General features: G+C 36.2%; 1 protein-coding gene and 1 non-coding gene across 2 annotated transcripts; both read right to left on the bottom strand.

Moving 5' to 3' along the window:
* Positions 1-8,045: 8,045 nt before the first annotated feature.
* Positions 8,046-54,553, bottom strand: LOC145688526 (ubiquitin-conjugating enzyme E2 N-like). The gene is made up of 4 exons (XM_081762894.1): positions 54,395-54,553; positions 42,813-42,903; positions 28,423-28,578; positions 8,046-9,718 (listed from the first exon to the last, which is right to left on the bottom strand). Exons 1-4 carry the CDS (start codon positions 54,422-54,424, stop codon positions 9,540-9,542), a joined length of 456 nt encoding a protein of 151 aa, XP_081619020.1. The 5' UTR covers positions 54,425-54,553; the 3' UTR covers positions 8,046-9,539.
* On the bottom strand, positions 41,912-41,986 carry TRNAR-UCG (transfer RNA arginine (anticodon UCG)). Its single transcript has one exon. It is a non-coding gene; the product is annotated as a tRNA-Arg (tRNA).
* Positions 54,554-67,035: the final 12,482 nt, after the last annotated feature.

Below are 67,035 nucleotides of genomic sequence, written 5' to 3'. Positions count from 1 at the left end.
GTTGGCTACGGATAGAAGTCAGTGGAGAGCTTTTGTGAACGCTGCACTGAACCTCCGGGTTTCATAGGCCATAGAGTTACTTAGTTTATAGGGTACCTAGGTAGTGTGGTCCTAGATGTAGAACATTTTTTTTGTTTCTAGTTTAAGGACACAGTCAACAATCTTATGACCTATTCTTATACCTGGTGTTTAGTTTTGTTTAGTAATTTAAATATCATAAGTTACATACAATAAGCTCAATTACATACAATAATTACTTTTTTTTTTTTTTTTTGATGCGGATATCAGTCTTTTGACTATTGTAATGACTGCTTTTTCTCACAACTCACACCTGATTTTATTTGCCTGGTGTAACTGTTTAAGATTATTCACAGACCGTTTTTCAAATTATCTGTGTAAATAATTATTAGATTGAATTGCCAAATTATTTTTATGCATATTGGCAACGTGTGGAATGATGTGGATTGTGCAGAACTTTGAAAGCTCAATTCTCGTGTTCGGTAGTCATTTTTTTTAACAACAAGATCCTTTTATCTTATCAAAGAAGTACCGAAATTATATTGAATAATAAAGCTATTATTGATTTGTCTCTTCTCTCACAGCCATAAATACAGTTTATAAGGGACAACTATAAACTATAACTTCAAAGTTATTTACTTTTAATTTAGAAATTTGTAGAACAAAAAAATATCTGCACTCAAAACTACGTAAAGTGTTTTGTTCATAATCAACCTAACCATCAATGAAAACTGGCAACACAAAACAAATCAAGCTACAAAAAAATTTAAACTTTGCTGAGAAAAATCCTTTTCTGAATATAAATTCCCTTGAACCAGTTTTCGGCCAAACAGGAATTCCGGATTCGCCGAACATGGCCGCCTGCTCAGGTGTGCGATAATTTAGTAGCCAAAGGCATTTGGCGCAACAGGAAGACACGACTGTCAACAATTAGCTTGACTGCACCTAGCAACTCAAACGAAACGGCAGGAATTGATCAACAGAAAGGGTATCGTACGCCCCGCTGACAACGCTAGACCGCACACACCTTCAACAATCTGTCAGAAATTGAGAATTTGGCAGGGAGATTTTAATGCACCCACCGTATAGCCCGGACCTGGCACTGTCAGATCATCATTTGTTTTGGTCTATTTAAACTCACTGAATTGTGTCTGTTTAGTTTCAAAAGAGATCTGTGGAAACCATATTTCACTCCTTTTTTTTTTTTTTATCTTCCAGGAACCACGAAAGTTCTACCGTGACACAATTATAGTGTTGCCGGAAAAATGGAAATCGAACAAAATTATGTACTTAAATATATGTTGTTTCATAATGTTATTTTCAAATCACAATAAATGTATTCTTAATTTATATCCCCAAAAGTTTAATACTTTGTAGACAACCTAATAATTGTGAATGATTGTTTTGCATTATAATACATGAAATGATTAAGAAAATGAAGTATTTGAAAATATAATGAAAATGTTTACTATAAATAATCTATATATATTATAAGGATAATCATACTTTGTATGCTATATGCAAGGGCTGTTCATTTAATACCTAGATTTTTTTTTTCAAAAAGTATTAACTCTAGCTTGGAATCGTCACCGCAAGTACGTATGGCAATGATAACGTCACAGCGTTATCGCTCACCTGAGCCCAGCCAGTATTAAGTGAAACGTGACTTCAAGAGGTGTAATTCGTGTCGGGTTGTAAAATAAGTGATTGAAAGGGATAGCAAATTTGTGTTCAATTTTGTTTCCAATTTGAAAAAAAACGGCTACATAGACGTACGGAATTTTGCAGGTAGCATTCACTGAGTCGCGCAACAACCTTTCAGTGGTTTGTATTTTTAAGGTGGGGGATTGTCCGTGGAGGAGGATCTCCGTCCTGGTCGCCCGTAGTAAGTCAGAAGAGCACTGAGTGGACATTTTTCTTCGCATTCTGAGATCTGATTATCGACTGACTTATCTGTGAAACTGCGGGCGCGTTAAACTGTTCGAATGGACCATGTCACCAAATCTTACACAAAGACCTAGGAATGTGGTGTGCATCGACGAAACTCATGCTGAAGGTTCTCACACATGACGAGGTCATTCGTAAACCGTCAGCACGGAAGTGGAAGAAACAACAGCCGTGATCCGACATTCCCAGCCATTATCATTACAGGGAATGAATCATGAGTTACGGGTACGACCCCGAAACCAAAGTAATGATGTATCAGTACAATTCAAATTGATCTCCGACATCCAGAGCCCGGTCCTGGGTAAAAGTGCCACTGGTTGTGTTTTTCGACATGTTCAAGATCGAACATCGCAAATTCTCCGTGTGGCCAAATCTACTGATCTACACAGTTGTGTTCCAATGGTTACGTGATTCCGTTCATCATAAACGAAAAATAGGACTGAGCATCTAAATCATAGCGCTTCCCATGACAATGCTCCGTGCCACCTTTCAGGAATGGTGTCCAACTCCTTGGCTAAAACCACATTTATTTAATTTATTTATTTTTAATTTATTATTGAGTTTAACGTCCTACGAGATTATGCACTGAGGCTAAGGAAGACCGCGATGATGAGATGGACTAGGACAATGGTGGAATGAAAGATGTGGGAGAGCCCCAAGAAAACCAACGCACACGATGTTTATCCATTACAAAATTCACTTGAGAGATGGGATCGAACCAGAGACCCCACAAATCAGATGTGAACGTTATATCACTGAGCCACTGCGGCCACCATCTCTTTCCTCGCCACATCTAGCTCCATGAGACTACTTCTGTTTCTTTACACTGAAATCCACGCTAAAAGAAAGATTTGACACCACTCCGAACATCTTTTACAACACAACGACGGAACTTCGGCGCATTCCACAACAGGCGTTCCAGGACTGATTCTAGCGATGGAACAATGTTAGAATTCATGTGGAGATTCAGCAGGAAAGTACATTGAAGGGGTCAAGCACGAAATCTTTATATTGTTACAAGGCTTCATTAATATGTTTAAATATATTGGCTCATGTACTACGCGAGACGCCATCATTATGTAAGGAATAATACGTTACGGTCCAGTGTCTCTACAGAATTGTACTCTGTTAATTCCAAATTACAATTTAGATAATTTCTATTAGTTGGAAGCCATATGTAACGACAAGTTTTAATATCAAGTGGCGAATACGCCACTGGCAGTTCGATTCCTCTAATCTTAAGCTACTTCCTAAAATGCTTCTACTGTTCTGGATTCTTTATAAAGAAAATCACAAATCTATATGCATCAAGGGTTTTCGTTACTCCTGAAATACTCAATTCTCCCGTTTACCTGTGCCCGCACATAGAAACTATCGAACATTTTAGTCCGAATATTCATATTCAGCGTTTGCATCTTTAAGATCTCCTATCTGAACTCTTCTACTTCCCTCAGAAAGGGGAGGAAGCGAACTCCTGGTAACTGCTTTCTCCCATTTTTTTTTTAAATGAAAATACCAGTATTAATAATAGTAGAAAAGACTACTATTATCAATATATTTATCCCACGACTTCGACTTTTCATTACTTGCTTTTTCATTCAATATTACCACTCATTTTTCTCAACTTTCCTTATTCTTATTATTTCCATTTTCGTTGTCACTTTTTTATTCCAGATTTTTACGCACTATTTCGGATTGCAGTTCTTATGGTCAAAAGTTTCTCGGCAGTTATCTGCGGGCCATGCCAGTCTATATTTTCTTCTCTCTAGAATTTCACTCAGACTGATTTGGTAACGTACATATCTGTCGGAACATCCGGAAACTATTTCCAACATGATGGCCTGAACCTATTTCTCGAAACTACGTCTTGTAAATACTAGGATTAAAATTCAAAATGTAATATTTTACTTCTGTATATATGAAGCATAAAAATTATGGCATGTATTAGCATTAGTATTTAAAAATGACTTCTAATATTGTAGTATTTCTACTTCACAAGATTTTACGACTTGTGAAAACAGACTAGTCGTTTCGAAGCTGTGCTCTACTATTAATATAGGAATGATGCTAATCCTTTCTTAAGTATCCTTACCCAATATAATCTGAAGCATGTGACCTTATTTTCTGACCGCAAACCTATTGTGTTTATTATGGATACTTATACTAAATCAGTTGTAAGATGAGATATTTTTCGAGATTTGACGCTCGAAAGCACTGTGTTTTGCATATTGTACCTATCGCTAACGACGTTTTCGTGAGCGAATTAACGAGAAAAGATTTCATTCAAGTCGACAACAAAGAAGCAGGAGAAACTGCAACTCGCAAGCGATGAATATGGCTGCTCTTATCATCTATTTTTTAGTTAGTGAAATTGGAAACAATAATACAAAGCCAATACACTTTGTTGATCTTTCCGGAGAATCGTTTCGCATTTTTAAAGTTCTCACGAATGAAATAATACACCAGATTTATCTCAGTGTGCTGGCTGAGAATATGGGTGTCAATATTTAGAAAATGTATGGGTAAAATCTATTAATTCGCAAATGACTATTACCTAAGTGCGTAATTTATTTATATGATATTCCTGTAAAGGTAAGTAATAGCAAAGAATTTCAGAGGAAAATCAACGCCCACTACATTCCATATAAAACAATAAAAACAATGTGCGCTATAAAGAATGAAGATGTTCTATTTCCTTCTGTTTGAAAGTGTTTTTTATCTTTAATGTGTACAAAGTGTGAACCAGTACTAAACGACTGCGTTAAATTCGATAAAGAACATTAGTATTACTGATAAAGTGAAATTAATTGAGGTTTTAGCGTGGTACTTTCGAGAGTCAGGTAAACTGAAAGTACAGGAGGAGCATCGAGAGAGTGCAAAAGGAAGTACACAACAAAGCGCATTAAAAAAATGTTAAACTAATGTATTTTATATAAAACCGAATCTAAGTAACACCCAGATCGGTGCCTAAACCTGTGGCTACTCGCCTACCTTTGCTAACAGACTCCTATTTTCCTCGCTGGGTCACGAAACACAATAGCCTGGTCCAAGCAACTAGTGAAGTTTGACAAATATTTTTGGCAGTTTGAATTGAATTTTGTTCAGAAAGCGTTGCACTAATAACCTTATCAGTTAGCCCTTCTGGTATAAAACTAGACCGAGAAATGCAACATACCTTATGGAATGCCAATTTTCAAGGTGCTAAGAACCGATTTAATCCAAAGCGCATGGTATATGCAATAATTTTCTACTGATACACCTATTCCTACGCTGTATTTAAGAAAGTTATGTAAGCGCTGAACATGCAAGTGACGAAAGGTTTAAAGCATAAACATTAAAAAATTTACGTTGTACCATGGATTTGTTTGTAAAGGAAACACACCGACTATATTACACTTATAAATAAGTAGTAGTAGTATTAATGGAGTAGACTATTACTGCGGAAAGGGAAATACAGAAAATTAATTGAAATATTTGTTGAAAAAGTGCAATAAAGCCAGCATACGAAGGAAATTATAAGAAAGAAAGTACTGGCAAACACATGGTAGCTTCTAGTAGTGACATGTGTACTACGTGGATTCATATTTGTATAGTCGGTTGGCTACGTTGGAATTTAGTGTCCCTTTCAGCAGCGAGGCTATATGAGAGGTGGACTCACAGCGAAACGTGGGATCCAAACTACATGAGTTCTCATCGGGAATTGGACCCGGGTCTCCGGCGCCAACGAAGGCACACAAACCACATAGACCGAGGAAGCTCCTTATTTGTATAGTAAAATGAAATCTTTCAGTTTTACGTCCAAAGATTATGTTCAGTAGGCTAAAATAATTGAGATCGAACCAGGAATCGCAAGTACCAGCGGTAAACGCTCTACCACTGAGCTATCGTGCTTTACCCATTTGTATAATGTATTGACTAATACCTATACAGTGAATGCCAACGGCACCCGCCTCTGTGCCTTCGGCGCCCTACTTCTCACCTAACTGCACGCGCTATCGCTTTTTCTCCGGTCACTACATTTTCCATTGAAACTCGAAACAAAACCCCTCGTGCACACACACCTTAGTAAATGCAAACGGGAGACATTGAATAGTTTTCGCAGCATTTATTGTCATTTTTCATTTGCATTCATTGTATGTAAATCTTTCATGCATTTGCAAGCTATTTCAACTAAGGAACGTGACTAACAGTTATTACGTAGTAGCATCTGAACTCCATCTACAATTTCTTTTTTTTTTTTTTTTTTTTTTAATGCTCACAAATTCCTAGTTTGATTCCCCATAATTTTTCCTACTGTTTTCCCAAAGGATTAGGATAATTTAAAGTAATTAAATTCATGTAACTTTCCATAAAGCTGATCATTTCACTTTGCTTACCTTACTTGTGACCTCTTTTTCCAATCAATATACACGCAGTCAAGCAAGTCAGTGTATGGATAAGCGATTGTAGAAATCCAAGTGTTACAAATAGCATTGATAGAACGGCGACTGACTCTACATAAGTAATCGATTTTAAATTTTAAGATGAACGAGAGATTTAATCTCCTCGATAGCCATCCAGAATAGCACCGTTCACAAAGAGAAAGTAGAATCGCACGCGACTCACGGATGATCCAGGACAAGTTCCTTGGACTGGAGTCGATATCTAAATTGATTTTTACCTAGTTGTATTACTTAATGGTGATTCTACACTTAATACAGATCTTTAGTGAGCACGCTTCTCGAATATATTACTATAATACCTAACTTTTATCTTCAGCATAAACAAATATTCTCTACATGCAATAGAAATAAAGAGCATATACATTTTTAAATATAACCGGCTTCAATCTGTCATTCAATCATAATAATAATCATAATATTACTGTTTATTTATATCACATTCCTGAGTGAGATTGCTGTTACACTTATTCATCTAAGGAATGTAATGTACAAGTCAATGTATATTATAATTATTCAACCATATTCGTAACACTGCAGTCCTGAACAAAAAGATACATACATTAATGATAAATAAAATGCACAAAATTGTGCATTATAAGAACCTTATCAACAATGAATTCCCGAACACACATGGTGTATGAAAACGTAATATTGTGCCACATTTGCGTATTTCTAATTTTGACAGTTCTGAGCACAATATGATACAAGTGTTACTAAGAGCAGTATTTGTTTCCAAAGCAATTTTACTAGATACTGCAATTAACTTTTCGTGCAGTAACAATTTACTAATGATTGCATGAAGTTTCCGATCACAGCTACCTAATGCTGCAATAGCCCTTTTCCACTGAATGTAACAATAGCTTGTATTTATATAAAAATTCTGACATAAGCATCATGTTGTGTGTGACAATTTCAGTTAGTTACTGGATGAAGCAGCTATTAAATGTAACCCATGATTTCGAAGACTGTGTGTGATAGTTGTAATGACAGAAAGCATATAGGCTTAGAAAAACAGATGAGATCAAGTCATTCTTACTTTACTCTGTTACATTAAATTCGCTACAGAACAATTCAGCTCAAGTCAAAACTTAACAACTGTCCCCCTCCCTGTATTATATATATATATTTCAAAGTATAAGATACATCCCTGGTGAAACAGTTTTCCCTAACAAACAAATACTTTGCTCAGTGATTTTTCTTTCCCTTTCTTTGATATCAAATACAACCCAGAATGAAGATAACTTTTATCTAATTTGTATATGAATAGTAAATATCAAAGTTTGATAATATACAAGGAATGAAGGCCGGGAAGCACTGCTAATAAGGCGAAAACCTATGAGAAACCTACAAAAGGTGAAAAATCACTTCAAAGCTCAACTCACTGAAGGTGCTCAGCAAGGTAAGATACGAGGTCCTAAACTTTTTACATATTATTTATTTCAAGATTTCTGAACTTCCATTCAAGCACACTTGCCTGTAAAGCACTGTCATCACGTCTAACCACTTCCCACTGGCTTAAGAAAACGTTGTTTCTTAACTGTTATATACATGTCAAATATACAAATGGACTGAGGTACAGTGATACGAACCACACTGTAAAATACTCTTCTTAAATAAATATGATCAAAGTCTGAAATGTATCTCTCGCAAAGTACCAAATTTTATTCATTCCTTATATCTAAAGTATACTGAACAGAACAAAATTTACAAACTAAAAATATATTTGAACGTTTATGCATGAGTACAATTTTGCACTTGTGTAATACTTTATATTTTCCCTTGCAAACAAGTACCAAAATTCGTACATTTAAAACAAATGAAATTATCGCTTTCCTAATTGAAAGAAAATAGGATTAGTTTCCATAGTTACTCTGCGATCATTAGTAGTAGCCATCCATGAACACAAATGATAAAAGAATAACAACAGTTCTCGTTCAGGAAATTCAGCGTTAGCCACAAAACTAATCTGCACTTCTAGGGTAACCAAATATTTTTCCACAAGCACTTATTTGGTAGTGATGAAAAAGACCTTACCGTTTATATTCCCACATTCACATGTTGCAATCAGCTTGAAAAGGACTCTTAACACAATCAAATTCCACCCACATGGCACTAATGTCCATCATTAAATTATTCACGCCTGCTAGGTTTACACCTACCTCACACGACACACTTTACCAATCTCACACTGAAGAGCCGAAGGGTCAAGTTTCTGTCACGCCCACCATTGTGAAGAATACCGAGTGATATCACCAAAGAAAGCTCAAAGTCCCCTCCCCCTTTTGCAACATATAGAATTAATGATAAAAAGCGTAATCATTTTAGCAGCATCTAATTTTCACGCTTTTCTTTGATCACCCTATTAATTCAGTTTGTTTTGTTTCTGTATCTGAATGCTGACGAAAAGAAAACTGCCCCTTACACAACCACACTACTAGTTCTCTCAAAATTGATCTCTCAGATACTTCTGGGAAAGCGTACGAAACCGAGATTGGAATGACAAAAACTTGCAAAGAACTGAAAAAATTGTTCTTAAAATTCTATTGAAAATTCAGAAATATGAACAGTTACCTTTTAAAACGAAGTTTAACTAAAACTTCCTTCAAGCTTTCGTTACAGCAACGAAGCAAACTACGAAAATATGTAACTGTAAAGCGAGCTAATTCAATTAACAGAAAGGACCATTTTCATTTGTTTTAACTATACGCGAACGGAATAATGGCCAATAAAGAAATTCTTGGAACAAAACATATCATGAACATACAAACTGGAAATACGTGAAAGCTGTTTCCACATCAACTTCGTAAACAATATGAAAATCAGAAGTTCACTTGCATCAACAATGCACCACTGCTACATTTAAACAATAAAACAGTGCAAGGATCCAGGCAATTTAACTTTTTTTTTTCGTCTTCTACAACAAGCAGTAAAAGTACATCAATATTTTCTGTTGGCATCTCAGTTACGATTGCGTATAAATCACAAACCACTTGAATTTATCCTGGATCATTAAGAAATTCAGTAAATCCTTCACAAAGAGCATAAACAACTTTCAGCTTCTTTGACAAGTGGTACTGGGTAACATGAAACAGTTCTCACTGCAGTTTTTTCACTCTCCTTAACAGGAGTCTTTCAATTGTCCATTGCATACATTCGCGTCCACTCCCTTGCATTCCGAATGGCTTCTGCTTCATTAACTTTCCACAATTCCGCTACATCATTTGCCAGAGGGTCATCAGGGTTAGGTGCACTAAGAAGAGCTTGTATTGACAGAAGAACTGTTCTTATCTGGAGAGCTGGACTCCATTTATCTAAAAAAAATATAATACAAGAATCAAATGTCTAATGACTCAGTTAACATGAAATCTACAATTAATAGGTAACATAATTCAACCTCATGCAGATTCAATAGTTTATTTCAATGCAATTTGAAAAGCTTTGAAATAATGCTACGAATATATATGAAGGTGAGCCAAACGAACTGTATTCACCACAAACATATTCGTACATATAATGTGCTAGTATCCACTGGTTATACAGAAAACTCAGCACACATGAATAATATCGAGTTGAGTGTTCTTGTACCTTAATACTAGCACCACTAGAATGCGCAAATGTATAAAATCTTAAGAAATGAAATCACATAAATCTTCAAACAAAACACTTTTATATACTTCAGGACAATATTAGTAAATATGAAATGAACTAGTAATGAGCTTCCCAGTATGGATAAAAATATTGTTCTTTATTGATATTTAGCAAATCTTCATTATACGTACGGAATGCTTTGCATAACGTTTAACCTCAAAGTAACGACTGACAGGTTTATTAAATGTATTTTTCCTAATTCTTGTTCTAAACAGTTTTTTTTTTTTTTTTTTTTTTTTTTTTTTTTTTTGAGGGGAGCGAAAATTGGAATAAGTCAACACGAACTGGATGACCAATAACTCGAGAATCAAAGGTATGCACAGAAAATATCTGACGTATGTACTAACCAAGTCGTCTACTACATCCATGACAAGTTTGGTCAAGATTGGATGGAAAACATATATACACAGTTCTTGTGGCTGATTTTATTATACATTAGATGATTATCCAGCGTTGCCAGGGTATCTATTTAACCCAACTTCTATTACAGAGAATAAATGAATTTTTCATATAGTCTAAAATCGAATTTTATTTGCAGGTATTTAAATGTGTAAGAGCAGTATACACATAAAGAAAAGTATAAAGTACAATCTTCATGAATTCACTCATTAAACTCAAAATTTGATCAAACAATATAAATATATACAGAGTGAATCAAAAGTCTGGACACGGTGGAATAAATCGAGAACTTAACTTCGAATCGAAAAACCAAAAAATACGTGTTTAGTAATATTAAAAAAACTATCTGATGAAACCAAACTCGACCCTCTAGACCCACCCCCTGGGGGCTGGGGTGGGGTCAACTTTGAAATTTCAAATGGAAACCCCAATTTTTGATTGCAGATTTGGATTCTACGGCCCAAACTATGTAAGGTTTCATCAACACTTTTCCGTCGATGCATTATATGGCGCCATAATCGGCGAAAGTAAATTAACTGTTTGGGGTGAAAAAGAAAGACATTTTGCTGTTAGACCGAGAATCGTTACCAACAGATCTGTCACCGTTAACGACCTGCCACTTATAAACGAATCGCTCAGGTGAACGTCGCTTTAAGATGTGAATCAACGAACGAGCAATGCCATCCCAATGTTGCAATCCCATGTCACGTGCCACTAAACGTGTTATAATTCACACATTCATACGTTGCATGTGAGAAGAGAAAACAATAATGAAACGAATAACACTCACACACACTCACACACAGGTATCACTTCTTGTACAAATGCTCCACTATAATGCCCAAATTACAGGTTACGCCTATAACCTTCGTCATGTCTATCCCGAACGAAAGTTCGATCAACGTACTTAAGAGGACTCCATGCCACGAAAATGAAATGACATTTTTGAGTTTTAGGTCCCACGATTTTGCCGGTTAGGCTAAAGGAGACGGTGATTATGAGAGAGATGAATGAAATGGTGGAATTAAGAAAGTGGGAGGAAACCGGAGATCCCGAGAAAACCCACGCACACGGTGTTTGTCCACCACAAAGTTCATTTGGCGGGAGCAGGTTTTGAATCCAGGACCCCAAGCACCAGAGGTGAACGCTCTACCACTGAGCCACCGTGGCCCCACCCATGCCACGAAATTAAGGTGGTACCGTACATATGTATTGAAATGTGCACTCTGTTCACACAATGCTCTTTAGTGGTAACTCCTTTAGTTTTGAAATTATATTGGAACGACAGAATCTTATCTTGTCTAGGGTCCGATGTGATCAATTTATTGATGACACATTAATAATGTCATATTTACGATTTTGTTTCGGGAGGGGCTTCACTAACTTTCGGGGGGACTGCCTGAAAATGTGAAAATTCTGCAAGATATTTCATTTACTTTACTATACTAAGTAAGATTTCGGGGGAGGGAGCTTAAGCCCGGAAGCCACCCCCCTAAATACGCCACTGCACATTATAGACATTTAAAAATTAAAGGATGAAAGGATTAAAAATAAAAATAAAACATACTACTACAGACTACTACTACTACTATCACTACTACTACAACTACTAGCAGATAATAATATAATATACTATAATAATAATAATAATAATAATATTAATAATAATAATAATAATAAGGAGAAGAAGAAGTAAAGAAAGAGTTCAATAACAATTTCACCCATCTAAAACAATGCGAGACTGCGAGCAGTCTCGTGAGTCACAGTCCAACTATTCGCACAAATCAGGCGAAATGATGGCGAAAATCATGATGCCGTCGCTTCGGGGGACGACGTCGTGCCACTGCTGGGCCAAGACAACCGTCTGTCTCATAGCTACCGTTCCTGAACAGCGGCGGGGCCGTCACGGTGTTCGCTGCCAAGCCGACAAACAGGCAACCGCCTTTGAACCAGCACTAGCACACCCTTTTCGCTGCTGTCACCCAATAATCGACGACGGTCGGACAAACTTCGTCGGCAATTGTTCATGGGGAACGTCTCGGTTCCAAAACCTAATAGAGGTTAGGATCTCACTTTCAACTGTAGGTCCCGTCTCTCTCGTCCCACTGCGGAAAAGGAACGATAAACACCCTAACAAACCCAATAGTCACACATTTTCTTTTGTTTTTTGTTCACATGTATACTTCTTTCATCACGTCTACAGCATTGAAGCTAATTAAAGTTCATATAGGAAGTTCTCCTGATTTCGCCATTACAGCGCCACGTCACACAGCGACAACGATGTTTCGACTAAATCTTATACAGGTTTGTGCGCAGAATCCGACTCTGCAATAAGAAATAAAAGCTTCCATTTCAAATCTTTCAGCTAACCCCACATAGCGGTAGGGTGCGGTATCGTGTTTGGTACCATTGAATAACTTTGTTGATCCGACGCGTATTTCTCAAAATACTGCACCTTGTACAGACGGTCGGAGCTAATATCAAGCTCATAAACGAAGAGGGGAGCATCTAATTTCGCCGATTACAGCATGATATCACACAACGACAAAAAAGTTTTGATTATACCTTACATTATTTGGGATGCAGTCTCCGAATCTTCAATAAAACATTGGAGTTCCCATTTGAAAAATCAATGCCCCCCACTCCTTTTCAGAACGTGGGGGCGGAGTGTTGCGTTTGATATCATCGGATAGCTTCTTGAAACATATTAAATACGTTTTTTTGCGCTTTTATGATCAGAAGTGTATTTCTCCAGTTACTCTACCGTGGCCAAACTTTTGGTTCACCCGTTATTTCAAACATAAATTAGCTTGACAGTTACAGGCTATTTTTGATAATTTCACACCATTCGAACATTTGCACGTTATAGGGCCAATTCTACACTATTCTGATATTTTTTAATCGTCAGATAAGATAACACTGGTCGCAGTGGTCATGTGTTATTTTGTGTAAGATGAGACCTACTACCGCGACAAGGTTGGATCATTCCGATAATTTATCTTTATCAGAGAATGGTACAATCGACCCTAATGAATACAATTTTAGCGATTAGAAAACAGTTATATCAATACATTTTCATCTTAGACACAGAAGTAAAAAAACACCATAGTGCAATAAGCAGATACTTCAATAACTAAACTTTTCTTCAATTTTCCTTTTACTTTTAATTGTTTTATTTTTTGTCCTCTACTCGCCGCTTTTGAATTTTCTGGTTTGCAACACTAATAATGCCCGAAGCCCGAATGAAGAAGGTGTGCCTTTCTCTGTGTCTTCTGTCTGTGTGTAGTGTGCTTCTATCCAGTGACGAGAAGGAACAGAGAAATGAACCAGTGACACTGAACGAGAACAGAGGTCGGAAATACTACCAAGCTCATGAACGAAATGGGAGTATTTAGGGGCCATTTATTCTCCCCGATTACTGCACCATGTTATGCATCGACAGAAAAGTGTTGATGAAACTTTACATAGTTTGGGCCGTAGAATCCAAATCTGCAATCAAAAATTGGGGTTTCCATTAGAAATTTCAAAATTGACCCCACTCCAACCCCCAGGGGGTGGGTCTAGAGGGTCAAGTTTGGTTTCATCAGATAGATTTTTTAATATTACTAAACACGTGTTTTTTGATTTTTCGATCCGAAGTTAAGTTCTCGATTTATTCCACCGTGTCCAGACTTTTGATTCACTCTGTATATATATATATATTTTTCACCTCCAGGAATAAGAATAAATAAATTTTTGAGTGAGCCTAGTCTTACGCTAGCGACATAAAGTTGTCCGTGGGAGGAACATGCAAATCCACTCCTAAGTACTTAACAGACTGCCTCTGTGATATTTTTGATTGTGATCCAGAACGCAGGGACCACCCCTTTACAAAAAGAAGTATTAGACACTAACATCGGTTATTTTCAATTATTTTTACATGTTACCCTTCTCTCCCAAAGTAACAAAGCTGAGAAAAAATATGTATTAACAAAAGAAAAAAATAAATGGAAGAAAGCAGCATATGTCCCAATCATTTTTCCATATAATAAAATAAATTCAGACATTTATGAGAATGAAGGACCAACTTTTCTGACCCGGCTTGGTAGAAATCACGTCCCTTCCTATTCAGGCAGTTCTCAGCAGCTGCTTCCACATCACAGCAAACCTTGTTCCAAAGAGGTATTCACTCAATGCCAGAAAAAGGAAATAGTTACTGGGATCGAAATCTGGGCTATAGAGGCAGAGAGTGGCTCCACACTTCCCACTTGAACAACAGTGCTTGAGTTTGGCCAGCAGTATTGAGCCGGGCATTGTTATGCAGGAAGATGACATCTTTACTCAACATGCCAGAGTTTTCGTCCGATGACTCCACGTGATTTGGTCAACGTTGCACAATAACCATGGTGGGTTACGGAATGGCCACGCTCCAGATACTCGATTAGGATCACACTGCATGAATCCCAGAATATGGTTGCCATAAACGTACTGGCAGTGTGTGTAATCTTAAACTTTTTTTCTCGTTGGAGATCTAGTGTTTCCACTCCATACTTGTCTTTATGCTTGCTGGGACGTATTGATGAAGCCCGGTTTCATCCCGAGTAATGATGTGATCAAAGAAGTTCTGGCTGTCAGCGACGTACCGCTCCAAAAATGTGAGACTGCATATCATTCGTGTGTTTTTCTGCTCCTGGGATAACGCAAGTCGACCCAGTGGGTATACACCTTGGAATAACACAACACATCAGACATGATATGCTGCACAGTATCACAGCTCAATTCCGGCTCCGACGCAATTGCACTTAGTTGCCGTTCGAACATTTTGAATCATTTCTTCCACTCCTGCCTGTTGATGAAAGTCTCTGCAGAGCTTGGACGACAGCTCGCTGCCTTATTGCGGTTTTTCATTTCCCGTCTGCCCACTTGAAAAACACGAAACAATTTCGCCACACGTTGTCAGCTCATTGCTTCATCATCATACACTTCCACAATGTGATTGTGAATGTCCGATGGCGACACATTCTTTGCCCACAAGAAAATAATTACGGCCCACAACTCTCAGTGATACCAGTTTTGTAAAACGTCTTGCCATTTTACTCGCTCTGATGCGTCTGCGAACTTACAATACCTACCCGCAAAACTGCTGACAGATAACGAGCGCCATCTATCTCCACTATCGAGAAACAATATTCCCTCCGCAATGTTTGCTTTTCCTATGCCGCTGCTTGTACTTTTTTTCATCCATTCGCGTATATATAATACAGAAGCTTCATCAGATAGGGAGCAGATGAAGTGATGAGAAAATAAAAGAACAGGAAAGTAATTGTGCAGCGTCTAGGTGAAAGTTCTACTTTTTTTTCTTTAATTATTTTCTTTTTTCTTTCTACTTTTTCCTCCTCCCTATGTGATGAAGTGTTTTAGCAAAAGGGCTCATAGAGTACTCTTTTAGTGTTAAGATTTTGCTTTTACTATTTTTGAGAGAAGAACACGAAATTTAACGTGGTTTGCCAATTACAAGTTTTCACCAAGAACTGATCCATGGAAGACAAGAATGCTGCCCATTTAACGATGACATAGACGTGTTAGATTTTTACCCTTATTTAGAACTTTTAATTCAACAAATGAATAACAGCAAATAGATGGAAGAGATGTCATGAAAATCCACACCATCACTACACACTGATTAAAATCCATCAGTTTTCGACTTTTGTTCTGAAGCTTTATTTTATTGTTGGAACCACACAGTTACTAAACTAATTATCAACAATGTAAGTGTCTCGCCATCATTGACACAGCATATGAGATGCAAACCAGGGATTTCATCATTTACTTTGTGTTGAGGTGTTATACGTTTCGCTAACACTGTTCCATCTCTCACAAAATTGTGAAGCAGACAACAAGGTAACATTTCATCATCAAGACTGCGTGCAAAGGTTGACCGAGAAACAAGGAAAAAAAAAAAAAGTATTGCCTAGAATAATTTACGTAGTGTTAGACAACAAAACGACGCGGCAACCCCAGTTCGTGTCATTTAAAGTGTGGCTGATTTGATGGGAAAAAAATGTTATTCGTTTAAGAATTGGCTTAGTAACTGTGGGCAGTTAAGTAACATGTCCGTAATAACTGTATTACAATATCATCAATCAATCGCAAATTATTTTTGGATCAAAAGATCCAATATATTTCAGGCAGAACTTTCTTGTAGGCATTCTATCTGGAGAACTACATTTAGTGTAACCAAACCAAACTATCACTTAACTCAGTATGATGTGCTTATTCCGTACAAGAGGTCGTTCAAAATTTTTCTGGACCCTTATCCAAAAAATTGAATATATTTCATTCAATCAAAAATTTTCTTGTACGCCCCATACCTGGAGAACTACATACAGTGTAGCCAAACGCAAACTATCACTTAACTCAGTATGATGTGCTTATTACGTAAAAAGTAAGAAAACTAGATTTAAGGGCCGTTCAAAAATTTTGTGGACCCTGATCCAAAAACTAATTATTGGCCAAGATCGCAATCTTTTGATTCATTTTTATCATTCCTAATTTTGTTTTCTACTTTTCTTTCCATACTCTTTCCTACAGTGTTTTCCAAAATATAATATCTTCTTAACCTCCTAGACAGGTGTTCTTCCTCTCTTAAAATTACTGTAACATTCTTCTTCCTACTTTTCCAAATACCTTCTCATTGTTTTTCCTTTAATACAACTAAATTTATGTTTTTAATCACATTCGTATATTTGAAATTCTTCAAGTTGTACACGGTTTTTACGCATTGCCCATGTCTCTGAACCACAAAATACAATATTTCACACAAAACTATATATATTATTTAAATAAAGCTTTCAACTTCATTTGTCTGTCCACATGAAAAAATTGTAATCATTTTATTTCTGATCCACTTCCTACTGTTCAATTGACTTGAAACATTGTACACGAGTCTGATGGCAATACAGAAACCAATAAAATAAACACGTGCGTATAGTTTCACACTGTGAAACTAAGACTTCCAAAGCATGCGAATTCAATACTTAAACTTGAAGTACTGCATCTATTCAATTCAGTAATAAGATCAAAGATAAAACCTGTTAATCAGACGCTAAATCCGTACCAAAAAGCCATTACTTGCTATTCCGTACGTGTTTTATTCTATGGCGATAAAGTTGAAAACCAAAAGTAGTTTAACCACTTCCGGTTTGAACAGTGGGCTAAGGGAGGAGACAGAACCTATTCTTGGGACGCTGAATAGATTGCCAAAAGACCTTCTCGATATCTGAAAGTTTTTGCTCTATGAAAATCTGAAACCAAAAGTACCAGTAAATTCAACCACTTTCTGTTTCGGTATAGTGTTGCGGGTTGTGATGATATATATATATATATATATATATATATATATATATATATATATATATATATATATATATATATATACACACTTGAGACGCTGTATAATTACAAAAAAAACATTTATCGGTATCTATTACTTTTTCTGTTCTATGGTGATAAATTTTGAAACTGGAAATGGTTAATTTGAACTGCTTCCAGTTTGAACATAGGTTTAACGGAAAATATGGGTGAGTTTAGGTGATTTTGAGTTTAACATCCTGTTCAGTAATGAGGCTATATGAGACGTAGATCTACTGATTAACGTGGAATCCGAACCACATGAGCTCCTGTCGGGAATCGAACCCGGGTCTCCCACGCCAAAGGCGAGTACGCTAACCGCTTAACCACAAAGGAGCTCACGGAAAAGATAGAACCTATGGCAAGCTGAATCGATTGCAAAAAACCGAATCTCGATATAGGCCTATGTTACTGTTTTTATTCCATACAAATTAGTAGAGAAACCGGAAATAGCTCTGAACCATTTTCTGTATTGGTAGAGTGTTGTCGACAGCCATGTTATGTTCTTAAGACGCTGAAATCTGTTACAGATCTGCGCTGACTCTCCGCTTCTCGTTGTCTGTTACAGTTTAGCTTTGTGGCAATAAACGTTAACACTGGAAGTAGCTAATATGAACAACTTTCGGTTTGGATAGCTTCAATGGAGAAGATGGAACTTATTCTTGGGACGTTAAATCGATTCCAGGAAACTGCATCATGATAGTATTTACAATTTTTGCTCTACGAAAATCAGTATTGAAACCGGAAGTAATAGTACATTCGAACCACTTTCGGTTTCGATAGTGCTGTGGTTAATCATGATATAGTGCCTTGGGACGCTAATTCAACAACAAACAGCTTCTCGCTATCTGTTACCGTTTTACAGGGCTCATAGTGGTCTGGTCTCTTCTAAATAGTTGAAAAGTGACCAAAGTGACCAAACTCTCGTGAAAAAGTAATTTTAAACCTTGACGCCAAACTTGGGCATAAATTGAATTTTACATTTTAATATATATATATATTTGGCTGGATCATAGCTGAAATACGTAATGTTTTAACATGTTAAGATTATTATTATTATTTTCTTTTTACTGAAATTTGTCAGCTAATAAAAAAAAAAATGGATTACTTTTGCTTAGAGGTTCATTATTAGTTACATACTTTCCACGGTTTTGTATTTCAACTTTGATCTAGATGGGGTAAGGCCAAATTTCTATATTTTCCAGATTAAAATTAACTAGTAATAAAATTTTATCTTGTATAATTGACTTGATACAAATTCTGGCTTGGTACCACATGATTGGTAAACATTAGTATGGCTTCTACCAACATTCCGCATACAATGAAAAATAAACTGTAGACAGGTAATATGTCATTCTCCTTTAACATAATAAGATCAAAGCAAATAATGTCGATCATCTTTATACCTTTATTATGAAGTTTTAAAATAAATTACAAATGTTAACTAAAAATGCAGTTGCATACAAAATGCTTACAAGGGCTCTCAAACCCGCCTTTAGAGCTTAAGCACCCACCAACCATCCACTGTACTTTAGAAACAATAAATCCTGAAGTAAGGATAAAGCTGACTTGGTTCACACGTAGCAGCAAGTACTGAACTTTTCAGAAGAGTAATAACTAACAAGTTTCTGCCTTTTTCAGTTTATTTTTATCATATTTTTCTTAGAAAACTGCCAATGCAAACCATAAATCACACGAAAAAAATTACTTACCCCCCCCCAAAGTAACCTATGGTGACAAACTTGAAAAAAAAAAAAAAACTTTTAGTTAACCCTGCGTTTTAGCTCTATAGTGATAAACGTTGAAAAAGGGAAATGACTAATTTTAACAACTTCTAGTTTGAACCGAGGGTTAACGGAGCTGACGCAATCTATACTTGGGGCGCTGAATCGACTGCAAAAAACCACATCTTGATAGCATTTACCGTTCGTGCTCTGCGGAAATCTGTACTGAAACTGGAGGTAACAGTAAATTTCAATCACTTCAGGTTTTGGTAATGTGTTGTAGATACTTATATGTTGCATTGAGACGATGAATGGCTTACGAAAACCCGCTTCTTGCTATCTGTTACCGTTTTCGTTCTATGGTAATAAACGCTGAAATCGGAAATTACTAATTTGAATCACTTCCGGTTCGAATAGAGTTGACGAAGGAGATGGAACCTATCCTTGGACGCTAAATCAATTCCAAAAAGCAGCATCTCGATATATCTTAAAAGTTTCTCCCCGGATACTTGTCAACAGACAAACGATCAAAACCGTTCTGTAAGACTTCCGACAGTTATGCATAGCCTAGGTAGTCCAAAAGTGTAGTCCCATAAATAAAACTCCAGGAAATGCGAAATCAAAGGAAATAGTATGCTATAGGATAGGAAAACAACATAACACACACGGCCACCTTTGTAACCACTTTTAAATTACACTATACTGGATTTGGATTAAATCTCTTCAAGTGGGCACAATGGCTTAGTGGTAAATCCATCTCCGATGTGAGAGGTCTTTTGTTATCCCAGGAATAAGTGTGGAGAATATCTTATGTGTGTGTTTTCTTCAAGTTGTTCAGTTTCGTCATATATTTGTTCTTATTAAGTATTCCATCATATTCACTTTGAGTAACCATTCGTCTCCTTTAACGTCATAACCATGATACGAAGATTCTATTTAATTTCAAATCTCTCAAAGAGAAATTTAGCAGTAGTTGCTCCTATTGCTACTTAAATGCATATTGATTCAATTTATTGATTTCTGTAGAAGGCAGATGATACAGTTCAGTTTCCCTGGTTCCCTAATCTATAAAAGTGAAATGAAATGGTAACGGTAGTAAGGCTGTTATAAATCCCGAAAGCACCTGACAAACTTTATATTCGCTCCTACTACTGATTCGACTACAGTAGGCTTTTACTAATCGAACAGATTTCTTGGTAACTCAAAATCCTTCCAAGACGATATATATATATATATATATATATATTTAGGAGCGCTTGTAGCAAACTTTACGTCGGGAAAGTATATTTTATCTCCAACCATGGCCTCACACCTTAGTGAAATCAAGTGAATCTATCTATATTGCGTACAGTAACCGATTTAACTAATTTCGACTTTTGAAAGTTGAATTTAAAGGTCACTTTCAAAGAACTCACTCATTTCAGGGATGGAATAAAGATCGTGGTTAAATGGGATAAGTCTTATCGTTTTCGGCTGATATATGTATCTATTCTCTGGAACAAATTACTTTTCGGATACGAAGAAGTGAGTAGTTACATCTCACTTTAAGAAAAATAATTTCAGAGACAACCCTGCTAAAACTCATTCCGTAAGGTACGCGGATTTTAATAAAATGTGGCGGATAGTGGAGACAATAGACGAAGAGAACCCCTTATTCAACGACGATCAACAAGTGGACCGCGCAATATGACCCCACAACAGGATGACAGAATCTTGTCTACACGACGGTGACAGGACAGTATTAGTTCGACGCTGGAGCACTTTAAGGAGTGTGGAAGACAGTTCGAGGGCGTCTGCTGAATACAGAACTGGCGGCAAGCATGCTTTTGCGTCGGCTTCCATTGACACAACCATAAATGATAAGAGACTGAAAGGCAGACCTTAGGGTCTTTCGGACGACTTCCGCTTCAACCTATCCTACATTGATGACCGCATACGCTTACCCGCTAGAGTAATGGGAGCAATCCGCCAGTATGCATCGTCGAGTGTCATAGGGGCCGTATGCCAGATGTGATTGTGGGGGCGTCACTTGGTACAAAACATGGTCTCGATTGCTACACATTGAATGGAACGTCTCCAGTGACCGCTACATCAGGACGTTCCAGAGGCGGATGTCTCCCTTCACGTAACTCCAGACTCCATACGTATCCCGGAATGTACAATCCTTCTTCGAAGTACGACGGGTGCCATTTCTCCCCTGGCCTGCACGATCGCTTGACACATCGCCCATCGAACATGTAGGATATAGTTCGTAGGCACCTTGTTATCATCGCCCTTCAGACAGACAGTGTCGATGACTTGTAGAATAGTATACGAAATGAAATTACATGAAATCTCTCAGTTTAACATCCCACGATTGTGTCCGTTAGACTAAGGGAGACGGATGATTAAGACAAGTGAATGATGATGGAAGAATTGGTGGATTGATAATGTGGGAGAAAACGGTAATACTCCGACAAAGCCCATGGACACGATGTTGTCCACCACAAACTTATTTGGCCTCGGCTCGAACCAGGAACCCCACGCACCAAAGGTACGCGCTCTACCACTCAGCCATCGTGCCATCGAGTAGTATACAAGTACTAAGGCAGGCGATTCTGCAAGAGTACCTTCAACGCCCGTCCGATTCGATGGCATAACGTACAGAGGCGTTGATTGAAACAAGTGAAGGCCACACTATACTATTTTATCAAGGTTAGGGGTGTTGTACACTTCAGAAACTGTAATCTTTTCTGTATAATGTAGCGAATCTTTGGTATAAATTCCATTTCATTTGCACACGTTTTTCTCGGCGCTGCTATCTTTAAAAAAGAAGACCTCTGCAAGTTGAAAGGAGTAGAGAGAGAATTCATTCTCATACCCTAACCGGAAGCAACAATGGTAGTTCTTAAATGGGTAAATCCATACGAAGTGGTCCAGAGGTGGTTGCTCGACAATCTCCGAAAATTATAGAAATGGGAGTGTGATGAACCTTGTGTATCAGAAGGTAAATATCATTCACGTTGTCGTATCTACAAGTACTCCTGAATGGCGGCCATCTTTGTTGTCGGTGGAGTGCTAATTATTGCATCGGCAAGTGTTTACGAAAACTACAGTTGCTCAGAATGTAGGAATCAAAAGAACACCAAACAAAAACTAATGTTTACAGGAGAGACTGAGGTACACGGAGACTATAAATTTTTTGCTTCTAAATAAATATGCAGGGTTGCAAACCAATACATGAAATCACCAGAAAAACTACAGAAAATTACACTTTTAAAGGGGGCTGTAATTTGGAATGGCATAAAGTGGGGAATTCATAACTATCGTGCTGAATACTACTGCGTGTAAAGAACCTGCAGAAATATCCACAGCTATGATACTACTGGCACCATAGATTTATGGGGATCCGAAAGTTGAAGTTTGTGATTTTGATGCCATGTTGGGGCGTAATACCTCAGGAGAGCAAAGTGCTAAAAGTTGCTGCTTAGGCCACAAAGAAATTTTGTATATGGATAAATTATTGCAAAAAAGGACTGATATTACACGGAGAAAAAAGTGAGGACATGATAAAAGCGCGAAGAACGCACGCGCGTGACGATGGTCGTAGCCTGGAAAAATTTAAATGTTTTGATATGTTTCATGTTAGATCTCAAAAACTACGCATGGTGCAGCAATTATGTTAGGTTGTGCAAACGCTTGCGAGTGGTGTTTGTTCAATCTTTTTAGCTACATGATCATTACCACATCGATATGGTAATGGAGTTAGCTCCCCCTTGCACTTACGATATCCATGGTCGAACTGGACCACGGTAATGAGGCACTTAATGTATCAGCAAAGTATCATTGAAATCCAATCCTAGTTACGGAAGTTAATATGTTCACAAGGTTGCGTTACATTTATCTATCCTATACAACGCAACCGTAAGAAACAAATTTAGACCAAGTAGGCTATCCACTAAAAAACAACTTAGACTACTTCTATTTCTTTGTTTTAGTATATTGATATTCAGCCTAAGCTATTTTCAAGAAAATAATGTAGTCTACAACTTGCTAAGTTCCTAAGAAACAAGTTTATAAGGCTATCTAAACTACAGAATACAGTTAAAAAAACATACATAGACAGATTCTAGCATGCGTCTCATAATTACCCTCCATATAAGCAAAATGAGATACAACAACAGGAAAAAAATGTAACTCAAACAAACGCTCAAAGGACAAATTCAATCTAACCTGTAACTGCTGACCTACCAGGCTTCCACCAACACCCATTCGTTTAATGAAGTGATATTACTGCACGAGTAAATATAAAAGTTAATGGTAGGATTTCAAATTTCAAAAGTTTTTTTTTTTAATGTTTGTTAAAAAAAATTGGTACATCCAAACTTTTGTAAACTGAAACCAAAATATAGACAAGGTATTGTGAAGGACGTTACTAAATGCCTGTGCTCTTAATTTGTATTTATCCTACAGTGGTTGAAGATCAGTGAGGGGTGTCTCATAATTACCATAACTAGAGCTGGGATCGAACTAGGGACCACAGGTGAGCACTTTACCACTGAGTCACCGCGGACCCATCACTTACTTGAGTTTAATGAACCATTCATTTTGTACTAAGACAGAATCTTGGCTGTACGTCAACTCAATCTGAAATTTTTAACACACGCGATATTAAATTGGTGAAAACAAAATCTACTTCGTAGTGCGTTTTCAATAAATGCCTAGAAGTTCTTATGCATTTTTGTTTCTTATCTCCTAATTCAAATAAACGCCCTAGCTGCTCTGATCTAATGATTCCCATGTAATCATTGAAGTCAAGCAAAATACTGCGTGTAACCAGTACTTCATGACTACACATTGGGGAAAACTGGTTACTGGCAGTGTGATGTTATCCAGCCCCTGAGGGTAACTGGAGAGCTGCATGAAAAAAAAATACCCAACTTCAATACAGAGAACAAGCAACAACGGCGATGGAGTTTCAGATGTGCTGCTGACCATATTCTCCCCAACCTGTAGTCACTTTCTACAGCTTTCGCTCCCGTTTTCTAAGGTTGCTAATGATGATATCAAATTCTTCGATTCACCATTAAAAAATGAGGTTTTGGTATTAGCTTCAAAAAGTTCAAATTTGTTTCACTGTTTCAGGAAAATAAACAACTTATATCATTCATCTCACACAACCTTTCCAATGGAGGAAAGTATACGAAAAACTAAATATTGAACTGTGATAAAAGACTGTTACTAAAATCAACTTATCGACTGCTTCCTGGTGCTTTGGCAACTAATAAACAATGGTAGTAGTAACATAAATCTACTTTACTGTAATTTTTCGTACTATAACCACAGGCACAGGAAAAGATGTGACTTTAGTGGAAGAGATGCAAGTGCAAAATTACCCTACACCCGTAAAATACGAAAAACATCGTGTTTACTGCAGGTGTCTACGAAAAATGACACCGCTGCTTTATAAATATGAGGAAACAACTTAATGATGCTCAACGTGAGAAAATCTTACCTAAAATCATCTGTCGAGTCACAGATACCTACATCAGCACACCACTTCAGAAGAAATCTCGGAGAACTGAACATAACATTTTATCAGCAAACCAAAATGCAAGTAAATGAAGAAAAATTAAAAATTAGGAGGTAGTAGTAAAATGAAATTTCTGTTCACAAAACAGTTCCCATCGTTTTCTAATCTTATTTCATTCTTCATTTTATTTATGAATACTATTCATCTTAATATTCAAAGTTAACTCTTCTTTGTTCTCGAACTGTTTGAAAGGTGTGTGTGTGTGGGGGGGGGGGGGATCGACGATCTGTATCAAGTTATCAAAATTATTTAATTCTATGTTCTTAAAAATAATGTTTCAAAAACATGTCCTTATTCACTTTATATGATTATTTTTCATTAGTTCAAAATTGAAAACAATGAAATTAGTTTTAACGTTACGCCCTTATGTCCTTTAGGCTATAGGAGACGGATGATTAATGAAAGTGATAATTGTGAAATGAAGTTTTTGTACCCTCACACCGAGGATCGAACCCGAGACTACGTGCACCATAGGTACATGCGCTAGCCACTAAAGCAACGGAAACGGCTTTAATTACTTTAATATATTATTATAGTATTACCACATTAAAAAAAAAAAAAAAAAACTTATTATTTTCATCCGTAGTGTGTGTCTTGCTGATTAGTTAAAGTATTATTTAAGTTATCAAATATTTCTTAATACACTTTGTGAGCAAGTCTGTAGCTATATAAATGAAAATATGATGATTTAAAGTAATTAAAATGTTTTCACACTGAGGATCTTGTCTTCTTCTCGTATATCATATTGATCTTGTAAATACAATTAAAAAATAGTTTGCTGGTTTACAAATTAGAAATCATGAATTTAAACTTTGTAAAAATCTTTGAACGTGTATTTCTCGAACCTTTTATTATAAGAACTTGTAACAATAATCTAATTACACGCTTACCAATTCTGCTGAAGGATCATTCTATTTATAGGTTTTATGTAATTCATGAATATCACTTCCACTTTGAGCTTTCGACCTTCCCATGGAGTCTTCGTCATGTAAGGTGAAAACAAGAGAAAGAAACAACACCAGGAAAACAAAAAGAACGGACTTACGAGGGTAGAATAATGCTTGGGGAGATGTGTGTGTGTGGGGAGGGGTGTACTTCGTCAAACTAAACCTCAACCATCAAAAGATCGAAACGCAAGTTGTAATATGGCGGGATTAAATTTCAGCATTCTTTTATTCATTCATTCAAGCTGTCAACATATGTTAGTATTTTTATTGTTATGCCAATGCTGTACAAATTTTGAAATTACTGCTTCCCAATCACCACTCCATTCATCCCTTGTCCCAATTTAATTTTGATTTTTTATATGAACAAATTTTGAAAGACGATTCTTTCTACTTGAGGAACCAATAAAATTTTTGAATCTCCTATCCTGTGTTCAGTTTCTTTTAAGTTTCAATAAACCTGACCCCGGACTTTCCGATTTAGCATTTCTAACATGTTCCATCACACGGACCATGATGTTTCTCTTAGTCTTGCCTATGTAGCTCTTATGACAACTGCATTTTATTTCATAGATATCTGATTTATCATTGGGTTCTGTGTAATAGCTCTTGATTTGAATGATGAGCTTCTTTCGTCTTTGGTTTGACAAAGTGCCCTAGCACTGATCAACCCTGGTAAGTCTGTTCCTCTTATTTCGCTGGTGCTTTTATTTATCGTTCTCCTGTTTTTATTGTCCGTGACCAAGACTCCAGGGAAGAACCAAAAGTTTAGAGGTGCAAGTAGTATTCAGGAATTGCATAAACCTGTAAGTAGAATTACAACAAGTAGTTTATTTCAGAAGTCGTGGAAGCAAATTCGTAAGTCAGCGTGTATTTACCATTGTTGTATGTTGTATATTGAATGAAATGACAATTTTGCCGATAATAGGCTAAGAAATGCTATTTCTATAAGTCTTCAGCAGTATGGAATTACATTATCAGTATATGTGCATTTATGAGGTGAACTGTAACCGGCATATTACTTTTATTCCAAAAATTAATGCATTTGAATTGCATTAACACAATAAAAATAAACTGTTTTCGTGAAACAATTCACTTAGCTTGTTAACATACGGTGATCATGAGAATGAATGAAATGGTGGAATGAAGAAAGTGGGAGGAAACACGAGAACCCAGAGAAAACTCACGCACATGGGGTTTGTCCACCACAAAGTCCACTTGGCGCGAGCTGGGATCGAACGAGAGACTCCACACGCCAATGGTGAGTTATCGAGCACCAACCATCACAACCTCTTGAATCATAATGAGACTAAGGTTTTATTCTGAAGTACCTGTGTTCTGCGTATAATAATAATAATAATAATAATAATAATAATAATAATAATAATAATAATAATAATAATAATAATAATACAATTGCTGGTTTGCGAGTTACTAACTGGAATATTGGAGTTTCCTTCAGCAATATTTCGATCTATGATACTCCAAAGGTTGTTGATACGGCTTACAAAACAACTGAATATAAATTTCACACAATAATCGAAGTTATAAATCTCATGTGTGAATACTTGTATATAGATTACAAGTCAGAGCACTCAACTAATATTTTAGAAAAGAAGTAATTTACTTGTTTAACCAGCTCACAGATTTGTACTATTAGATTCAATATCTCAGAACCTGTAATTCACTTACATACAGTCAATAAACTTAATCCTTAAAACAGACTTTTATTAGTAGTATACGGACTAGTATTACCAGTTTAGTAGTTGATCTACAGGTAGATTATGTATGTGTGTGAACAGAATTGCAATACTGAAATTTCCCATTAGAATAGTCAAACAATATAAACTCACTTCATACCATAACGGTTTTCTTCACTTTTGACTAACTTCGTACTTGGTAAGTATTTGATCTCTTGCTAAAGAAAGGACGAAAAAACCTGCCGCTCCCTCAACGAAGTCTTTTCTAATACTATCAAGACGTTTTCATTTGTTTTTAGGAACAAAACAATATATAAATTCCATTTTTCTTCTCCCAAAGGTTAAAAAGCCAGGAATTATAGAACCCCTTCGTAGCTTCCAGCTACAATTATATAGAATAAATAAAATCCAAAAACATTCATTTTAGGGAATAGAAATGATTGTCCTTTCCAAAAATCAGTCTTAGATCGCAGTTATGATACCATTTTACTATAAATATGACAATTGTAATGAAACAAGCACGATACAGTTATTGGTGTTACATGAAAACAAAAATTTAAACTCGTTACGTTCACTAGGTTCGACTATAATCGAACTACACAATATAAGGAAGTCTATGCGAAAAACTAAATCTCTCACCTTTTAATATATCTAAACAGATTCTTCCTAGTTTATCAATATTCGGATGATAAATTCTTGTGATGAACCGAACTTTTGGTGCAGACATTGGATAATCTTCTGGCAAAAACAATTCAAGTTTGAATACGCCACCTTCGAAAGGAGAACCTTCTGGACCTGTAAAAAAATAAAATAACACGTTTTCAAATTTACAAGAAAACTAAAACCATTAGACAAACATGCTACACGTTTCAGATTTCTAACAGTAATTGCCTTTGCCCAATTTTTCTTTCTTTCTTTCACTTTTTTTTTTTCGCTGAGAGATTCAATGAAATGAAATGAAATGAAATCTTTAGTTTTACGTCCCACATTTACGCCGGTTAGGCTAAAGGAGACGGTGATGATGAGAAATGAATGAAATGGTGGAATGAAGAAAGTGTAAGGAAACGGGAAAACCCCGAGAAAACACACGAGCACGGTGTTTGTCCACCACAAAGTCCACACGGTGCGAGCTGGGATCGAACAAGGGACCCCAAGCACCGGAGGTGAACGCTCTACCATTGAGTCCCCGCTGTGAGATTCAAGTTTCAAGATGTCGCCACAACTTTCCATGCTTATTGGCATACCTTACTTACCATTTAACCCATCTTTAAAAACAAATTATACGTGATAACGTTCATTTTTAGCACCAAGGCTATATGAGACGTGGACCTATAGTTTAACGTAGGGCTCAAATTAAAATGTATACCCTCCGGGAACTGCATGTGGGTCTCCTGTACCAAGAATGAATAAGCACACTTTTAAGGAAGCTCTGCTGAATTCATACTCAAAATGAAAAGTTAGCCACCTTCTTTGTAGCCTACCGCAAGATCCCTTACGTGAAATTACAAATGAAAGTAGTGGTACTGATTATTATTATTATTAATGATAATAATAATAGAGTAGTGGCTTGAACATATAGACAAAAATGTATATATGGCGTGGGAGACCCGGTTTCGATTCCCGGCAGGAGCTCATGTGGTTCGGATCCCACATCTCATATAGCCTCGCTGCTGAAAGGGACGCTAAACTGAAATCAACTAAACTCAAAAATGTATATACATATCTATATTTAACTAAAAAGCAGTCCAGCTATAGGTACCCCATGCTCGAGAAGCATAACGTAAAACTCAGCAACGAAAGTAATATAATGAATGAATGGAATATTGTTAATGGAAATCTCACAAAAATCCTCCCTCTATCTTTCAGTCATGAACTCAAATTACTGCCACGTGTTTTCAAATGAGTGCATAAAAATTAGTATGGTAAGAATATATATATATATATATATATATATATTTTATCTATCTATCTATCTATCTATCTATATATATATATATATATATATATATATATATATATATAGATAGATAGATAGATATATAATTGAAAATCACTATGTTTGTGACTAAATCTCCTGAACCCCCGACCGATCTCGATCAAATTTGAAACATGGATGAGGTTCGAGGCTGAGCTGGTTTTAGGCTATTCACTTTGATGGTAAACTGAGGGGTTGGAGAGGGGGAATAAAAAAATAAATAAAACCTAATAACTCCTGAACCACTCCACCGATCTTGATCAAATTTTCAACATAGATGAGGTTCAGGCCTGGGATTGTTTTAATGATTTAAATTTGACGGAGCAACGTAGGGGAGAAAAATCAATTTACATAAGAGACTGAAAGTTACTATTTTTGTAACTTAATAACTCTTGAACTATACGACCAATCTCAGTCAAATTTTCAAGATACATGGGGTTCGGATCTGGAAACATTTCTGTAATTTCATTTTAACAGTAGATCCTAGGAGAGGGGGAGGGGAGTTGGACGTATAAATAAAAACTAATAAAACCTAATAACTTTTGAATCACCCAACCAATCCCGATCAAATTTTCAACATGTATGAGGGTCGGGTCTTGGGTGTTTTTTTTATCGTTTCACTTTGACGAGCCACCGTAGGGGAGAGGAAGATATATGTAAAAAATAATAATAATAATAATAATAATAATAAATAAAATAAAATAAAAATGACTGCATTTGTGACTTCATCACTCTTGAACCACCCGACCGATCTCAATCAAATCTTCAACATACATGAGTTTAGGAGCAGGAATTACTTTAGGCTATTCATTTTGATGATGCAACGTAGAGGAGGGGAGATAAATTTAAAAATGATAAAAACTGAACGATATTAGTGTTGAATCCATAGTTTTCGGGGTCGATGAGAGAAACAGGGACACTTCTGGTGCTGCTTCAATCCAAATTCAGCCCTGATGGTTGGGGAGGGGAGGATACAACGTAGGGGAGGGGAATAAACATTTAAAATTATCAAAAATGACTAATATTAGCGTTGAATCCATAGTTTTAGGAGTAGCTGAGATTAACAGTGACAGTTCTGATGCCGTGTGCTGCACCACGAAGGAGAGGGAGGGGAGCTATATATAGTATAGTAATAATCGAAAATGACCAATATTAGTGTCTAATCCATAGTTTTCGGGATCATTCAGATGAATAGTGATTTTTCCGATCCAGTCTAAATCCAAAATCAGCCCCGTCACTGGGGGGAAGGGGAAAAAAGATATAAAAATGATCGAAAATGGCCACAATCAGTGTTGAATTTGTAGTTTACTGGGTTGCTTAGATGAACAGCGATATTTTCAATCCCGTTTAAATTCAAATTCAACTCCGGAACTTGGGGAAGAGGATGAAGAGGTATTTAAAAATGATCGAAAATTAGCGATATTAGTACTGAATCCACATTTACTGGGGTCGCTGAGATGAACAGTGACACTTTTGATGCCATGGCCCGCAACATGGGGAGGGGGATATATCTATCTATCTATCTATGAATGATTGAAAATGACCAATTTTAGTGTAGAATCCATGGTTTACGGGGTCGCCGACATGATCAATGATCTTTCCGATGCTGTTTAAATCGATGCCATTAAAAACAAAAACAGCATATTTGACGGGTACTAAACACATGAGATACGGAGTTATGCATTTAAATTTTAATTTCAACCCAGTGAAGAGGGTAATATATGCTAGTATATTAATTAAATCATCTTATCAAAATAGATATTGAATAATTATTATTCACAGTAGATCTGCCCAACTTCTGGGATTCAAAGAAAAAATTATCGGGTAGTAGGAGTTGAATAATTAATGACTGGATATAAGCTAGCTGAGATTTCTTACATTAAATTATGTATATAGATAACTGCAGAGGCGGCTAATGTTAGTGTTGCAGCGTTGCGCAACGACCAAAGTATTTCAAGAAAAAAATATTATTAGCAATAGTAGTAAAGAACAGAAAAAAATACTTTCTAATACTCCCATATATACTTTGAATAACATTTTTTTTTTCCACTTCTGTAACTGTCCGTTTCGTTAATCCGTTTCAAAAAGAGAAAAATAATCCGTTACAGAGTCTCTAATTTATATTGTGTTGCAGCGAACATACAACGACCAGATTCCTTCAGCGCGGGAATTGGAGCGAATGTTAAGTCTCATTTCCCCTATCTCAGAAGTTAAAGCGTCTGGTCGTTGCAGTGCTTCTGCAACACAGCACGGTTTCCAGTGAATGAGAAGGTTTTTCGCGCTAAATAAGCTTTCTGAAGTTTATTTCACTAGCAATTAACAAATGGAATTTGTTTTTATGCATTCATGCAATCCCCCTCCCTCTGTGGATAGTATTTTAGTATATACATATTTCTTTTATAAAATAAGTATATTTTATACTCTTGATAAAACTGTATGGTGGGGAACGCCACATTGAATTTGGGACTAGTTAGCAATGCTCAGAGGCGTAGCCACGAGGGGGGGCCACCGGGCCCGGACCTCCCAAAAATTTCGAAACTTGACTAACATTTCTAGACTTTCCTAATGAACTATACTTGTTTAACAGAGAAATGATTGATGTACGCTAAATATTTTATTTTACGCCTCATCATGTACTCTTTCTTTTCATATAGAAATAATCGTTCTATCATTTTTTCTAAAAATATAGGTGACAGTAATTAAGAATTACTTATCTTTTCGGGTACAGTATAAGACAGGTTCGTTATTACGTACGTATTGGACCTTCCTCAAATACTTTGGACCCCTCCCAGCTAACATGTTGTTCCTATATCTGGCGGGTTTCAAGGTTGCTTTCCAGAACGTTGATAAACATTGTTTCGCTTCATGTGGAAGTATATTGTGTTCATCGTGCATTGCGTAACAACCAAGACGGATGATTTGGAATGTAGTTTTTTTCTTTACGCACATATATATGTGTGTGTGTGTTGATGTATGAATAGGGTTGCCAACTCTGTAAAATAATAATAATAATAAAAAAACGGCACTTCCTCAAAATTCTCTATGATATAGGTCTCAGCGTGAAGTATCTCTGTTCAGACCTATCCATGGAAAGGAAATGTACTATCGTGAACAAAAGTGCATTAACACATATTCTGAATGTCCTTAGAACATTAACTAATAAGCTTAATAGATACATTGTGCTATAAATGAGAAACTGAAATTGATCCATCGGCATTGATCAATTTATTGTATTTACCAATAATTACCATTTCTTTAAAATTATCGAAACAAATGAACAAAAGTATAATAATCTTTACGTGACAATTTTGGATTTGGAAAATGAAATTCACTCTTTAAACATATAGTCTCTACTTCAACTATAGGAAATTGCTTTAAGAAGTCCTTTTCCACTCTTAATAAATGTATGAAATTCCTTGAAAGTAAATTTCAAATTTCCCCCGATACAGTCCCTGTCATCTCTCTAAAATTTTCTAAACAGGTGAATAAAATATATTAACGGTTGATAGATGGTGAAAGGTAACAGTTTTGAGTTTACAGAATGACAGCTACTTTTCAATATCTATACTTCGAACTAGATACAAATTTGAAAAAAAAAAAAAAAAAAAAAAAAAAAAAAAAAAAAAATAAAGGGGCTGGTGAGAAGTTTGTATCAGTCACCGGCTTTAATCAAAATAACCGCAATTTTTCCGGCCAGGCCAATGAAAAGCCGGTCAGTTGACAGCCCTATGTATGAATATGTGACATTCGCAATCCATATACCAGTACCTCTTTTGTATCAGATGTTTTGGTTATTAGTTATTAGATTTAATTTTATTGTGTGTGTTTTAATTCTGTACATAACCTACACAGTCTGAATGAATTGCATACCATGACTTCTGTAAATAACTTACAAAAAAAATTGCCCAGCTTTCAACTGAGGAAAAACTTAGAATTAAGGCGTAGACAAAACAAGCAAAGTGCAATTCAGGAGTGTGTTCGAAAAAAAAAAAAAAGTTTTAAATTTACAGGACATCTTATGGCAGTAATGTTGTATGCACTAGATATATTTCTACAATGTATTTTAAATTTTCTTAGATAAATTGTGAATAAAGCGTGTTCAATGTACATTTTTTTTTATAATATTAATCTCTGCTACGAACTCTCTTCAGTCTACACTGAAGAGGAATTCGGATCACTGTCAGGGACTGAGTTTGCTAGAAGGAATTGTTTACAATAATCTAGAAAAATTATTTATTGAATCTACAAAGCTTCTGAAATTAATATTAACTGTACCTATGGCGTCAGTAAAAGAAGAAAAGTTTTTTTTTGACATCAAAAAGAATTGACACTTTCAAGAAATTGAATGTCCCAAGAAAGGTTATCACCATTGGTTATGCTTTCCATCGAAAAAGACCTGACAATAAGAATACTAGAGTTCAACCAGCATGTATTAGGCAGATTTGTTCCAATCAAAGAGAGAAGAATGAACTTACTAATTAAATAAGGTGATTAATTGGATTAAATGTTCTGCATTTTTTATTTTTTAAAAACAAAATTTTATTTAACATGTCACATAGCATTTGCATCTAAAGTTATGCTGATTAGTCAATGAGTCCACTTTATATCTTCTGTCTTCGATCGTTCGTACTGCAACACCCGAAACCACAATCCACCGGCCGCCACTGGATAACTGTAGTTTTATCTGAAACATTTCTCAATTTTTTATGTGGTTCTCCACTTATTTTTTCTCCCTAATTTTCTTTTTACCCCTAAAAACAAGGGTAGTTTACTGAAGAAAAAAAAACGTGATTTTTTCAGAAATGTCTCTAACGATTTTCTTTATTTCATATTTTTTTCTTTTTAAATAAAAACCCTATAACTATGGTATGTCATTTCTCTGGAAAAATACAGGAGTGGCTGTTTACTCTTGGGATTATTTTTTTTTTCTTCTTTGGCGATTTTCTCAAAAACGGCTCAGACGATTTTGTTGATATTTCATTAATATTTATATAATGTTGCATAAATCATTTTCATGAGAATATCCATAGGTAGCAGTTTACTTTCTTTTTTTGTTTTTAGTTTTAATTTTTGTAACATACGATTCATGTGATTCTGTTATTTTTATAAACAAATATTTCATTAATAACCCTAACGTATGGAAAGAATTAAAGTCCACTTTGATCATTTTTTGACATATTTCACATTTAAGATCTGTTTCTGCAACTCCTTTTAGTGCTTAAAACATTTATGTCTACATAATATACATAACTCTTATAATTTAAAATACCAATGCTCGCTTTTTCGTTTATTTAAACGGAGCGTACAAAGTTTACATCTCCATTTCTCGCAACTTCGGTAACTGTACTTGAATTCCTCGTGTTTTGAACGCTCCATATGGCATAAGCCATTTCTTACGAGAAAATCTACAAGGGGTAGTTCGCATTTGGGGGTAGCTTTTCTTTGGGTGAGGTTTCCCAAAAACTGCTTAAATTTTGTTCGTATTTCTCAAGAAAATGTTTCATTAATAATTGCAGCGAGAAAGTTTAGTCCGATGGCCTTTGCCATTTAGTTAAGTACAGCACATGCTTAATATCTTACTGTAAGTACTTATTACAGGGCAAACTTCATGTAACTAACTGGTTCATATTCGCTTTGCTATCTTAACTGACCTGAACTAGAAAAACAAATCACTGAACAAAAGAACGTTTATTTTAAAATAAATGTATCACAGTTTTGTCAACTAACTGAATATATTGGCTTCATATGTTCAATTAGTTGGTGAAACTGTCACATAGTTATTATTCTAAAATAAACGTTGCTTTGTTCAGCGATTTCTTTTTCTAGTTCAAACTTCCTGTATTTAGAATACGGTAAAACACTAGTACCAAACAGTAATTGTATACTAACAATATCTTTAATATTCTAAAGACACTCATAAAAAGTAAACACATCATAATTTGGCCCATAACTTTGATTATTTACAACAAAACTTTTTTTTTTTTTTTCGTAGCACCTGGTTTTTAATTTAATTTGTCCTTTCAAAGCTGAAGTTTGAACATTTTTCGGCATTCCTCAAGCTTCCTTATTTCCAGAGATAATTTTCTAGTTTTTAGCCTTTTTCTTATCTTCTTTCTGAATAAGCCTTAATTCCTTGAGATGTTCTTATTTCGTGTGGACAGCTCTACTATTATCATCACCTGAATCATAGGAACCTTCTGAGTATTTCCGTGAAGTCCGCTTGCATTTTTCACTCGTTTGTACGAGACTAAGTTCATGTAAATTTTCTACAAGTTGAGTTTTTATTAAAAAAAAAAAATCTTCATTGCAGCGTTTCCATGTAATTTGCCACAATTCGAAATAGGGTTTATTTCCTACATTATAATAGAAAAATTAAAATCGTCAAGTCTCGAAATGGACAAGTCTGATCTACTTCAACTCTAAAATGGAATGAACTTTATTAAAAAACAACTTACTATTTGATATTCAATTTACATTATAAAAGATGAGTACTGTAAAAACAAAGTAAACTTGGCTTTTGTAAAATACAGTAATTTCCCTAGCTTTTCATATTCGTGAACCTGGTATAAGAACTGGCGTTGATACGTTAAACAATATTTCCCCTAAGCTCCCTTTGCCTAGGAATGAATGAATGAATGAATGGAGTTAAAAAAAAATGTCATAGCACATATAAAATGCGTAAAAATCTCGAACTTACTTATTTTTGCTTTTTCACTATTACAGGACTTCATTTATCCCTTGAAAAATAAAAGCCCTCAACCTACATGCAAACTGCCCTTTCTAGCATTTTCCACCGAAACTGACATGTTAGATTGTAGAACTATTAATGACATTTATTTACGAAAGATGAACAACAATTGCCTCAGCGATTTTTAAGAAATTAGGCAGAAAAAAACTTCCAGAGTAAACTGTTTTTATAAATCTTTTCAATGGAATTTCACATATTGTTAATGGAATACTTATGAGATATGAACCGAGCCACTTGAGCAGTTTGAGAAAACTACTCGAAAGATAACACAACGAAAGTGAACTACCCTTTTGGACTTTGTTTCAAGGAAATGACTTATCCCATATTATATGACTGTTAGACTCGGGAGCAGACCGGACGACAGGTGGAATTTGAGTATGTAGTAGTAAGCCGTGTCCTTTAGTTTCTTGCTAGGTCCTATCACAGTCATTCTCGAACAGGTAATCATAATATGCAGAGTTCAAACGTTCTGATTGTTTTAACTTAGTCCCGCAATTAGACGTAGATCATTTGAATTCTTCTGAATAATAGAAGGCAATAGTAGTAACAGTCAAGTGCTACACAAACAGGCTAGTAAGACTGACTTTAGAGTTTGTAATTATTTTAAAATCAAGGCCAAGCAGAAAACTGATCATCTCCAGGATGGTGATCACTGCGTTGCCACAAGTCACTGTAACTGATTTTGGGATAAGTTTACGAACGGTACTGAAAGTTGCGAGCGTGGATAAAACTTGCTGTTGGATCCCGGTCAACTTCGCGACCCCACTCTGTTTTCGGCTCTGTTCACGCGCATCTTTTAGCGTGTGACACTGTAGGAATACAACGGGTTATGAACACACAAATTTGGAGAATTTAGCATTTTTATTTAATTTCCAAATTAAAACCATACTTAAAAATAGCATTAAAGCTAATGATGATCTCATAACTTTCCCCGACAGGAATATCAACACCCAGGAGGTTAAAGTAATACTGCGAAAATATTGGTAACCCTCGTCAAGTACGATCAAAGATTTGGGGGGAACGGAAATTCCGTCCGGGTCACCCCTGAAATAAACACTGATTAAAACTATAGCAAAGTTTTTCATTACCTGACTGGAAGTTACTCCTACCCCACCTCAGCCGCAAGAATACTCACTGCATACGACAATTTGACACTGTACAGATCGTCCAAAAAAATGAAATGAAATATTTAAGTTTTACGTCCCACGGTTATGCCGGTTAGGCTAAAGGAGACGGTGGTTATGAGAAATGAATGAATTGAAGAAAGTGGGAGGAAACGGGAGAACCCCGAGAAAACCCACGTACACGGTGTTTGTCCACCACCAAGTTCACTTGGCGGGGGCTGGGATCGAACCCGGGACCCCAAGCACCAGAGGTGAACGCTCTACCACTGAGCCGCCGCGGCCCCGCAGATCGTCGAGAAACCTACGGTCAACTCTTACGGGAAGCAAGAGTGGCGAAGAACATGCAGCAAGCTACGTCTTAGACTCGTAGGGAAGAGAGTATAATGAAGAGCCCCAACCAAGGAGGACTATCCCAAGACTAGTACAGTGATGAACAAATACAGTTCTCCAGTATATATACACAATTTGCAAGTGCAGTGGAATTTGCTTTAAACTGACATTCTCTTTAAGCTATTACAGAGAATCCTAGTTCAAAGCTTAACCCTCATCCGGGCAAGCGGGGCCTCCCAGGCCCAGTAGCTTCATATTTTTTTTTTCGAATTTCTCAATAACCATAAATATTTCCATGACATAAAATTCTAAATTCTTCTATCTTTAGTCGAAGTTAAAGTCATAAACATATCGAGTTAGTAAGGCCCCAGTTGCGGTCTACATCACAAAAATAGCTTGCCCGGACAAGGGTTAGTTTATATATATAGTGATTATTGTGCAGTGTGCATAATTTGTGTTGATAGTGTTTACATATCAGTTTCCATTTATCATTGCTACAACGAATAAATTCGTAGTGAGCAGCACTGAGGTGTTTGGCTGTTTAACCGGCCACGGTGAGTCGAAGAGACTGAATACGGTATATGTTTTATTTTCGAAGCAACTAACATCGCAGTACTTGATGTGTATCCGCCATAAACCTGGTATTTTTGACGCATCCTCAAGGGGTAGGGATGAGAAATACAGTACCTATGACCCGGCAACTATGCAACGCACGAGACAAGTTAGAGGAGGAAATTAAACTTTAATATATATATATATATATATATATATATATATATATATATATATATATATATATATATATACACTTTTTTTCTTCTTAAACTTCAACTCCAGAGTAACTTTTCAGGAGATGAGATTTTCTTTCTTTTATTCTTTTTTTATGCATTGTTAGTCTACTGCGCTCCTTTAACCCACTCGTCGTTTCATTTACCATCTCGTGCTTTTTAGCATAATCACTATAATTAAAAGTTACTTTTTTTAAGGTCACCTCTAATTATTTGTGTTGTCGTCCTCGTTAATATCTTTACACACATATATTTGGACGCCCCTGGTATTTCTCAACTTTTTGACGTCCATCAAGCCAGCGTTTCACAAAGCACATGTGTAATGAAACAAAATCATTTGTTCCATACATTTAAAAAAAAAAATATGCTATGCACATGCATGTACTGAAGAGGCCAATATGCAACAATGTTTTAAATATTCATTATAAAACCTTTTTTTAAGCCAAACAGTTGAAATAATTACATAATTTGGCATAGCTTTGATATGGGCGTGATGGATGTTATGTAATGTACTCGGTAACAACTTGACGACTATACATAGTTCAGACGTGTAAAGAAATAAATATTACGAGCGATTTGTTCTTTGTTGCTTTGTTATTCCTATTCGTAGATCCGCGAGCTTCAACTTTTCCATTCCGCTGCCACATTGATGTGACAACGTTGGGTCAGTTTCTCTCTAGAACTCAGCGCAATGGTAGTAAAGACCCGTCATCCGATGTGCTCCTAACCCTAATTAAATATCGATTTATCGTGAAAACTGCAACACCAAGAAATGCACGTTTGAGTAAAATGAACTTTATACCACAAATTCTTCACATGCTTGTACAGAAATAATTGCAATTTCGTTTACTACAATACAATTTTAAAACTATAAAACGCATTTGATATTGATAAGTCAGCATGATCTGAAGCTCCCACATGCTCCAATCAAAGCTTCAATACGTGGTGGCTTCGAATCTAACGGGCGTTAAGGATGTTCCTGTAGACCCGTCATTCATCCAACAAGGCTTGCTCATTCTGGTATACATGTGACCGGCATTGTCCTAATGAAAGATGGTGTTCGGAGTTGACTGAAGGGAGGGTATTACCTTGACTTCTAGAATTTGCAAGAACTAGCAATCATTTGTGAGATTCCGCTTAATATGTAGAAGCAGAGATCGTTTGTTGTTTCCGACGGCGCTCCCACAAAATCACATCTGGATTGACGAAAGTTACTAAATAATTTTCAGGAAAGATTTCTGCAGGTTTTAATGCTAGTTTTCTGCTGGGACAGTAACAAAAACATATTTACGTATTCCTGAGAATTTCTTGCTTCAGTCAGGGCTATGAAAAAGAATTCAAGGATAAGTTCGAAACAACATGTAATTTTATTTCATATTGCTTTACTAGCATTGGCCCAGCTTAATGCCCAAACTACACTATCTTGGAGAAAATATGACGAGGAAACAATGCAAATTAGCAAAAGTAATTAGGCACCCTAGACAATGAAATTGACCCGTCCCAGAAAGATGTCACTTACGTTGCAACATCGGTACCGAAGACAGGTACACACTTCAAAGTATACATGGCACGCAATGTACACCTCATAGTCGTCGATAAAGGCATTATCACTGAACATCTGTGAAATTCAAAGTGAAAAATTACGACTGCGTTTGGCACCAAACGTGGGTTTCCGACTAGCCGTGTCAGTGCGCCAACCACTACGCTACACAGTACATCTCAAGACTAGCCACATATTTTCGCTCTTGATGTGCTAAGTCATTCAGACCACACAAACTGTCCCACAACTCCTGAACGGCTGTTTCCCCACTTCTAATATAACATCTATTTCATAATGAGTGTTCATTAATATAAATACAGAGGTACCCAAACACAACACCAAGAAATGCAAGGGCTGTGGCAGACGCATGGTCTGAATGTCTGAGCACTGCAAAGCTCAAGCGGCACAAATTGACTAGTTGAGTTGAGTTGAATTTCAGTTTAGCGTCCCTTTCAGCAGCGAGGCTATATGAGACGTGGACCTACTGATTAACGTGGAATCCGAACCACATGAGCTACGGCCTGGAATCGAACCCGGGTCTCCCACGCCAAAGGCGCGTACGCTAACCGCTTAGCCACAGAGGCGCTCACAAATTGACTAGTATGTTAGTCTGCAGAAATTGAAGAGAATGCTTCGTATGCTGCACGACCCAACGAGTTCACTTTCACAGGAAGAACTATACTTTGAGATTCGAAAAGACCGGAACAACCTATGACAAACTTCCTCCCATCGGAACACTGCATTTCGAACCGACTGCTTGGATATTTCAGCAGAGCTGACGTACATAAGCTTTGCATCACCAAACTCACAATCAACGCTTCCAGGTGATTATAGTATCAATTCTGGAAAGTGAATAGCTGCATAAATCAGTTCTTTGATCTATAAATTAACATTTACACCATGTCACTCTAATGGACGTGCTTAGCAGAATGTATTATACGGACCATGAAATAAGGCAATAGTCGAGCTAAAATGTGCAATTGCTTCCAATATGGAGGTAAACTATTAGTGTCTGTTCATAGTAGAATAACGGCAGAAGTTGACTGAAACATTCTCGATAGCACTGTGTACGTTTTACGATATGAACTCAAATTACATCTATTATCATGAGTCAAATATTTTGTTATATTGGTTATTAATATTAAATATTTTGTTACATTGACTATTACTACCACGTGATAGCGACAGCAATGTTCATCACCTGGATCGACCAGTTCATGGATCTACTCACACATTCCAAACATTTGTGAAATGCATTCGAACGCTGAGTCTGGACTACACTCAAGAATTCACACGACCAAACATCTGGTCCAACTCGCTGACATACTGCGCAAAAAAATGACGCAACGTAAGCCCTGTAAGACCAAGGATTTAGGATTTAGATTTCTGGGCTTTCGGCATCTAAGGCCATTTAGCCCTTCACGTTTTTGAGGGATGACGTCCCTCGGCGAGCACACAATCCGGGGAAAAGGAAGGAAGAAAGGATGGGGAAGGAAGGGAGCGGCCTGGGACCTATAAGTTAGGTACCACCCCGGCATTTGCCTGGTGTGAATGAGGAAAACCCAGGAAAACCTCATTCAGGGTGGCTGGCCTGAAAAAGCGTTTTACACTTTTTCGACCGAGTGCCCCCACCGGGAATCGAACCCGGGACCGCTCGCACCGAAGGCGAGAGCGTTAGCGACTACGCTACGCGGGGGCCCTCCCTGTAAGACCAAGCCAACAAGTTTATTTCCAACTGGCTTCCATAATTACGGCACACATTGGGTTCCCAAGATAGACATTGTAGATATATCCTGACGACGAGTAGGATAAATACTCGGTTACTTTTTTGGGTGAACTGTGCAGAGCCTCTCTTAAAGATTCAGAACAATTCATTCCAAACAATATCTCAGTATTCAGCTATTACTGACACGTCTGCACTACGATCCTTAGTTAATCTCTTTGTCTATACGAAGCAGTAATCCATTTTCATACCATTCATCAATTATGGAGTTCCCCCTTCCCTCCTTTGCTTTCCACCTCCTCCAGAGCAGTATATTTTCCTCTTCTTAATAACATAGTGATAAATAATAAATACTTCACTTCAAATCAACCTATACCGACTTCAACAATCCTTTCAAGCATGTATACCAAAATTATAAAGTTAATACCTTGAAATTATATTTATATAGTCAAATATATGGTACAGTCTATGCACTCGTGAAAGCAATGGTTTAGAGAAGTCAATATTCTTTTGTCAAAATTTTTAGTACTACTTGTTTCCTTTAGATATAAATATAAATGCGCAGTCATGTATTAAAAAATAATAATAAATCCATCCACTTTTTCTTCCTAAAATTTTGTACTGTCACCCGTAGACCGGATCGTACGATACTAATACTCTCACTGAAGCTTGCTTCAAAATATCGAACATGCAACTAAGAATGTTGAAATAAGTGAGGAAAGAATCTCCTTCAATAAAACTGCGAATACCAATAACGTCTTGTAAAATAAGTCATCTTATAAAATTATTTGCGAATTTTACCTGTTACTATGACATGAAAATACCGAGCATTGTGTTCATCAGGCACAGCACTAATACCAGGCACAGGTTCCTGCATCAAACGCTGAGTTTCCTAAAAAGGAAAAATATTAATAATTAGTGAAACTAACATATATTCGATTATTACCTTAATAATTAAGGTTACGGTTTTTAGGGACGCACCTTTCTCTGTTAAAAATAAAATAAAATAAAAATCTCCCAGAAGGTACCTAATGTGTCAAAAGTTACCTTTAGGTAAGAAGAAAGATAACTTTTTTTCCCCTTATCTGTCCCTAATTCCCTCTTTTATTCATGTTCGTATTTATCGTATTTCATTTTAATTATTTATTCTGTTATCCTAGCTTACAATACAGCAATAGAAGCAAAAAGCATCTTGTATAGGACATTGTTGTCTTCGCTTTTGTTCACATTACGTATCATTGTTCTTAGTTTAAAACTATTTTCTTTGTATTGAATTATAAATTGAAATGCAGTCTGAATTCATCTACTGATGGTATCTGTCAATTTGCAGCTTTGTGATTTAGGGAAGCATTTAGCCATATGAAAAAGGAATAAACCCATCATTTCTTCCTTGCACAGTAATTTAAGGAAGAATTCATGAAAACTGATAAAATATAGTGCGACGCACTGTTTGACTCAGGAATTACTTCCAAACAAAGAAAGAAAAAAAAGTGAGATACATCCAACAAATTTTCAGGTTAAAATCAAAACTAGTCCAAGAGAAAAAAAAAAAAAAAAAAAAACTTACGAAATTTCTTTGAAGTGATGGTGGAATTGGAGTTTTAGCGTCCTTTTCAGCACCAAAGCTATACGAGATGTATCTAGTCTAAAGTGGGATCCAAACCACCGTAACGATTTTAATTCCAAGGTCTCCAGACCCAAAAAGAATCTAACTCGGATTCTGTGCATTAGCCACTATAACAGTGGGACGGGTGAACACAGTATTCTTTGAAGATAGAAGAATTTAATAATAAATTGTTTGCAGCTTTAATACAGAAGGGAATTAATCTTAATAACGTAAACCATTTAGCCTTCAAAGGACTTCCAGCAAAATTCACATGAATGTCAATATCCAATTACAGTACTTTATGAAGAAAGTCTATTGAGCCAATCTACTGGGAAACCATCAAATAATTATGCTTAAAGTGTAGGGTTGCAATGTAGGAAACACGCTAGATGAAAACTTCAGATACAATTGAACAAATGAGTTTCAAACGTTTTGGTATTCCCCTTCCTGGTAAGAAACTAACGTTCCGTAGAAATATTTTGGTGATTACGATAGTTAACCAACTGTGATGATATCAGCATGTTCCCGAAGTTAAAACATGTATCTTGTTTGCCACATGCCTTTCACAGGGTTAGGAGTCCGTTAGGAGCAAATACGATATTGTGAATTAGTTCACCTTGAAAAATATTTCTAAGTGCCTGAATCACATTGTTGCCTAGAAAAAAACACAAGTCTGACCCACACTTTTCGATCATTACTCGCTGGGGATCATGGACTGAGTGCATGACTTTGTTGTTGTTTTCTCTGGATCAAACGAAGGAGGCGCAATTCTCAAGGCACATCCACCAACTGCTTTAGCCAACAACAACACAAGATTCTCAAATAAAACTCTTTTCTATCCACTGTCACAAATATGAGATAGCTGCCATTATAAACTTGGAACAACAAGACTGATGAAACCGCGAGGGAGAAAAGTTAAACGGTATGAGTCTCTAAAAGAATTTGAACGTTGCCGAATTTACCAGATTAGTTACTATTCCCACTTAATACGAAGTTCGCCTCATTGATCTCTATGGATATAAGAATAAGATTTAGCGTCTACAAAGACCCGTTATCTCCAAATAGAAACTAGCTTATATTTTACTAAGAAGTGCTTAATATCGTCAAGTACAACAACTACTTTTTTTTTTTTTAATCTTGTGATAATATATATGTGCAACCTATTGTACACAGAATCTATTAAGTTGTTTTCAATTAAATAAAACAGAAAGCTGTTGAAGAAGAATAGCACCTCCTTCGTCTTATTTTTAGCACTGTTCCCCTCTGAATATTTCCCTAAAAATCCTAACTCTGTTAATATATGAATAATTATAACGCCTGATTTCACGTCCGGAGTTCTTCGTCCGGAAAGAGAGAAGGTTAATGGAAATGTTTTAATCAAACCCAAGACTCGAACTACCGGTACTGAAAAATTAACTCAAGTTCGTACTCACTGCAGTTTCGGTCCTTATTTCAAGCTGCAAACAAATGGCGTTTTCCAAATGGCAAGAAAAGCTATTTATCTTACCTGATAATAATAAGTTCACCCACTTTCAAGAAAATCATTAGGTAATGAACAGAATTAATCCAAGAAGACACTAGCTGTTCAATTTTCAAGCTACATCTTGTCCAAAATTCCACGCTACTGATGATTGGCGTGTAATTTAAGATTGACGATAAGCAGTGTACATCCTATGATTCCAATGAATATACTGCTCAAGATTTTAATAAAATTGGCTCACTAGTCTGAGTTAAACATACATACATAAGCCATCTGTTGTTGTGAGGATTTAGATAGCCTACATTTTACTGCTGACATATTTTAATACAGTACTCCTAAGGTTTGAAATTTTTAAACTATAAAACATTCCGTATATTTTAACTAAATTCGAGAGAGAAAAATCCACTTCATCTGAGGCATACTGTCTATTGAAACCCAGAATTTTAATCAATATATTAAGGGTTGATTACGAACCACTCTGCCACATGAATTCCTCACCAAACATCCAATTCCTTAAGAGGTAAGTAGTAGAAAAATTACGCACAAACGATCAAAACTAAACATAATATACAACAAACAATAAAAACAAAATTACATGTACGTAGATTTGGAAAATATACTATCCATCTACTTAGAGTATTCATTGCCAAAATTTATGACGTATCGGTTTAAGCAATTTTCACTGGACAACAATAATGACAAGGAACAAAAATTTTGTGTTGGTCTTAAAGGGAATTCCGTAGAATAACATTCAATGTTGTTTTAGAGCTGAACATGCCAATAATTTTAAATCAAATTTCTTCCCCAAGTCTAGCGAAGTTAGATAATGGAAATACCACGTTTTCCATGGGTAAGAAGAAAGTCTCCGGAACAATCAACTTACATTCATATTGAACGAACATTTACCGTAAAGTTCACAGTTCATAGAAATGTACAGAAATACATGGAATGACTTGACTAATAGATTTAAGTTTAATGAATCTCTTCAACATTAAGTTTTACACGGGAAGCAGCCTACAGTTTAAGGTGAAATCCAACTTCTAGCTTGAATCTGGGACCATGTACACAGAAAGCATGTGTATTTACTCAGTCGTAGTCAGCAGAGAACACGTGGAAGATAGATGGAAACGAAGAGATGATTTACGAGGAGCATTCATAAGGTAAGTTTATAGGGCGTGTTACCATGTACTGTTTATTGTTAGGTTTGATGTGACAACACTTAGATGGATCTTCAGTCACGATCTTTTCACCTGTATTTGTAGAGATTCCTCATGTCTGTATAGTTAGCGAATTTGACAAGTCGCACATCAAACGAAACATTTGAGGATATGAAAGACTTATGAAACGAAGACCCATCATATAAAGTTGTGAAGTACATCATTATTTCACGTTTGGTCGGATTTCCGTGGAAACGGCTCCCATTAGAGGGCGACTCCAGTCCGCCATCGATAAAGATACCATTGGGAAATGGAAACCGACATCTTGGAGGATCGCTGTATAACTATTCGCCAAGTACCTGAAGGTGTCAAGGTAAGTATGGAATTTGTAGAAAAAATAATCCATGGGTATTTGGGTATGCATAAGGTGTCTGCTCAATGGGTTCTTCGGGTACTGAAACCTTTCCGAAAGCAGAAACGAGTCACTTGTTAGCAGGAACAATTGATCCTGTATCACAAAAACTACTACTCTTTTTGACTAATTAATAACCCAGGAAGAAACGTGGATCCATTACTATGACCTAAAGACTAATGCCCAATCAAGACAATGGAAACATACTTATCCACCAACAACAATGAAGACCCGTCTCCAACAATCTGCAGGAAAAGTCATGCTGACAGTTTTTTGGGGGCCCAGCATGAAGTAGTGATTATGGGTTTCATGGCGAATGGTATCCCAATTACATAGTCATACTATTAAGGTTTCCACACACTTGGCGAGCACAAATTCCCTGATCTTTTTTTAGATTTTTAAATTCACGCTTTACAACACTTTCATGTGTGTAAACCAGGAAAAATGTGACTGGACCAGCAATTCTTTCGTTGCTTCTAATTAAGGCACAAACCACTAAATGAGATAAAAAGAAAATTAAAATTAAGAAGGCGTCTTAATGTTCCTTAACGCTGGAATTTTCAATCGGAACCCCACCTTTGTCACCAGGTTACTTATTACATAAACACACACACTGATCTTTCACTCATATCTCACTGTTTCCACTATATCTGAATGTGCAGAGACGTGATTTCTAACTTGCAGCGTTCCGATTTTAATTCAGTAGTAATCAATAATACATCAGTTTAGTTTCTTTAGTAATAATTCAAGATGGATGCAAACCAAAGCGCCTTCAAAGATTTACTTCACGGTCAAAGATACAGTGGAAGGCATGAGATATGATTCAGACATCACTGTGTGTGCTTATTTAAATAAATATACCGCTAACGAAGATAAGAGATTTCCCACTGAAAATTTTATCTTTAACATATATATAGATGCATTCTTGATTTTGATGTAATAGTAATCATTTGCCAATTTCGTTCCTTCAAAGGTTAAAACAATTCACTAATCCGCAGGGTGACTTAACTTCAAGGCTCAATTTAGGGAAACAACAACTTTTGATCCAGATTTCGGCAGGGAAATGTTATACTAGCTACTACCGCTTTCAGCAATCTATTAGTCCGAATCATGAGTTACAAGATTGTTTCTTGTTCCTCTCAGAGCTGAATAACTGTATTAAACTTCACTACTACTTTTCACTGAACGGTCAAATAATGCAACTTTAGACTAAATAAAATTGAATCGAAGGTTACAAAAAAGACCCCAAGTTATATTTTTCTCTAAATTCATGTATAGAATAGGCAGGTGTCGAAGATGTTAGCAACGCTCTAAATGCAACATTGAACTATAAATTGAGCACAAGAAAGGTCTGCGGTCCTGAACTTAGCTTTTCTTTAATATTTGAAAGTTACAGAAAATGAACTCATGTCCTTTCTGCAATCATCGATTTTTTTTTTTTTTTTTTTTTTTATTTATATAATTTGGATAACTTTTCAGTTATTGTACAAAGTTTTCTAATTATCTAATTTTATTTAGTTTGCTAAGCTCTATTTATTATTAAGTATTCTGCCAGTTGGCAGGTCCTGGGACTTTTTTTAAGGCCTGGAAATGTTCCTTGATCTTCAGTTTCGTCTTCTAACTCCCAATACTTTTTCCTATTTTCCAAATTATCGAGCAGTTGTGTCCTCCTTCCTACTCACTTTGCTACCATCTCTTCCTCTATTGTGGTACAAAGACAATTTCTTCGCAAGAATCCAATTGTCCTTCTTACGAAGGATGCTGGTTAAAAACATTATTTTCTCTTCTCCATTTTCCTCCAACACCACATTTCGAAACGCTCTAACTATTTCTTCTCGAACTTCTGTAATGTCAAAATATCCGAACCATACAATACAATACTCCCAATATATAGCACTTGACCAGTTTCTTTCTTAGTCTAAGTCTACTAGTTAAGAGTGATCTTTCCTTGTTGAAGTCTCTTTGGCTACGACAGTTCTTGACCTGATTTCTTTTGGTACCGTACACTAAGTGTCTTTCGTCAAAAAAACTTCCCAGATATTTGAAGTGATCTATTTTTTCAAATTCTCTTTCTTCTACTCCGAACACTTAAGGACGAATTTCCACGGGATATTCTTACGACTCGATTTTTCGACGTTGATCTCCATTCCATATTGTTTCCTACTGTCAACTACTTTGTCAATCATCTCCTGTAGTTCTTCTTCGCTTCTAGCTATAACAACCGTGTCATCCGCAGATCTGACCTTGCTAATGATTTGTCCTATAATTCTGAAATCAACTTCAATTAATGCTTCCTTCACTAAGCACTGACTGTAAATGTTGAATAATTTCCGTGACATACTACATCTTGGCTGACTCCTGTTACGATCTCCACACTATCGGTTTCTCCTTGATTCAAATGCAACTTCACTTGTCTTATGTACAGGTTGCGAATGAGTTATCAGTCTCTCAAGGTGACCCAGATTTCTTTAAGCAATTCTCAGAAGCGGTCGCAAGGTTTTTGGCAATCGATGAAGTACAAACACAACTCTTCTCTTCCGTCAAGAACTTGTTCTGATACAATTCTCACCAACCCAATAGCATCTCTGGTGCCTCTTCCTTTCCGGAATCCAAACTGATCTTTCTCCAACATCTCTTCTATTTACTTTCCAGTCGCCTGTTCAGTATGCGCGCAACAATCTTTCCAGTGAGGGAAATCAGGCTAATGGCTCTGTGATCACTGCATTTCTTAGGTAATGCAACCAAACACTTGGCCATGTTTCATTCAGGTAGATCTTGTTAATAAGTGAAGTCAGTACTTTCACTGCACTGTCTCCTAATCACTTGAAGAAATCCGCTGGTATATGGCTCCAGTGATGATCTTGGCATGTCTTTGATGGCTTGTACTACTTCACTATTCAATATACTGGCTCCATTTTATTCATAACTCACGTCTTGCCCTGCTCTGATAGCGATATCTTCTAGTCTTAAAGATACTTTATGTATTCATGCCAGATCCTAAGGATTATTTGGTGGTGACTATGTGACCTTGTTGATCTTAAAGACTCCAAATGTATGTACACTTTTGTTAGCTTTTCCTTCTAATTCTTGTGCTTTCTGATAGATTATATCTGCCGCGTCGCTGAAGTTCCATTATTTCTTCACATATATGTTCCATGAACTTCTCTTTGGCTTTGTCAGTCTCTCTCAATTTATTATTCAGGCTTCTGTATTCTTTGATGTCCATGGTTTTCGCTCTTCTGCGTTCCTTCATCTTCTAAAGCATCGCTGCAGTTACTTATGATTTTTTTGGTGCTCTTTCCATCCTGCTCATGTTTTTGTGAAGTGTGTATATTAGAAATTACCTTTTCCTCAGTTATTGTCTACATTGCTTGCTACATCGTTCACTGCACATAATTTTTATTCAATCTCTTCTTTCATACCACTGCCCATACTTTTAAGCCGCTCTAAGTTCCATTTTGCATTTCTCCTTCCATAGTTCTTGATCGACTCTATAACCAGGTTTGCACTTGCACCACTAGGAGATTATGATCCGAATCAACGTCCGCTTCTGACACGTGCACTATTCCTGAAACATTGCTTCACCAGAATGTAATCGATTTTGGCAGCGTATCTAATCTCCTGGACTTTTCTACATCTAGAACTTTTTTTTTCTTTCTTAAACCACGTATACGTCACCACCATATCACTTTGCCTACAGAAGTCGATAAGCATCTGGCCCCCGTGCATTTTTTCTACATAGACCACATGGTTGCACACTTTATTCGCAGCTCCTTACCCCACTACGCTGTTGAAGTCTTCCATTTCTATGGTGCTAACTTTACCTCTCCCCTCCTGATACAATATGTCACTAATCTCCTCATACATTACTTCTACTTCATTGTCGTCATGGTTGATTGTTGCCATATGCACACGTATTATCACAATATCCACTGGTTTCACTTTTTGCCACTTCGTTCCTCATAGCTGCTGCGACACCATTCTCAGCCTTAACGCCACCACATAATATTGTGTAAATTCCAGATATTATCTCACCTTTTCCTGATTATAGCACTCCACTCAAATCCGTTATGTTCACTTTACATTCATCCAGTTCCACTTTAAAACTTTCAAGTTTACCCGCAAGTCGTAAAGTTTGCAAGTTTCAGGTTTATATGCTGAAATGAAACTTATGATTATTATTATTTTCTTCTTTGGTTATTCTATTCGAAGTAATTTCCATTCGGAGATCCGAACGGGGCACAATTTTACCTCAGGGACAACCATCATTGTATTTATTTTTCCCACGAGGGACGAAGGAGCAGAATAATGTAGTATTCCCATTTTCTTTCCACATCTCCATGCCACTGACCAGCTTGTGGTTTCTCCGCTTTTTAGGACAGTTTTCCCCTCATAAAACCAACGAGGTGCCCTCAACTTTACCCGGCCATCTGCCCTCCGAGGAGGCCTTTGGCATCTGGTAGAAAGGGTGACTCCTTATCTCAGGAGTGAGTCGGTCCTCACCTACGCTGCCCGTCTAAGATGTTGCCCGCTCTCTCCCGCGACTAGTGTAGGTAGGAATTTTCCCTTCGTTTAGAATGAGACCTGAAGGCATTCCTCAAACCTCTCCAGTACTTAAGTAATTTCACTTTAAGTTTTGATCAGTGATAAATCTTCACACTTTCAAAGCTTTCGACTCTTTGCTGGAACACTGTTCACGAAAAACATAAACAGAAGTATGAGAAATAAAAAGGAAAAGCTGTCACTTAAGTCGCGATGTGGGCACGCTGTGAAATGGTGAAGTCAAGTTCTGTATTCTTTCATTTGAAAAGGGAAGATTTGCCAATTCACGTTGGTATTTTAACTGTTATTGTGCCAGTACTCAATCTATTTTTAATCAAGTTTCCCACGGCTATTTAACCAATACTTAGCTATGTTATGTTTTTAAGGTTTTAAACGAATAAACAAAAGCAGACTTTGTTTCATTTCGGGTTCAAATTAAATTCCTAGCCTATAATATTGTATTAGATTTTTTCAACTGTTTCGAACTACCTAAAACCGAGCGTGCTGCATTATTAATTTTGGAACTGGGGGCCAAAATCAGGTAAAATCACCATGTTTACAGGAGAAATGAGTTGATGTTACTTAAGTGTAATTAACAAGTACTAACATAACATAAACCATCAAAAACACAAATATAGGACGAAAGTACGAATTTTAAACAAAAAATTGTGCCCTCCCCCCCCCCCACATCCAAATATCCTAACCTAACCTAAACTAACATAACCTACCTAAACCATCAAAAAATACAGAAAACATAGCAAGAAAGCGCGAAATGTAAGCAAAATATTCTGGCCCTCCAGTTCCAAAAATTTGCCTTAATTTGAAAATGTTTCTTCATTGTTACTTCTAAATTTATTTTTGCCATACCCTCCAGGAAGCTGAATTTCTCATGGACACCTGACCTATAACTGAGCTCCCGTGTAGTACGTAGCTCTTAAATTGGGTAAAAATTTTTGTCCAAAGTTTTGGGAAGTTTTAATACAGTATTGTGGAAAAATCTCATTCAATGTCTACCTGGGAAATAACGGTAAATGTTTAGCAGAAACGGTCCACAATTACGTAAGAAATATAAAATTTAAAGAGAAATGGAAGACGCAAGTACTTTGACCGGCAACAGTGCATTTTGGGGTTAAGTTTAGAGTTACCCCTCCGCTTTTTATAAAAATCAGGAAAATCTACAGGAGAAATGAGGTAAGAAATTATAATTTGAAGTTTTTACTTGATGTTTGATGTGATGATGTTTAATGCGAGAAAAGATATGTGGAAGTTAGTACTATTTGCCGGATGCGGAAGCATTCCCGGAAGGTTTCAGCAGTATGGTAGTTGTAAAATATGGCGAACAGGTGTAACGGATGCGCAAAAATAATGAAGAAAACCTTTTAAATTTTTGTGAAGCCCACGGAGTACTTAAGTTAAGTGAAATGTAACAATTTTTAATACCTTAAGCACTGTTATTTGTATGTTGCAAAGTCCAAAGGCAACTCTGGACTGGAGAGGCAACTCTAAACTTAAGCCGCATTTTGTGCAGAACAATTGATTTTGTCACATTGTTAACATGACGCAAGGCAGGAATAAGTAGTGTAGGATCAGGTTAGCTTAAAATTAGGGAAGTCTGGAACCATTTTGTTAAAATTAACAGAGTATAAGTGCTCGTATTATTATTTATCGTATCGGTTCCTATGAATGTTCTGCACAAAGTGCACTTAGACCTAACATAACCTAAACTAAATATTAATAGAAATACGCGAAATTCTATTGATTTTACGAAGATTATGCAAGACCCCTACACTAATATAATCTAAGGTGAACAGAAACTACCGAAATTGTAAGTTTATTCTCCTTTTCTTATTTGTTTAAGAAAAAATAGCTGGACCTCTTCTGTTACACGATCTTTAATAAATATTCGGGGTTCTTCCTTAAATCTAACGAGAAACTCTCATGGAAAAATGTTTTTCTATATATTTGATTTGGTTACTGAAGAATGTGCGGATGTATACTTTAATTTAGCTATTTATAAACTTATCTCGGATCTTCAGTAAAGAAAATTAGGATCAACTGCAGACATGTCGCAGTCACGACTGACAAATGTGTGAAACTCGTTCAATAGCAGATACTGAGGAAGCAAATATTCTTGAGACCTTGCATCATTTCTTAAATTATTTAACTAAATCATTAATTTCGTAACCTTCTGTCACATAGGAACAACATAAGTAAGTAGGTCCATACATTCCTTTGAAACTATGAAGGGGAAAAAACGTTAATGACCAACACGATTTAAGACTTTGCCCAATGTTCCATTTTAAAGTAACATTCTATCAATAAACTGTATCTAACTCTTCTGACCCACAAAGTTCAAGAATAAGGTATGCCCTTACACTGACGGACGTTAAGATAAGATTAGACATGCTTCAGCATATAGGTTTTTGCGAAAATTATTGGGTGATAGTATTCGGAACATCTTTACCTTGCGTCTAGTACACAAATTAAAATAGCTGAATCGCAATTTCAACAAAAGAACAAACTGACCTTGCACTTTCTCTACTTTCAAACTATTGTTTTCACGATTCATGATCTAAATAGCATTGTCATTCAATAGTGCGAACTATACTAGATACTGAAAACCATCACAACAATAAGAGAATATATACTTTCTTAGACAGTTTTAACTTGAACCTACAATGACAATGTACTATTTATTACAATGATTATGTACTATTAAACTAAAAAGAGGACAAGTGTCAAAGTTATTTCATAATCCCATCACTCGGGATTCTGGGTTTCTCGCTATGACAAGTACGTAACACTGATCCCACCATCAGAAATAGTTCTCGTATTCCTCTAAAAAGATTCGTTATGCCACTGAACTGAAACATTCAAAGTTTTTAACCTACCTGTCGCAGCATACTAATACACAACCAATATTCCAACATGTATCGCGTCGTTTTTTATAATAGACAAACACAAATTAACATATTTCATGTATAGTATACACTGTCAAAAGACGTATTATTCACATTTACATAGATTGCATGTATACAAAACTGTCCATGTACACACGTACATTGTTGAGCTCGACAAAATACGTAACTTAACACAATCTAACATAATCACCCCCTACTGTCAAATTTTATTGGTTTTATTGCGTGTCGGAATTTCACATATCGAGGGATTGTTCAAATTGCCTACCTTAATTATTCTTCTTGGCAGCCCTGCCATATTGAACACAATTATCACAATTTTTCCGTTCTAGAAAGAAGAAATATTTGGTGTACCCTCCAGTCCAGCAAAAATAATGGCTGCATGTAACGGACGTGACGTATCCGGCTTCTGTCACACGGGTATGAAAAATTTTGCAGACTACTCTCTTGTACAGGCTTGGAAATTTTTCATATAAAAAATCGTAGAACAAGGCAAAAAGCAGAATATGCTAAATATAGTACATTAGGTACTGAGAACATTTATTCTCAATGATTTACCTCAACATAATTCAACATTTGCGTTTTATGCTGCAATAATTTGCAACGACTTTCGTCCATCATTTGCGTTAAGTTTCGATCCACATAGTTTTCGAAGGCTGATAAGCAACTCTTGGGCTTAATTCCGTAGCAGTTTATGTTAACAATACGAAAACTTATAATTTCAGTTGCAGATAATTGATATTGTCGTTTTAATTGCTTACTGCATTATTACGTTACAATGTAAAATTCAAATTTGGTAAAGGTAGAGAAGGGATAGGACCATTGGGACAAATACTATATACCTTCGCAAAATTTGTAGACTGCAATAGAATGCAAAATGTCCGTTCACAACTACCGATGATTGATAATCATGATTATTACAAGTGTTTTGAAATTATTGGCAGATCACTTGTCACAACTAAAAAGCTATTGGGGATTGTTATATGAAGAAAATTCAGAACATAGGAAATTACAAGGGGATTACTCAGTACCATTCTTCCTAAAATTCTGTGTACAGCAACGCAACAGGGAAAAAGGCCATTATAATAAGGATGCTGATTATCTTAAACTATATGGGCCTTATGCAGAGTCGTTCTGAATCGTGATTAGTGCTATACTAAAGAGTTCGACTAACATTGTTTCTGCAATGTCAGGCTCTTAGTATGACTCTAAACATGTGTCAAAACGACTCTGAATTAGGAGGAATTACTTTACTTTGCGTAGTGTAGACGCAAATCATCACGGAAAGAGCCTGAAAGACGAGAAATTTGCATCAATATGCTTCATTCTCTAACAGTTTTTAATATTTTTTTCTTTTTTTTTAGATCGTGATGCAATGATATGTTAAAACGACTGTGCATAAGGCCTAAAATATCTAAAAAAAAATGCAAACTTAGTGTGGCGTTGAGAGAAATAGTTATGGAATAAGGCCCCTATGGGCTCATTAATTAACCGTCTTTGCAACAGTTGCGGATCGCAAAGCAAGGGGGAAAAAATACAACAATCAATTTTACACGATATAGCCGACTATAGCAAACTGAAACACAATCCTCAATGCATTCTTTTAGGCAACATACCCTTACTGTATTTCAACATTTAGATAGGCGGTATGACGAGTCAAAATCATAATAAAATATACCGCTTCTGCTTTTTTCCCCATTTTGAGCACTGCTTTTCAGTGCAGATTAACTATATGCAACTGCCATAAATACAACGTTTAGGGCCTTATGCAGAGTCGTTTTGAAGACTGATTAACGTCATACTACGAGGTTGACTAAAGGATGGTTATCAAAATTGTATTCAGAGTCTCTGATTAGGACATAGTATTTGACGAAGTTAATCACATGTGACAAACTAATCTAGAACAGAGGCTAATCTTTAGCGTGCGACACAACATTTCGGATTTTGTAATTCATATATTTTCATTTTTACAGACTACGCATGCGCTCATCTACTTTTCCGTAGTTGCCACATTTTTGTTCTCACCCGATGTATTGGGTTTATATTACTTAATCATATCCAAATTAAAATTTTAGTTGTACTCAAAGTAAACTCTGAATACCATAACGTGCACTTTCCTTAGTAAAGAGTTAGTATGCTTACTAACTAGTCTCAGACTAACCGTCGATTAACGAATTCTCTCTGAATACCGCCCTTAATGATTACTTTCCCAAACTGCCTTTCAAATAATCGTTAACTATTTCCACTAGGAGTTCCATTACGCAACAGTTTGCGTCAATGTAACGCAAAATCTAATTTCAGTTTGCAAAAATAGGAAAAACACTTAGAAATGGTGTGCTCATGCTTTGCATTGAGTTACGCTCTGCAATTTTTAGGGAGATTAATATGGAATAAGGCTCTAGGAGCATGAAGGGATTTGCTCATGGGCAGAGTTAGAAATTGTCTGCTGGGGGGCAGACCTTTTGTTTGTTGGGGGGCACGGTAAACACAAATGAGAATTGAAGGTTCTTATAAGTAGCATTTTTATTTTTTGTCAAAAATTTGGGGGATAGCAATGCCCCCATGCCCCCCATAACTCCGCCCATGGATTTGCTTGATAGCGAAATTTAGCGAAGATGCAAAAGTAGCATATACGTAAGTTCAGGGTGCTAAAGGTCCTAAAGGTTAGTGTTGCATTTAGGTATACTTGTTTCTGTGTGTTTCTTCATATTTACTTTTAATACTTATCCCTTTAGTACTTCTTTTCTTTTTGGATCCATTTCCTGTTCTGTGTTTCACACGGTCTTCAAGTATTCGGTTTCACTTTGTATACTTGGATGACTTCGGAGACAAGGAAGTGAAACGCATTGGGCCTTATGCAGAATCATTTTGAGATATGATTAGCGTCATACTAGAAGCCTGACTACTGCGAAAAACATATGTTAATCGAACTCTTTAGTATAGCACTAATCACACGTCAGAACGACTCTGCATTGATTTTGATACTTTACATCAAGCACTGCCAAATTTTTGGTCTCTTAATATCTTCGAACTTTTCGCTTTATTTCAGCGGGGCCGAAAGCGGTGGCATGGAACAAGTGCAAAAGTTTCAATCACGAGAATGGGAATTGAAAACTATAGCCTCCTGATACCCCGTGTACGGCCGTCTGTACAAAATATGACGTCATTTGCTCTTTCGTTTCTGCGGATATCTCGAGTTTTGTTGAGTTGAAACCTTTTGTAGGACAATTTCTACACTTCAAATTTTGTTTCGACAAGCAGATGATAGCAGAAGCGCCTTATATTGCACAATTGGACAGCAAATAATTTGGCGTCGTGCAGCAGTGGCGGCCGCAACACGCAGCACTCAGGTAATTTATTTATTTTAGTGCTTAGGAAAAATTAAAATATTTTGAATCCTGTAGATATACTAGATCACCTGAAATCTGTATAGTATATTGGTTTTGAAAAGAACTTTGGGCCTTATGCAGAGTCGTCCTGAGGCGTAATTAGTGCCATATTAGAGAGTTCTACTAACATATATGATATTTGCTGCAGTAATCAAGCAGCCTTTAGTATGATGTTAATCGTACGTCAAAATGACTCTGAGTAAGGCGGTTTAGTAGTAGGCCCCCCCGTATGGCGAACTGAGTCAGCAAAAATTTTTGTGACGTCATAGGTCAAAGGTCAATGACCTTGGCCCGGGGTCAATGACCTAGGGGTACCTAGGACCACCCCCTCTACATTTTGACAGGGGTACCATGGCCCACCCCCTAAATTTTGGCAAGGGTACATAGGACCACCCCCCTTAAATTTTGGAAATTGCCAAATCTAAAAATTTGATATGGTAGCCTAGGACCATAGTATGTACCTCTATCAGTATTGGGGGTCTATGTCGTTCCCTTTCATGGGTAAAAAATTGCCAAAAAGTCAAATTTCGGGGGTTTTTGACCTAATTTAACCCCTTGGATGAGGTGTTATTACCTTATATAGTTATATTGGCGTATACAGGGGTTCATTACCTTTCATAAGACATGGGTACATTAATGCACCCCTTGAAAAATTTGGGAGGGGTACCTTGGTCCACCCCTTAAATTTTGGAAATTGCCCAATTTCAACATTTGGTATTATAGTACAGGACCCTAATATCTATTATGATAAATTTGGGTGGTCCACCTCATTTCCTTCTAGGGGTACAAAATTGCCAAAAAATATAAACGTAAGCAATACGTTATACCACGTGTTTGGTTTTTGGCTCAATTTATCCCCTTTGATGAGGTGTTATTACCCTATATGGTTATATGGGCGTATACAGGGGTCCATTCCCTTTCATAAGATATGGGTATATTAATGCACCCCTTGAAAAATTTGGGAGGGGTACCTTGGCCCACCCCTTAAATTTTGGAAATTGCCAAATCTAAAAATTTGGTATGGTAGCCTAGGACCACAGTATGTACCTCTATCAGTATTGGGGGTCAATGTCGTTCCCTTTCATGGGTAAAAAATTGCCTAAAATTCACATTTCGGAGGTTTTTGACCTAATTTATCCCCTTGGATGAGGTGTTATTACCCTATATAGTTATATGGGCGTATACAGGGGTCCATTACCTTTCATAAGACATGGGTATATTAATGCACCCATTGAAAAATTTGGGAGGGGTACCTTGGCCCACCCCTTAAATTTTAGAAATTGCCCAATTTAAACATTTGGTATTATAGTATAGGACCCTAATATGTATTATGATAAATTTGGATGGTCCACCTCGTTCCCTTTTAGGGGTACCAAATTGCCAAAATATAAACGTAAGCAATACGTAGTACCACGTGTTTGGTTTTGACCTAATTTATCCCCTTGGATGAGTTCCTATTACCTTATATGTTTATATGAGCGTATACAGGAGTCTATTACCTTTCATAAGACATGGATATATTGGTGCACCCCGGGAGGGGTACCTTGGCCCACCCCTTCAATTTTAGAAATTGCCCAATTTAAACATTTGGTATAATAGTATAGAGCCCTAGTATGTATTACTATAAATTTGGGTGGTCCACCTTGTTCCCTTTCATGGGTACACAATTGCCAAATTTTAGTACAACCACGTGTTTGGTCTTTTGACCTAATTTATCACCTTTGATGAGGTGTTATTATCCTATATCGTTATATGGGCGTATACAGGGGTTCATTACCTTTTATAAGATATGGGTATATTAATGCACCCCCAGGAGGGGTACCTTGGACCACCCTTTAATTTTGGAAATTGTCCAATTTAAACATTCGGTATAATAGTATAGGACCCTAATATATATATTAATGTAATTTCGTTCCCTTTTAGGGGTACAAAATTGCCAAAATATAAATGTAAGCAATACGTTGTACCACGTGTTTCGTTTTTTACCTAATTTATTCCATTGGACGAGGTCCTATTACCTTATACGTTATATGGTCACGTATGGGGATTCATTTCCTATCATAAGACATAGGTACATTTGTGCACCCGGGAGGGGTACTTTGACCCACCCCTTTAATTTTGGAAATTGTCCCTTTTATATGTTTGGTATTATAGTATAGGACCCTAATATAAATTACTATAAATTTTGGTGGTCCACCTCGTTCCCTTTCATGGGTACACAATTGCCAAATTTTAGTACAACCACGTGTTTGGTTTTGGCTCAATTTATCCCCATTGGATGAGGTCCTATTACCTTATATGGTTATATGGTCATGTATATATTGGTCCATTTCCTATTATCAGACATGGGTACATTGATTCACCCTTTAAATTTTTGGAAGGGGTACCATGGCCAACCCCTTAAATTTTGGAAATTTTCCAATTTGAGCATTCGGTATCATAGTACATGCCTCAACATGTATCATGATAAATTTGGGTGGTCCACCTCGTTCCCTTTTAGGGGTACAAAATTGCCAAAATATAAACGTAAGCAATACGTTGTACCACGTGTTTGGTTTTTGGCCCAATTTCTCCCCTTTGATGAGGTTCTATTACCTTATATGGTTATATGGTCATGTATATGGGTTCATTTCCTATCATAAGACATGGGTACATTGACGCACCCTTTAAAAATTTGGGAGGGGTATCTTGACTCATCCACTCAGTTTTAGAAATTGTTTAATATAAGCATTTGGTATCTTCGTACAGGTCTTCAATATGTACCACTATAAATTTGGATGGTCCACATCGTTCCCTTTCATGGGTAAAGAACTACCAAAAATCAAATTTCGGAGGTTATTGACCCTTTGATAAGTATTTAGCACGTTATATGGTTTATTACCTTTATATGTTTATGTTCCCTTTTAAATTTGGGAATTATCAAATAACAAAATTTGGTAAACGTTTTCTAGGACCCATTGGTGTTCCTCTTATGACCAAATATTCAAAATTTAAAGGTTATTGACCGGCTTTATTATTGAATAAGTACAGGATTTATTACTTTTTCATAAGACACAGGTGTATTTGCGTACCAATCTTAAATTTTGGGAGGAGGTACATTTCTTATTGTCATATCAATAATTGGTAATTGGATAGTATCTCATTCATTGGGTAAATCATTATGATCACGTGATCAGTTATTAACCTATGATGGGATTAGGAGTCCAGGACATTGGTACATTGAAACTTTGTAGGATAATTTGAGAATGCGTCATTGGTTTTGATTATTCCCGCCAAATATAAACGTAAGCAAGACGTTGTACCACGTGATTGTCCTTGATGAGGTAGTGTACAGGGATTCATTTCCTTTGTTGTGGTACTTCTTAAGTTTGAGTACACACACACTTCTAGAAAACAGTTGGTTCTACTCAGGTAAACAATTGACGGACATTATTGACCTTATTGAACATATTAACTCTAAGACTTAGGTATATCAAGAGAAGTATTCTTTAAATTTGGGAATGGTGATAAACAGAATTTTAACATAAGGTGCGAAATTTGAAACAATACATTGAACTTTAGTCACAGCTCATAGTCTAAGATCATTGGTGGTGATTGATTTGAAATCTGATAGCTAACCTTATTGAATCTTATGACTCATAGACGAAAGGCAATACATGCTACAACAGTTTGAAATTTAATCATAAGGTGATGTAATCTGACACTAGCAAAGTTATTGTTAATGCAATTTGATTGGATGATCACTATCTTTCGTGCAATCTGATAGGTTGATGAGTTTTAAATCTTTTTCTGCATTCAGTTTTGTTTTAACATTTAAAAAGTTTTTGAATTTTTTTTGTTTGAAACTTTGGTTTGACATTTTTTCGTTTCCAAATTTTTTTGTTTAAAATTTTTTGTTTGAAAATTTTCAAAATTTTGTTTGGGATTTTTTCGTTTGAAATTTTTGTTTGAAAATTTTTTCGTTTGAAATTTTTTGTTTGAAAATTTTCGTTTCAAAATTTTGTTTAAAATTTTTTGTTTGAAATTTTTCGTTTCCAAATTTTTTTTGTTTGAAATTTTTTGTTTCAAAATTTTGTTTGAAATTTTTTTCGCTTCAAAATTTTGTTTGAATTTTTTTCGTTTGAAATTTTTGTTTGAATTTTTTTTTCGTTTCAAAATTTTGTTTCAAAGATTTTGTTTCAAAGTTTGGTTTGACATTTTTAAAAGTTTGTGCACTTATTAGTAAAGAACTGGAACTGTTTAGAACAAAAACCTTTGACAACATTGTGGTGCAATAGTACACGTCAGAACATAGGGTTGTACTTGAAATGAAAAAACACAATTCATTGAAATGGATCATTTTATTACACTCCACATACATCCATACCAGATTGTGGTTCTGGATATTGTCGATACAATGTATTTTGAACTTCTTGCACTAGTTTGTCTTTAGCATATAATTTTAATTCCAATTGAAGTCTTTTAAGGTCTAATGCAATATCAATTGGTGGAAACTCAATGTCCATTTGATCACAAATAAACTGTTTATCAATACAGGTATGCACCCACGAACGATGTTGACAACCATCACAATATCTAGATACATGTTGTACAATATGCATAACACATTTTTCAAAATAGTACTTTTTCAGGAATATACTAGTTTTGTTACACACTTCCACTGCATGTTTCACACACTGAAATACGCTGATGAATTTGTTCCATTCTGTTTCCTAGTTATTGCTGACGTCATTGGTAAGGAATGTGCTGACGTTTGAATTCATGATTTCATCACAGTTGCTGACGTCATGCCGACCAACCAAATTCATACAACTACGGCTGACGTCAAAGGAATGTGCTGATTCATGATTTCATCACAATTGCTGACGAATCTGGCTGTGTACTAAATTCAAGTTGATGACTTCGACCCAAGAATCCTTTGTAACATAAAGATACAAATCCAGTATTTAAGAAACGTAACAGTTCTTCTTGTTTTGATGCTTCCATGGGTAAATATCTTGCTGGTAAAATTATATTCTTATCATTTTCAAGCTTCACTACGATTCTTAATCCAAACTTTGTAGGGATCATTTGGCTAGCTAAGATTCTATAAGGTACACTTTGTTGTAAATCAGTAATCTTGGTAAATGATTTCATCACATCACGTGTGTTTAGAAACTGCAGACAAGTAACCATGATGACGTTATCATGAATACTAACGCGAACGATAATGCAAACTGATGACGTTGCATTATCATGTTCTGACGTGTACTATTGCACCACAATGTTGTCAAAGGTTTTTGTTCTAAACAGTTCCAGTTCTTTACTAATGGGTGCACAAACTTTTAAAAATGTCTAACCAAACTTTGAAACAAAATTTTTGAAACAAAATTTTGAAACAAAAAAAAATTCAAAAAATTTCAAACGAAAAAAAATCAAACAAAATTTTGAAGCGAAAAAAATTTCAAACAAAATTTTGAAAAAAAAATTTCAAACAAAAAAATTTGGAAACGAAAAATTTCAAACAAAAAATTTTAAACAAAATTTTGAAACGAAAATTTTCAAACAAAAAATTTCAAACGAAAAAATTTTCAAACAAAAATTTCAAACGAAAAAATCCCAAACAAAATTTTGAAAATTTTCAAACAAAAAATTTTAAACAAAAAAATTTGGAAACGAAAAAATGTCAAACCAAAGTTTCAAACAAAAAAAATTCAAAAACTTTTTAAATGTTAAAACAAAACTGAATGCAGAAAAAGATTTAAAACTCATCAACCTATCAGATTGCACGAAAGATAGTGATCATCCAATCAAATTGCATTAACAATAACTTTGCTAGTGTCAGATTACATCACCTTATGATTAAATTTCAAACTGTTGTAGCATGTATTGCCTTTCGTCTATGAGTCATAAGATTCAATAAGGTTAGCTATCAGATTTCAAATCAATCACCACCAATGATCTTAGACTATGAGCTGTGACTAAAGTTCAATGTATTGTTTCAAATTTCGCACCTTATGTTAAAATTCTGTTTATCACCATTCCCAAATTTAAAGAATACTTCTCTTGATATACCTAAGTCTTAGAGTTAATATGTTCAATAAGGTCAATAATGTCCGTCAATTGTTTACCTGAGTAGAACCAACTGTTTTCTAGAAGTGTGTGTGTACTCAAACTTAAGAAGTACCACAACAAAGGAAATGAATCCCTGTACACTACCTCATCAAGGACAATCACGTGGTACAACGTCTTGCTTACGTTTATATTTGGCGGGAATAATCAAAACCAATGACGCATTCTCAAATTATCCTACAAAGTTTCAATGTACCAATGTCCTGGACTCCTAATCCCATCATAGGTTAATAACTGATCACGTGATCATAATGATTTACCCAATGAATGAGATACTATCCAATTACCAATTATTGATATGACAATAAGAAATGTACCTCCTCCCAAAATTTAAGATTGGTACGCAAATACACCTGTGTCTTATGAAAAAGTAATAAATCCTGTACTTATTCAATAATAAAGCCGGTCAATAACCTTTAAATTTTGAATATTTGGTCATAAGAGGAACACCAATGGGTCCTAGAAAACGTTTACCAAATTTTGTTATTTGATAATTCCCAAATTTAAAAGGGAACATAAACATATAAAGGTAATAAACCATATAACGTGCTAAATACTTATCAAAGGGTCAATAACCTCCGAAATTTGATTTTTGGTAGTTCTTTACCCATGAAAGGGAACGATGTGGACTATCCAAATTTATAGTGGTACATATTGAAGACCTGTACGAAGATACCAAATGCTTATATTAAACAATTTCTAAAACTGAGTGGATGAGTCAAGATACCCCTCCCAAATTTTTAAAGGGTGCGTCAATGTACCCATGTCTTATGATAGGAAATGAACCCATATACATGACCATATAACCATATAAGGTAATAGAACCTCATCAAAGGGGAGAAATTGGGCCAAAAACCAAACACGTGGTACAACGTATTGCTTACGTTTATATTTTGGCAATTTTGTACCCCTAAAAGGGAACGAGGTGGACCACCCAAATTTATCATGATACATGTTGAGGCATGTACTATGATACCGAATGCTCAAATTGGAAAATTTCCAAAATTTAAGGGGTTGGCCATGGTACCCCTTCCAAAAATTTAAAGGGTGCATCAATGTACCCATGTCTTATAATAGGAAATGGACCAATATATACATGACCATATAACCATATAAGGTAATAGGACCTCATCCAATGGGGATAAATTGAGCCAAAACCAAACACGTGGTTGTACTAAAATTTGGCAATTGTGTACCCATGAAAGGGAACGAGGTGGACCACCAAAATTTATAGTAATTTATATTAGGGTCCTATACTATAATACCAAACATATAAAAGGGACAATTTCCAAAATTAAAGGGGTGGGTCAAAGTACCCCTCCCGGGTGCACAAATGTACCTATGTCTTATGATAGGAAATGAATCCCCATACGTGACCATATAACGTATAAGGTAATAGGACCTCGTCCAATGGAATAAATTAGGTAAAAAACGAAACACGTGGTACAACGTATTGCTTACATTTATATTTTGGCAATTTTGTACCCCTAAAAGGGAACGAAATTACATTAATATATATTAGGGTCCTATACTATTATACCGAATGTTTAAATTGGGCAATTTCCAAAATTAAAGGGTGGTCCAAGGTACCCCTCCTGGGGGTGCATTAATATACCCATATCTTATAAAAGGTAATGAACCCCTGTATACGCCCATATAACGATATAGGATAATAACACCTCATCAAAGGTGATAAATTAGGTCAAAAGACCAAACACGTGGTTGTACTAAAATTTGGCAATTGTGTACCCATGAAAGGGAACAAGGTGGACCACCCAAATTTATAGTAATACATACTAGTTCTCTATACTATTATACCAAATGTTTAAATTGGGCAATTTCTAAAATTGAAGGGGTGGGCCAAGGTACCCCTCCCGGGGTGCACCAATATATCCATGTCTTATGAAAGGTAATAGACTCCTGTATACGCTCATATAAACATATAAGGTAATAGGAACTCATCCAAGGGGATAAATTAGGTCAAAACCAAACACGTGGTACTACGTATTGCTTACGTTTATATTTTGGCAATTTGGTACCCCTAAAAGGGAACGAGGTGGACCATCCAAATTTATCATAATACATATTAGGGTCCTATACTATAATACCAAATGTTGAAATTGGGCAATTTCTAAAATTTAAGGGGTGGGCCAAGGTACCCCTCCCAAATTTTTCAATGGGTGCATTAATATACCCATGTCTTATGAAAGGTAATGGACCCCTGTATACGCCCATATAACTATATAGGGTAATAACACCTCATCCAAGGGGATAAATTAGGTCAAAAACCTCCGAAATGTGAATTTTAGGCAATTTTTTACCCATGAAAGGGAACGACATTGACCCCCAATACTGATAGAGGTACATACTGTGGTCCTAGGCTACCATACCAAATTTTTAGATTTGGCAATTTCCAAAATTTAAGGGGTGGGCCAAGGTACCCCTCCCAAATTTTTCAAGGGGTGCATTAATATACCCATATCTTATGAAAGGGAATGGACCCCTGTATACGCCCATATAACCATATAGGGTAATAACACCTCATCAAAGGGGATAAATTGAGCCAAAAACCAAACACGTGGTATAACGTATTGCTTACGTTTATATTTTTTGGCAATTTTGTACCCCTAGAAGGAAATGAGGTGGACCACCCAAATTTATCATAATAGATATTAGGGTCCTGTACTATAATACCAAATGTTGAAATTGGGCAATTTCCAAAATTTAAGGGGTGGACCAAGGTACCCCTCCCAAATTTTTCAAGGGGTGCATTAATGTACCCATGTCTTATGAAAGGTAATGAACCCCTGTATACGCCCATATAACTATATAAGGTAATAACACCTCATCCAAGGGGATAAATTAGGTCAAAAACCCCCGAAATTTGACTTTTTGGCAATTTTTTACCCATGAAAGGGAACGACATAGACCCCCAATACTGATAGAGGTACATACTATGGTCCTAGGCTACCATATCAAATTTTTAGATTTGGCAATTTCCAAAATTTAAGGGGGGTGGTCCTATGTACCCTTGCCAAAATTTAGGGGGTGGGCCATGGTACCCCTGTCAAAATGTAGAGGGGGTGGTCCTAGGTACCCCTAGGTCATTGACCCCGGGCCAAGGTCATTGACCTTTGACCTATGACGTCACAAAAATTTTTGCTGACTCAGTTCGCCATACGGGGGGGCCTACTACTGGTTTGTGTTGAGTGGTGTGCAGGGTGGTTTCTTTGCCGTTGTAAAGGGTTCTCTTCCTTGGGTCTCTACGAGTAAATTTTAGTGGAAGGATGAAATTACGCAGTATTTTTTGTTGCGCACTGTTGAATGTTTTTTTTAGGCATTTCTGTTTTACATCGTTAGATCTAACATTGTTTTCAGTACGGTACGTAGCATTTAGTTCCGGGGGTCC

Source organism: Thermobia domestica, chromosome 6 (assembly GCF_964235325.1).
Source record: "Thermobia domestica chromosome 6, izTheDome1.hap1.1, whole genome shotgun sequence".
Taxonomy (NCBI): Eukaryota; Metazoa; Arthropoda; class Insecta; order Zygentoma; family Lepismatidae; genus Thermobia; species Thermobia domestica.
Note: the sequence above shows the minus strand (reverse complement) of the source record. Positions and strands in the feature narration are given on the sequence as shown.

Bases quoted from the DNA above. Each gene is read 5' to 3' on its own strand.
- LOC145688526 (XM_081762894.1), bottom strand. From the start codon at position 54,424: ATGGCAGGGCTGCCAAGAAGAATAATTAAG. The intron at 28,579-42,812 runs GTAAAATTCGCA...ATTTTTTTACAG, and splicing joins TTTTCATGTCATAGTAACAG to GTCCAGAAGGTTCTCCTTTC. The intron at 9,719-28,422 runs GTGAGAGATTTA...TATTTTTTTTAG, and splicing joins CTGTTTAGATATATTAAAAG to ATAAATGGAGTCCAGCTCTC.